The sequence below is a fragment of the Peromyscus maniculatus genome, chromosome 16 (genome assembly GCF_049852395.1).
Source record: "Peromyscus maniculatus bairdii isolate BWxNUB_F1_BW_parent chromosome 16, HU_Pman_BW_mat_3.1, whole genome shotgun sequence".
NCBI classification, from domain to species: domain Eukaryota; kingdom Metazoa; phylum Chordata; class Mammalia; order Rodentia; family Cricetidae; genus Peromyscus; species Peromyscus maniculatus.
Genome location: NC_134867.1, coordinates 24,075,473 through 24,147,561, shown reverse-complemented (window position 1 = coordinate 24,147,561; position 72,089 = coordinate 24,075,473). Strand labels below are relative to the sequence as shown.

The 72,089-nt window shown below is 37.9% G+C and overlaps 1 protein-coding gene and 1 long non-coding RNA gene across 2 annotated transcripts; one reads left to right on the top strand and one right to left on the bottom strand.

Moving 5' to 3' along the window:
- Nucleotides 1-29,402: 29,402 nt before the first annotated feature.
- LOC143268955 (uncharacterized) lies at nt 29,403-70,729 on the bottom strand. Its single transcript, XR_013045205.1, has 2 exons — nt 70,582-70,729; nt 29,403-29,733 (listed from the first exon to the last, which is right to left on the bottom strand). It is a non-coding gene; the product is annotated as an uncharacterized LOC143268955 (long non-coding RNA).
- On the top strand, nt 46,095-47,323 carry LOC102915399 (membrane cofactor protein-like). Its single transcript, XM_042261986.2, has 2 exons — nt 46,095-46,257; nt 46,588-47,323. Exons 1-2 carry the CDS (start codon nt 46,164-46,166, stop codon nt 47,139-47,141), a joined length of 648 nt encoding a protein of 215 aa, XP_042117920.1. The 5' UTR covers nt 46,095-46,163; the 3' UTR covers nt 47,142-47,323.
- Nucleotides 70,730-72,089: the final 1,360 nt, after the last annotated feature.

The window sequence follows — 72,089 nt, the reverse complement described above, 5'->3', positions numbered from 1 at the left end:
CTTTCCAATCACACCTCCCGAGGTTTCCCCACAGTCCTGTTATATAGCTGTCAGCTAGCTATTTGGGCAGTTTATGCTCCATATCTAGGTCTCCTTGTTTCTCATGCTGTTCAGGATTTCCTTTTTAAATTTCCAGCTGCTTTTCAAGTCTGGAATACTGATCTTTGGCACCTGGAGCCTGTTGCCATGTAAACAGCTGCACTGGCAAAGGATGGTACACTCAGGACAGGAAGCAGCATACTCAATGTCCTTAGCCTGTCAAGTTGTAATTTTATGAGTTAATCATGCCCTGGCTGAATTTTCTTTCTTATGTCTTCAGTATTTTTAAATAGTTGTTCATGTCATATACAGTTTTAGCATTTTGTTTATATAAACAACTTCACTCTCTTCCCATTTAAGACTATAATTTTGTTTGACAAAGGATGTGACAAATCTTTTTATCTATCAAATACTCGTATCTGTAGTGTACCTCAATTTGTGTAAATATCTTTTATCATGATAATTATCTTTATTATCTTCATTTTTTTACCTATAACTACTTCATCATAATGTTTGATATGTTATGATTCCATGAATCATAACTATTGAGGTACTGTCCTACAAGTATAAAACCATGACAATGAAATCATCAGTCACTGAAAGCTTAAATATTCAGTTATCTGTTGCATCCAATGGCCCTGTACTAACAAACTGAACTAGAAAATAAAGAGATATGAACAATATTGATTAGAAAAAAACACTTCAGACATAAAAGGTAAGAGGATTTATATATTGACAGGTACAAGTCTCACTTACAGTCTCTAATATTAAATGAATATAAGACTGTGGGCACCATGACTCCCAGTGGTAAGCAAGGAAGTAATTTTATTCTAGCAATCAGTATTAGAGAAGCTTGGATACAATATTAAAGAAGGAGTTATAAGAAAAGGGACTGGTGAGTTTGGGAATTTTATTTGGAAGGACAAAGACAAAGAAAGGGATTGAAATTGGATCTCTTCAATACGAAATGAAACCGAGGAAAAAGAATGTAGCTATATCCTGTAATATGCAATAAAATATCCTACTTCAAAGTCTTTGTATTATTCCCCAAATAAAGTATTTATTTCTCTTCAAACTTTTTGAGCATTTCCTGCTACCTCACATTATAATTCCTCATAAATTTAAAGAAAAAGGTGTCTTAGTACCATGAAAGAAAAGCAAGACTTAATTGTATTAAAGTAATATTTTTTTCTTTCAGAGATTCATAGAATTTTAATCATAAGGTGACTTCCTAGCTATACCTTTGGTGATCTAAGACCACCCCTTGCAGTGTGACAGTTGGGTTTCTGAATGTGGTAGACAGGCCAGAACAGACACAACCTGGGCTTGAATTGTACTGACAGTACCACATCAAGGTAAGAAGCAAAATGTAAGAATTATTCTGAGACTGAAGGAATGCCTGATCTGTAGCCAGCCATATCAAATAGAATAGGGAGCCTCAGAACTAGGTGAGATCGTAAAAGAGAGAAAAATCTAAGAATCTCTCTTGCAAGGTTACAGGATGGGAATTACTACAGCAAGCACATCCATAGACACATAATTTATTGAAACATCCTAGTCTTTCTTAGAAGAAGAGGAGTTCTTGTGTCCTCACAACTGAATTGTGTTAAGTCCCTCTCTTGGACTCATACCTAAGTTCTGATTCACCGGTGTCAGGAGATCTCAGAGGGCTGAAAAACATCTGTGCCCTAAGTAAGTGAAGAAGTTTCAGAAATTAAATTCCATGGATATGGGGAGAATATGGTACTGAAATACTACATCCATAGTAGTTCTCAGAGACTCAAAACCTAGAGATTATGAAGGATGTAGTAAGTCTTTCCTTAAGATTTGAAACTGTAGACTTTTCATTCCCAAGATTAAGTGTCTGGGAGCCATAAAGAAGTGTTATAAGACAGGGAGCTCATTGCACTACTTATAAACCTGAATCAAAAGAAAGAGAGAAATATCCTATGTCATACTGAAATTCAAGGATCTTACATGGCAGATCACACAGCTGTAAAGAGTTTAGTTTGGAGAGTAAATATGGCAGGTCAAATCACAGCAAGGGAAAAAATGTAAAGATTCAGCTTGCAGAGTGAAACACATGATTAGTGGATCTCAGGTTAGAAGTGCCAAGATATTATGGGGTTTTGGGAGGGAGCTAAGAAAGCAGATATAAAAATAGTCATGTACAAAAGTGTCCTTACTACACAGATTCTTTTTTCTATTTTTCTTTTATTTAAATTAGATTTTTTTCATACAATATATTCTGATTACAGTTTCTCTTTCCCCAAATCCTCTAAGATTCCCCCACTCCCCTCTGATCTTAATTTATAACCTTTGTGTCTCTTTTTAGACTGCAAACAGGCATCTAAATAATAATAATAATAATAATAATAATATAAAATAAAATAAAAAACAAATTGGAATAGGACAAAACAAACAGAAGAAAAAGAGCCAAAGAAGAAGCACAAGAAACAAAAATGCAGAGACACAAATTTGCACACACAGGAATCTCATAAAAAATACAAAAACAGAAGCCATAACAGTACATCAGAGGACCTATAAGATAAAAATGATAACTTAAAAATTAAATACAAAATACAAAAACAGAAGCCATAACAGTACATCAAAGAACCTATAAGATAATAATGATAATTTAAAAATTAAATAAAAAATACAAAAACAGAAGCCATAGCATACATCAAAGGACCTACAAGACAAAAATGTTAAGAAATTAAAAATTAATCAATTAAGTACTAATTAAATTCTCTGACTAAAAATTAGGAGACAAAGAACCTCCAAAAATATTATTGAGTTCTTTTTGTGTTGGACATGTATTGCTGAATAGGGCCCTGCCCTTAAGAATCTTTCTTCCCCAGTGTGACTCAGTTGGAGTAAACTGTTTTTCATTTGCAAGTGGTTATATGTTAGAGAAGTCTTAATGGTTAGAGATGGGGACTTGTGTACAGCTTCTTTTCCCTGCACTTGAACCTCATCTGACACGGATCTTTGATGGCCCTGTGCACACTGATGCAATCTCTGTGAGCTGAGATGTGCGTCAGTCCTGCTGTGCCTACCAGGGCTTGTTTCTTCTATGTCCTTCATCTCCTCTGGCTCTAACAGTCTTTCTGCTGTCTCTTCCACAGAGTTTCATGAGTCTTGATGGGAGGGATTTGATGGACACATCACACTTAAGACTGTGTTTTCAAAGTTCTCTCATGCTCTGTACATTATATGGCTGTATGTCTTTGCATTTGGGAAACTTCCCTGATGATGGATGAACAAGACATTGATTCATAAGCATAGCAGAATGCCATTAGGTATCATTTTATGGCTACCTTCCTACAGTCGAACACTACAATTTGGTTTTCCCCTAGGTTCCTTGCCTATCTATTCTCAGGTTCTTGACCCCCAAAGACTGTCAAGGATAGGTTAAGTCTCATGGAATGAAACTTAAATCATATTAGATAGTGGTTGGTTTATCCCACAAGCTTTGTATGATCATTGTGGTTGCATGTCTTGCAGGCAAGCAAATTGTAGGTGGGTTGGTGTTTATCTTTCTCTTTGGTAGCACACAGAATGCATCCAGTACTATAAAATAGTCCATAATTGTGAAGGTTCTATGTAGGCACCAGTTTGACCTTTCAATATTTAATGAATTTTGTAGGAGTTGTCTTCATCAATCGGGCTTTACCATAGTTTTTGTATGTCTTTTTGTATGCTATGAATATATGCTTTTCCTGTTGGTTAATAAATAAGCTGATTTGGTCTATGGCAAGGCAGCTTAGAGGCAGGTGGGAAATCTGAGAGAGACAGGAAGGCAAAAGGCAGAGTCTAGGAGCTTCTGCCAGGAGAAGCAAGAAGTAAAAGTACCAGTAAGCCACGAAGCCACATGGCAATACATAGATTAGTAGAAATGGGTTATTTTAAGATATAAGGGCTAGCTAGCAAGAGGCCTGCCATAGACCATACAGTTTGTAAATATTATTAAGCCTCTGTATGTTTACTTGAGTTCCAGCAGCTGTGGGACCACCGGTGAGAGAGATTTGCCTAGACTGTGGGAGCACCATGATAGACCTGAGAAACCTTCAGACTATAACCAATAGCCTTGGCAATAGCCTGGTTTGTTTGGGAGTTTCCTTGAGGTCCTTATGGGCAAACACTTGATTAGATGAAACTCATTCTCAGTACTGGAATCTTCACTTGGTGAAGAATGATGTCCAGGTGAGGCTCTGTTTCCCTCATTATTTGTCAATTTCATTAAATTACCTTCAAATACATATACATTTTAGGAAGCTTCTACTGCAATACATTTCCATATAACCCCTCGAAAGTCCCTAAACTTTAGCTGTTCCTCCCTATTTTCCCTCCCTCACACTCCTACCTATTTGATCCTACCATTACAGTCCCCCTTCTCATCTATCCAAAACTATATATTCTATCTCCCTTTCCTAGGGAGATCCATCCCTCCCCAACAGTCCCTTATTCTATACCTAACTTTTTTGTTTATATGGATTGTGGTCTGCTTACTGAAGACTTAACAGTTAAAAACCCACATATAATCAAATACATACTATATTTGTCCTTCTGAGACTGAGTTACCTCATTCAGGATGATTTTCTATCTCTATTCATTGACCTGTGCATTTCATAATTGTGGTTTTAATTGCTAAGTAATATTCCATGGTGTAAATGTATCACATTTTATTTATCCATCCATCCATTGACAGACATCTAGGCTGCTTCCAATTTCTGGCTATTTTGAAGAGAGCTATAAACATGGTTGAACAAGTGCCCCTGTAGTAGGCTGAAATGTCCTTTGGGTATATGTCTAAGAGCAGTTTAGCTAAATCTTGAGGTAGGTAGATTCCCAGCTTCCCAAGGAACTGTCACACTGATTCCCATAGTGGTTTTAAAAATTTGTACTCCCACCATATCCTTGCCAACATGATCTGCCATTTGTTCTATTGATCTTGGCCATTCTGATTGGTATAAGAAGAAATCACAAAGTAGTTTCAATTTACATTTCCCTAGTGGCGAAGGATGTTGAACATTTCCTTAAGTGATTCTCAGCCATTTGAGTTTCCTCTATTGGGAGTTCTCTGTTTAGACCTGCAGTCCATTTTTAAATTGACTTGTTTACTTGATGTCTAGGTATTTGGGTCTTTTATATACTTTTGATATTAGCCCTCTATCAGATGTGTGGTTGGTAATTTTTTTTTCATTCTGAAGCCTACCATTTTGTCATAATGATGGTGTCCTTTACCATACAGAAGCCTTTTAGCTTCTTGAGGTCCCATTTATTAACTGTTGATCTTCATGCCTGTATTATTGGCGTTTTGTTCAGAAAGTCTTTTTTTGTGCCAAATGGTTCACGACTGATCCATACTTTCTCTTCTATGAGATTCAGTATATGTACCTTTATGTTGAGGTCTTTGATCCATATGGAGTGGGGTTTTGTGCAGAGTAAACAGTATGGCTCTATTTGCATTCTTCTACATGCAGACCTACAATATATATATTCTTAAGGACATTAGTATAAGTATTTTTTTCAATCTCTACCACGAGGTTTTTGAACCAACATGGTAATAATTTATGTATTATATATCTTCACTTACTGCCTGATCATAAAAGCTATTTATCAGTAGTTTTCTGTTCACATAGCACAAATCTTCCACATAGTCACAACTGCACCCAGAAGTGTGGATAGATACTCTACCCAGACCTAACTAAATGTGTTGGGATATAGCCACACCTTCTGTGTACAGTTTTAGGTATGATGAAGGTTGTATTAGTCAGAGTTCTCCAGAGGAGCTCAATTTGTAGAATGTTTTATTAGAAAGGCTTACAACCTGTGGCCAATGACTGATCCACAATTGAATACCAATGAATGGTCCAAAAATCCAGTAATGAGACTGGATGTCCCTGCTGGTCTTCTGTATACTCCAGGATTCTGAGAAAGTAGGCTCTAATGCCACTGAAGGAATGGACTTGCCATCAAGTGTAAGAGCAAGCAGGGAAAGAGAATAAGGTGCCTTCATCCATGCCCTTATATAGGATGCCAGCAGAAGGCATGACCCAAATTAAAGGTATATCTCCCCAACTCACCAAGTTTGGATTAAAGGTGTATATTCCAATCTCAAAAGTTTCAGATCAAAAGTGGGTCTTCATCCTAATACTGGACCACAACAGATACGAGTCTCAACAGATACAAAAAGATTGAAATAACTTCCAGTAACCTATTAGACCACCATGGATTAAAGCTGGATTTCAACAACAGAAAGCCTACAAACTCATGGAAACTGAACCACTCTCTACTGAGTTACCACTAAGTCAAAAAAGATATAAAGAAAGAAATTAAGGACTTCCTCAAATTCAATGAAAATGAATGCACAACATACACAAACACAACGAGGGCAGTGCTAAGGGTAAAGTTCCTAGCATTAAGTGACTTCATGAAGAATTTGGAGAGATCTCGTACTAGTGACTGAACAGCACACCTGAAAGCTCTAGAACCAAACTCACCTAAAAGGAGAAGACTGCAGGAAATAATCAAACTGAGGGCTAAAATCAATAAAATAGAAACAAACAGAACAATACAAAGAATAAATGAAACAAAGAGTCAGTTCTTTCTGAAAATCAGCAAATTATATAAACTCTTATTTAACTAAAATGCAGAGAGCAAACATCCAAATCAACAAAATCAGAAACATGAAAGAGGACATAACAGACTCCAAGGAAACACAGAGAATCATTAGGTCATACTTCAAACACCTGTACTCCAACAAATGGGAAAATCTAAAAGAAATGGACACATTTCTTGATAGATACCACTTATCTAAGTTAAATCACGATCAGATAAACAATTTATTTAGACTGATAACCCCTAAGAAATAGAAGCAGTCACTAAAAGTCTACCAACAACAAAAAAAAAAAACTCAGGGTCAGATATTTTAGTGCAGAATTTTACCAGACTTTCAAAGAAGAGCTAATACCAACACTCCTCAAATTATTCCACAAAATAGAAACAGAAGAAACATTGCCAAGTTCATTTTATGAGGTCAGAGTTACCCTGATACACAAACCACACAAAGACTCAACGAAGAAAGAGAATACATAACAATTTCACATGAACAAAGATGAAAAATACTCCATAAAATACTGGCAAAACAAATCCAAGAACACATCAAAAGTATCATCAACCATGACCAAGTAGGCTTTATCCCAGAGATGCAGGAATGGTTCAACACACAAAAATATGTCAATGTAATCTACCATATAAACAAACTGAAAGAAAGAAAATGACCAGATCATCTCATTAGATGCTAAAAAGCCTTTGAAAAAATCCAATATATCTTCATGATAAAAATCTTGGAGAAATCAGAGATACAAAAGACGTGTAAAAAATAATAAAAGCAATATACAGCAAGTCAATTGCTAACATCAAATAAATGGAAAGAACCTCAAAGCAATTTCTCTAAAATCAGGAAAAAGACAAGGTTGTCTACTCTCTCCATAACTATATATAGTATAGTACTTGAATATAGTACCTGAAGTTCTAACTAGAGCAATAAGACAACAAAAGGAGACCAAGGGAATACAAATTGGAAAGGAAGAAGTCAAAGTATCACTATTCACAGATGCTGTAATAGTATACATAAGCAATCCTAAAAACTCTACCAGAGAACTCCTGCATTGATAAACAACTTTAGTCAAGTGGCTGGATACAAGAATAACTCAAAATAATCAGTAACCTTCCTATATACAAATGATAAACAGGCCAAAAAAATCAGAGATTTAACCTCTTTTAAAATAACCTCAAATAATATAAATTATCATGGTGTAACTCTAAAAGAGGAAGTGGGAGACCTGTATGACAAGAACTTCAAGTCTTTGACAAAAGAAGTTGAAGAGACTATCAGAAGATGTAAAGATTTCCCATGCTCATGGACTGATAGGATTAACATAGTAAAAATGGCCATCTTACCAAAAGCATTCCACAGATTCAAATGAAATCCCCATTAAAATCCCAACACAATTCTTTATAGACCTTGAAAGAACAATACTCAACTTCATATGGAAAAAAAAATCTAGAACAGCTTAAACAATACTTTACAATAAAAGAACTTCTGGAGGTATCACCATCCCTGATTTCAAGGTCTACTACAGAGCTATAGTAAGAAAAACTGCATCATACATTAAAAACAGACAGATGGATCAATGGAATCAAATGGAAGTCCTAGATGTAAATCCACACAACTTTTGACATCTGATTTTCAACAAGTAAGCCAAAATTATACAGTGGGGGGGAAAAGCATCTTCACCAAATGGTGCTAGTCTAACTGAATGTTGGCATGTAGAAGAATGAAAATTGGTCCATATTTATCACCCTGTACAAAACTCAAGTCCAAGTGCACCAAAGTCCTCAACATAAATCCAGATACACTGAACCTGTTAGAAGAGAAAGTGGGAGATAATCTCCAGTGAATTGGCACAGGAAACAACTCCCAATTACACAGGCACCTTAAGTGTTTCTTGGCCATTTGAGGATTCTTCTGTTGAGAATTCTCTATTTAGATCTTTAGCCCATTTTTAAATTGGATTATTTGGTTTGTTAATATCTAGTTTTTTGAGTTCTTTATATATTTTGGAATGGCCCTCTGTCAGATGTGGGGTTAGTGAAGATATTTTTCACATTCTGTAGGCTGCTGTTTTGTCCTATTAAAGGTTCAGGAATTTTGCACAAGAGTAGAAAGGAGTGTATGAGCCAGAGGGATCAACACACCACAGGAAGGCTCACATAATCAACTAACCGGGGCTCCTAGGGGCTCACAGATTGAAAAGACAACCCAAGAGATGTTTGAATCTTTCAAGTCTCATATATCATTTACTCTGCGGTCTTTCCTACCTATTTGCCTTAACACAGCCATACAAACACCAAACTGTCAGTAGTATCAATTACTTACAAACTCTATAACAGCCATCATAATGTTTAATCTATTCACCTCCTACTTCAGTTTTTTCTCTTTAGATTTTTGTTTTGGTTGATATTGTATGGATTTTTGATTGTACACTATCTCACTCTGTACCCAGGCTTGCCTCAAACTTGTGGCAATTCTCCTGCCTTAACCTCCCAAGTGCTTAGATTATAAGCCTGAACCACATATTAATAAAGTTCTCCAAAGGAACTGAACTGATATAATATATAATATATATATATATATGTTACATATATGATTTATTAGATTGGTTTATAGGCTGTGTAATGAGTTGTCCAACAATGTCTATCTCACAAGAGAAGGAATCCAGTAGTCATTCAGTCAAGAAGCCTAAATGTCTCAGGAGTCTCAAACTGGCTCTGGAGTGTAGAGGACTTCTGGAGAGCTGCTGGTCTTCAGTCTATTGCCTGAGGACCTGAAGATGTTGGATGCTAATATGGGCAATAGCAACAGGCTAGACAAACTTGCCATTGAGAGTGAGGGCAAGCAGGCAAAGACAAGTTTGCTTTTTCCATGTCCATCTGTGGTTCAGACTTTTTGTAGGTCTTCCTGATTCAAATAATCTGACTAGAAAAATCCCTCCCAGGAGTGTCCATCACCTTGGGCTTTAGTTGATTCCAGACATAGTCAAATTGGCAACCAAGATTAGCCACCAAAGCCTCTGCACCCAGCTCCCATTAAGATGTGTGTCTTCTACTGCATGTTTTGGTTCCATTTCAAGTATATAAGATATTTTATTATTGTGGTGTTGGGTACTAAACCTCATTCATGCCAAGCAAGCCCTTGACCACTGAGCTACCCTCCAACTCCTTCCCATTAAGATGTAAATTTGATGCAAGACAATGTTTACTAGCTTGATCTCAATATGAGAAACCTCCTATACTTCTTAATACAGTGTAATTGCTTTATGAATGATAGACTTATTATCAGATTAACTGGGTGAATAAAGTGATGAGGTAATTAGTAGGGATTTTCTGTTAAGCATTGCTCTTTTATACACTGTCATTCTGTAAATCTTGTTTTGTGTTGATTGTAACACCATAAACAAATAAAAAACAGATAATATATGGAACACATTTGAAAGTTACTGCTGCCCATTTCCTCAGAGGCATTAATCAAATCTCCATTTTTGATAGTGGCATCTGACAAATTATAGGTCTACCTCTAGGGTGACATAGATCTCTCATCGGCATATTAAAAAACAAATGAATATATACTTTACATTCACATTTGCTTTTCATATCTTTATTTCCGTCCTCAGTTTAGTAGTTTGTGACCAGGTAGATTTTCATCTTTTATATACAGTAGACACGAGCACTCCCAGAAAGTAACCTGAGTGCATTGGTTCTATATAAATAAAGCAGAGAACTTTGTTCTCCCTACAGCCATACAGTTAATTGATGCCTTAATCATCTAAATTGAGTTATCACCACTCAATTCCTGTAATGAGGTAGAAAATTTTACTCTAATCAACTCTTCCTTACAGGACCACATCTAAATGGAAAACTGAGTACGCATTATTGTTCTTTAATTCCTTATTTGTCAACTGAATTCCATGGTCCAATTAGGCAACTTACATCAAAGAAGTCAAGTTCATCAATAAAATAAATCCCATTTTCTAATGTTGCTCATGACATGCATGAGGAATTCTGTCATGTCTCTTTTGGGTGATAACTTCAAATCCTTGACAAAGAAGGAAAGATATCACTGATATTGTGGTTCATAAACTTTTGATTATTAGGTCATTGCATGGCCTTTCACATCTACCCCCCTTCCTCAGTCCAGCAGGAGAAACTGAAGTTAAAAAAAAATCCCCATTAAAACTCTCCAAAACCACTGAAAACTAACAGGATTTGTAACTTGTAGACAGGTGGTGATCAAACTGTTATAACAGGGCCTCAACAGTGAAAATCCCAGAACATTTCAACTGTTCAACTCTGAAATCTTGTTTTTATACTCCAAATATGCTACAAACATCCAGAAAACATTGTTTTCTACTACTACACTCTGGCTCTTATATTCTTCCCACACATTTTCTTATTAGAGCAAAGCTCTCAGCAAAGAGAATTCCCAGCAATTTGACTAGTTATGAGTCCCAGCAATAACAGCCATAAACTGCAAGAGACTTCTTTGACTAAAATTGAGACCAGGAGTATGTTGTGAGTATAAACCTAATTATTTAGAAAGTAGTTTGATAGCAAGTTTATTTAGCAAAACAATAGTAGCTTCCCATCTTGGCCTTATAAATTACCCAGCCATGGGATCTTGAGCAGGTATAGAGTACTAGTTAAGAGTTTCCTCCCTTGGTGCAGGCTTCAAATCTAATCAGAATGTGATTGATTTTTCCACATAATGGTCATGCCACTACTGCACTAGTAGGCATATCTCAGAGAAGAGTTATTATTGTATAAGTTAGACAATCTATATCTGTGTGGGAGTTGTCATAACTTTTCTCCTCAACAGGTTTCACAGCACCTGTGATGAAAACTAGGCTTCAGCTGGCAGTGGTGATGCACACCTTTAATCCCAGCACTCTGAAGGCAGAGGCAGGCAGATCTCTGTGAGTTCAAGAAGCCTAGGCTACAGAGTGAGTTCTAGGATAGGCTCCAAAGCTACACAGAGAAACCCTGTCTTGAAAAACAAACAAATAAATAAATAGATAAAATAAAAAAGAAAGAAAGGAAGGAAGGAAGGAAGGAAGGAAGGAAGCTAGGCTCCAAGAGGGAAGTTCTCAAATCAATTCTAGCATGATTTTCTCTATCCTGCAGCCAAAGTTTGTGGTACCTTTGGCAATAGGATCTTAGCCATATAGTTGTTGAAGGCAATGAGAGCAATGACAAGCAGCAGGTAAGAGTCCTGTGGGCTGGCTGTTCCACCACCACCACCCATTGGACTTTGTAACCTGCAAAACCCATTATTCTGCCCAATCTCACTGTACCCATCATCTCCCCCTTGGCCAAACATCTCTGGCAACATCAGCAGTCCCTGGATGCAAAATCACTATCTGCACCAATTGGAAGAAGAGGTGAGTGGCTGCTCTCCCAGCTAAACTGCCCCAATCTCTAGGCCCCAATCCCCAAGGAACATCCCATGCCCTTATCTCTCCCATCTCAGCCCCAGGAACTGGACAGTAGGTAAGAGTCCTTCAGGCAGGCCACTCTACCATGGCTGCCACAAATTGGATTCTGCAACCTACAATACCCACTCTGCTATGCAAAGCCCACCAAACTGAACATCCTCCTCACAGCCAACCATGTCCCACAATGTCAGGAGCCCCTAGGGGCACAAGCACCACCTGCACCAATTGGAAGAACAAATGCCAGAGAAAACTATACTGAACAGACTACATAGGCAGAGGTAAAACCCACACCAGTTGGAAGAACAAACCCCATAGGTACAAATAAAGTCCCCACTGGACAGAAGAACTGGACAATATGCTAGATGTAAGCACCCAAACAATCTCAAACAGCTGAGACAACTCTGCTCAATCTGACAACCAGCCAATCACCAGAATCATTGGCCATTCAGACAATAGATGAAACAGACAATAAAGAAACAAAACATCCATCCAATAAAGATATCACAAGAAGCAATACTTGTAACTATAACTATCTCAAACCCAGATGGGTAAAGGGCAGTGTAAGAATACATTCAGCATCATAAAGAGCAATATGTCACCACCAGAACCTAGTGGTTCTACAGCAGGAAGAATTGAACAACCCAACACAGATGAAGCAGAAGAAAATGACCTTAAATATAACTTTATGAAGATGATAGAGACTCTTAGAGAACTACTAAAAGTTTTCCTTGAAGAAATCAAGAAAAAGACAAAAAAAGGGAAGAAATTAATAAATCCCTTAAAGAAAGCCAAGAAAACTAAGGAAAAAAATCAAACAGGTAAAGGATACAGATTAAGACTTGAAAATTGAAATAGAGGAAGTAAAGAAAACACAAACTGAGGGAGTTCTGGAAATGGAAATTCTGGGTAAATGAACAGGAACTACAGAAGAAAGTATACCCAACAGAATACAAGAGATGGAAAAGAATCACAGGTATTGAAGATATGATAGAGGAAATAGATTAATCGGTGAAAGAAAATGTTAAATCCAACAAATTTTTAACACAAAACTTCCAGGAAATCTGGTACACCATGAAAAGACCAAACCTAAGAATAATAGGGATAGAAGAAGAAGAATTTCAGCTCGGAGGCACAGAAAATATATTAAACAAAAGCATAGAAGAAAACTTCACTAACCTAAATGACATGCTATGAAGATACAGAACACCAAATAGAATGGACCAAAAAGAAAGTCCCCTCACCACATAACAATTAAAACACTAAACATACAGAATAAAGAATATTAAGAATTACAAGGTAAAAAGGCCAAGTGACATATAACATAACCAAAATGTTAGTTATTTAGTCGCGTTGTGTTCTTACCCTAAAAGGAAGTGTCATGAAACATGACAGAATATGCTTATAAGAATTTATTAGAGATAAAGGGATAGAGTGCACAGGCCTGTGGGAGAAACACGTGTGTGGAAAAGAGAGACCTATCAGAATTACACCTGACTTCTCAATGGAAACTGAGAACCAGATGTTCCTGGACAAATGTTTTACAGACACTAAGAGACCAAGGATGACAGCCTAGGCTACTATACCTAGAAAAACTTTCAATCACCATAGATGGAGAAAATAAAATATTCCATGAAAAAAAAAAAACAGATTTAAACAATACCTAACCACAATTCCAGCCCTGAAAAAAAGTACTAGAAGGAAAACTCCAACCCAAGGAAGTTAGCTGAACCTATGAAAACACAGGCAATAGATAATCTTACACAAGCAAATCCCAAAGAAGGAAAACACACACACATACTACCAACAACAACAAGAAAACCAAAAGTAACAGGAATTAACAATCATTGGTCAATAATATCTCTTATTATCAATGGACTCAGTTCACCTATAAAAAGATGCAGGCTAACAGAATGGATGCAAAAACAGGATCCATCCTCCTGCTGCATAAAAGAAACACACCTCAACTTCAAAGACAGATATTACCTCAGAGCAAAGGGTAGGGGAAAGATTTTCCAATTAAATGCACCTAAGAATCAAGCTGGTGTAGCTATCCTAATATCTGACAAAATAGACTTCAAACTAAAATTAATCAAGAGATGGAAAAAGACATTTCATGTTCATCACAGAAAAAAATCCATTAAGATGAAGTCTCAATTCTAAACATTTATGCCCCAAATGCAAGGACACCCACATGTGTAAAAGAAACATTACTAAAGCTTAAATCACAAATCAAACCCCACACACTAATAGTGGGAGACTTCAACACCCCACTCTCACCAATGGACAGGTCTGCCAGACAGAAACTTAACAGAGAAATAAAGAAATTAACATACATTTTGACAGAAATGGACTTAACATACATCTACAGAACATTTCACCCAAACACAGAAGAATATACCTTCTTCTCAGCACCTCGTGGAAACTTCTCAAAAATTTACCACATACTCAGTCACAAAACAAATCTCAACATATACAAAAAAAAAAAATTAGAATAATCTCCAGTATCTTATCAGATCACTGTGGCTTAAAGTTAGAACTCAACAACACAAATTACAGAATGCCTACAAACTCATGAAAATTGAATAATGCTCAGATGAATCACCACTGAGTCAAGAAAGAAATTAAAGACGAGACTTCCTAGATTTCAATGAAAATGGATGCACAACGTACTCAAACTTATGGGACACTATGAAAGCAATGCTAAGAGGAAAGTTCACAGCACTAAGTGCCTATTTAAAGAATTTGGAGAAATTTTACACTAGGGACTTAACAGCACTCCTGAAAGCTCTGGAACATAAAAGAAGCAAACTCACCCAGGAGGAGTAGACAACAGGAAATAATCAAACTGGGGGCTTAAATCAATAAAACAGAAACAAAGCAAACAATACAAATAATTAAACAAACAGTTAGTTCTTTGAGAAAATCAACAAGAAAAAAAAAACCTTTATCCAATGCTGTGGGAAGTCTGTATGTCAAATTGCTCTGATTGGTCAATAAATAAAACACTGATTGGTCAGTGGCCAGGCAGGAAGTAGGTGGGACAAGGAGAGAGGAGAATTCTGGGAAGCAGAAGGCTGAGGCGGAGAGACACTGCAGCCGCCACCATGACCAGCAGCATGTGAAGACACTGGTAAGCCACCAGCCACGTGGCAAGGAATAGATTTATGGAAATGGTTAATTTAAGATAAAAGAACAGTTAGCAAGAAGCCTGCCACGGCCATACAGTTTGTAAGCAATATAAGTCTCTGTGTTTACTTTGTTGGGTCTGAGCGGCTGTGGGACTGGCGGGTGACAAAGATTTGTCTTGACTGTGGGCAAGGCGGAAAACTCTAGCTACAAATGGCGCCCAACGTGTTGGCAAGAGTTTCTACCTAAAACCTGAGAAAAGATTCTAAAATGGAGCTAAAAACAGCTTCCTAATTGTCTCTCTCAAATGAGGGGCAGCCTGCCAGTTTGAGCTACTGGCGGGTTCCTAGCATGTAAGCTCGATCTGCAGTATGGCGGGAATGAGGCCTCTGCAAGTGGCACATTAAGCTGCATGGTGGATTTAGCCTTTGCTAATACAAAAAAAGAGGTTTCTGGGCTACACGCTGCTTTGATAAGAAGCATATACCCACTATTTCTGAAAGTTGATGGCTCCCAGAGCTGGCGGAAAACGTACCACCACCATGTTGGGAAGCTGAAGTGGGCGGAGCCAGCAGCCACAATGCTAAGAAGGCTGCAGTTTAAAGCAATAGGCTCAAGGTAATATAAAACATAAGCCACATAAAGATGGCTACCACACAGAGAATCTGGATTATGTTCTCTTTGATATTCGTAACTAAAGAAAAACATTTGATTACAAAAGCTGTTGAGTTATGCCAAAATGTATATTTTAAAGGTACCTTGACTTCAAAATGTGGATGTAAGGATATGTTGCTTTGGAAAGGAGGCTCTGCTTTTGTTTCTACAGAAAGCCAGAGGCTATGGATTTGTTCCAGATTAAGATACATCAGGTTTGACCAGCCAAGACCACCTGAAAGGTCTCCGATGACACCATGGCCCAGATGATCCAACATCCAGAATCGTTTCAAGGCAACTGGCTCAGACGATACGGTCTCACGGACTACTCCATGATCCTAAAATTTTCTTTGTGTCCCCATAAGATACAGCGCCCCCCTCCAGCAGGAAGTAGTTAAGAGAAGCTACGGCCAAATTCCCAAATATACCAATCTGACTTTGGAGATGTGTAAGTTAAAACCTTCCTTTTAAAAAAAAGAAAGGGGAAGTGCTGTGGGAAGTCTGTATGTCAAATTGCTCTGATTGGTCAATAAATAAAACACTGATTGGTCAGTGGCCAGGCAGGAAGTAGGTGGGACAAGGAGAGAGGAGAATTCTGGGAAGCAGAAGGCTGAGGCGGAGAGACACTGCAGCCGCCACCATGACCAGCAGCATGTGAAGACACTGGTAAGCCACCAGCCACGTGGCAAGGAATAGATTTATGGAAATGGTTAATTTAAGATAAAAGAACAGTTAGCAAGAAGCCTGCCACGGCCATACAGTTTGTAAGCAATATAAGTCTCTGTGTTTACTTTGTTGGGTCTGAGCGGCTGTGGGACTGGCGGGTGACAAAGATTTGTCTTGACTGTGGGCAAGGCGGAAAACTCTAGCTACAATCCAAACTAACTGAAAGGCAGAGAGAGAATATCAAAATTAACAAAACCATAAATGAAAAGGGGGAACATAACAACAGACACTGAGAAAAATCCAAAGAATCATTAGGTCATACTTCAAAAACCTATACTCCACAAAATTGGAAAATCTAAAAGAAATGGACAGTTTTCTGGATAGATACCACATACCAAAATTAAATCAAGACCAGATAAACAATTTAAATAGACCTAAAGCCCCCAAGGAAATAGAAGTAGTCATTAAAAGTCTCCCAACCCACCAAAAAAAAGCCCAGTACCAGATAGTTTCATTGCAGACTTCTACCAGAATTTCAAAGAAGAGCTAATACAATGCTCCTTAAATTGTTCCACACAATAGAAACAGAAGGAACATTGCCAAACTCTTTTTATGAGGTTACAGTAACCTTGATACCCAAACCACACAAAGTTGTAACAAAGGAAGAGAATTATAGACCAATCTCCCTCATGAACATTGATGAAAAAATACTCCATAATGATGAAAAAATACTTGATAATACTGGCAAACCAAATTCAAGAACACATTAAAAAAAAAAAACCTAAAAATCTCATCCACCATGATCAAGTAGGCTTCATTCCAGAAATGCAGGGATGGTTCAACATACAACAATCTGTCAATGTAACCCATCATATGAACAAACTGAAAGACAAAAACCACATGATTATCTCATTAGATGCTGGAAAAGCCTTTGATAAAATCCAACACCCCTTCATAATAAAGGTCTTGAAGAGATCAGGGGTACAAGGAACATACCTAAACATAATGAAAGCAATATACAACAAGCGGACAGCCAATATCAAATTTAATGGAGAGAAACTCAAATTAATTCCTCTAAAATCAGGAATAAGACAAGGGTGTCCACTCTCCCCATATGTATTCAATATAGCACTCAAAATTCTAACTACAGCAATAAGACAACAGAAGGAGATCAGGGGTATACAAATTGGAAAGGAAGAAGTCAAGTTTTCACTATTTGCAAATGACATGATAGTATACATAATTGATTCCCAAAATTCTTCCAGGGAACTCCTACAACTGATAAACACCTTGCATAATGTGACAGGATACAAGATTAACTCAGAAAAATCAGTAGCCTTCCCATATACAAATGATAAATGGGCTGAGAAAGAAATTGGAGAAACAACATCCTTTACAACAGCCACAGATAATATAAAGTATCTGTGGTAACTCTAGCCAAACAAGTGAAAGACTAGTATGATAAAAAAAAAAAAACTTTAAATCTTTGAAGAAAGGAATTGTCATGAATGTAATAAATCAATACAATTAATGTAATTAACTAATATCATAAATATAGTTATTGAATAAAAAAATTGAAGATATCAGAAAATGGAAAGATCTCCCATGCTCTTGGATAGGTAGAATTAACATAGTAAAAATGTCCTTAAGCAATCTACAGATTCAATGCAATCCCCATCAAAATCTCAACACAATTCTTCATAGAACTTGAAAGAGCAATACTCACTTTCATATGGAAAAACAAAAAATCCAGGATAGCTAAAATAATGCTGTACAATAAAGAAAATTCCAGAGGCATCACCAAAAGACCAGCTTGGTATTGGCATAAAAATAGACATGTGGATCAATAGAATCAAATCTAAGACCCTGACATAAATCCACACACCTATGAACACCTGAATTGTAGACTGGAAAAAAGGAAGGCATCTTCACCAAATGGTGCTGGCATAACTGGATGTCAACATGTAGAAGAATGAAAATGGATCCATATCTATCACCATGCACAAAACTCAAGTCCAAATGGATCAAAGACCTGAACAAGAATCCAGTTACCCTGAACTTGGTACAAGAGTAAGTGGAAAGTAGCCTTGGACTCATTGGCACAGAAGACTACTTCTTGAATATAATGCCAGTAGCACAGACACTGAGACTGACAATTAATAAATAGGACCTGCTGAAACTGAGAAGCTTCTGTATGGCAGAAGACACAGTCAATAAGACAAAACAGCAGCCTACAGAATGGGAAAATATTTTCACTAACCCCACATCTGAGAGAGGGCTGATCTCCAAAATACATAAAGAACTCAAGAAATTAGACATCAAAATACCAAATTATCCAATTAAAAATGGGGTACAAATCTACACATAGAATTCTCAACAGAATAATCTCAAACGGCAGAAAGATACTTAAGGAATTGCTCAACATCCTTAGTCATCAGAGAAATGCAGATCAAAACAACTCTGAGATACCATGTTACACCTGTCAGATGGCTAAGATACAAAAAAAATTGATAAAAGCTTATGTTAGAGAGAATGTGGAGAAAGGGGAACATTCCTCCACTGCTGGTGGGAGTGCAAACTTGTACAGCTATTTTTGAAATCAGTATGATTGTTTCTCAGAAATTGGGAATCAATCTACCTCAAGACCCAGATATACCACTCTTGGGCATATACCCAAAGGATTCCCTTTGTAGTATCATTCCACAAGGACATCTGCTCAACTATTTTCATAATAGCCAGAACCTGGAACAAAACCTAGATGCCCCTCAATAGAAGAATGAGGATGAAGAATACATGGTACATTTACACAATGTAGTACTACTCAGCAGTTAAAAACAACCTCATGAAATATGCAGGCAAATGGATGGAGCTAGAAAAAAATCATCCTGAGGCGGGTAACTCAGACCCAGAAAGACAAACACAGTATGTGCTCACTCATAAGTAGGTATTAGATGTAAATCAAAGAATAACCAGGCTACAATCCACAGACTCAGATAAGCTAGCTGACATGGAGGACCCTAAGAGGCATGCATGGATTCCCCTGGGAAGGGGAAATAGATGAGATCTCCTGGGTAAACTGATGGCTGTGGGACAGGAAGAAGTAGAGGGGAGGGAATGGGGGTTGGGAATATGTGGAATCAGGATGGCCGAGTTGGGGGAGAGAGAGAGAGGGAGAGCAATGAAAGAGATATCTTGAAAAAGGGGACTATTATGAATTAGGGAAAAACCTGATGCCAGGAAAACTCCCAGGAATCCATAAGGATGGCCCCAGCTAAGACTGCTAGCAATAGTAGAGAGGGTAGTTCCTGAACTAATCTTCTCCTGTAATTAGATTGGAAACTACCCTAATTGTCATCATAAAACCTTCATCTGGTAACTGATGGAAGCAGATGCTGAGAACCACAGCCAAGCACTAGGCTGAGCTCTAGAGTCAAGTTGAAAAGAAGGAGAGGGATTATATGAGCAAAGAAGGTTAAGATTGTGATGGAGAAACCCACAGAGACTCCTGACCTGAGCTCGTGGGAGCTCATGGACTCTAGACCAACAGCTAGGGAGCCTGCATGGGACCCACCCAAAGCTCTCTGATAGTTGTGTAGGTTGGTCTGTTGGTGGCCCCTAACAGTGGGACCAAGATCTGTCCTTGGCACATGAGCTGGTTTTTTGGAAACTATTCCCTATGGTGGGATTCTTCCGTTAGCTTTCATGCAATGGGGAAGAGTTTGGTCCTGCCTCAACTTGATAGGCCATGCTTTTTTTTCTCCCATGGGAAGCCTTATCCTTTCTGAGGACTTGGGTGGGGGAGGGTAGAAAGGAGATGGTGGAAGGGAATGGGATGAAAGGAGGGAGGAGAAACCATGGTTGGTATGTAAAATAAATAAAAATTAATAAAAAAGCACTTCAAAAAAAAGAGCAATGAGAATAGACTGTATTATTTTGAGGGCTTCTGGGATTACCATGACCAACAACTCACAGGAGATCATCCCATACCCTGTACTGTGATTCTTATTTTCTTTTTATAATCTATGGCTTCAGGAGAAGCATAAATCACTCATATAGAGTGCTTTTATTTAAGTGTGTGTGTGTGTGTGTTGCTTCCATGAAACTTTTTCCTCTAAACTTAGTTGTAGAGTTGTAACTAACCCTTCTTCTTAAGCTTTCCTTTATTTTTATCCTCTTGACCACATCTATGTTTAAAACTTTCTGTGATGATATATTGTGTACCCTAATAAAATTTGCCTGAAAGATCAGAGAGACAAAGGAAGAAGCTACCTCTTACCTCTAGGACTCCTCACCCTGAAAAGCCTCAGCGGATAGGCCTCTAGCTAAATGAGCTTCCTCAGTTGAAAAAGCCCAAGTACTGGGATTAAATGTGTGTGCCACAAGTGTCTAGCTGTGTTTCTTTCCTAGATTGAGTCAATCTCATGTAGTCCAGGGTGGCTTTGAACTCACAGAGATCAGATGGATCTCAGTGTCCTGAGTGCTAGGATTAAAGGTGTGTGCCACCACTGCCTGGTTCTGTTTCTCTCCCAGACTGAATCAATCTTATGTAATCCAGGGTAGCTTTGAACTCACAGAGATCCAGATAGATCTCTGCCTCCAGAGCACTAGGGTTAAAGGTGTGTACCACCACTGTCTGGCCCCTATGTTTAATGTAGTGGCTTGTTTTGTTCTCTGGTCTCTTCAGGAGAATTTTATTAGGGTACACAATATATTACCACAGCTTTCTACTCCTAATATTATCCCAATTCACCTTTCCTATTACATGTGCTATACTATCCCCCATCATTCATGACCCTTTGCCACATTAATGGCACCTCCTAGCTTCCAGTACATTACAGGCATCCTTGATTAAGAAGCAAGTCTAGCCAGGTGGTGTTGGTGCATGCCTTTAATCCCAGCACTCAGGGAGCAGAGGCAATTGGAACTCTGTGAGTTCAAGGCCAGACTGAGCTAGAGAGTGGTGAGTTCTAGGAAAGGCACAAAGCTAAACAGAGAAACCCTGTCTCAAAAAACCAAAGAAGAAGAAGAAGAACGAGGAGAAGGAGGAGGAGGAGGAGGAGGAGGAGGAGGAGGAGGAGGAGGAGGAGGAGAGGAGAAGGAGAAGAGGAGAAGGAGGAGGAGGAGGAGGAGAGGAGAAGGAGAAGAGGAGAAGGAGGAGGAGGAGGAGGAGGAGGAGGAGGAGGAGGAGGAGAAGAAGAAGAAGAAGAAGAAGAAGAAGAAGAAGAAGAAGAAGAAGAAGAAGAAGAAGAAGAAGAAGAAGAAGAAGAAGAAGAAAGTCTAAAGTCTAAGAATCCAATGCTAGAATACACATATGAGAGGAAACATATGCTGTTTATATTTCTTGACCTAAACTACTACCTCACTATATATAATACTTTCTGATTCAATCTAGTCTCATATAAGCTTTATTCTTTGTTTTTACTTATAGCTGAGTATAATTCCATTGTTTTTAAGTACCACAGTTTCATTATCTGTTCATTAGTTAATAGAGAATCTAGGCTAGTTCCATTTCATGACTATTGTGAATACAGTAGCCATGAGCATGGATGTGCAAGTCTCTATGATACAATGTAGATCATTGTAGGTATTTGTGTAGTTGTATAGTTGTGGCACATGGTGGTTCAATGCTTAGCTTTTTAAGAAACCTCCACACTGATATCCATAGTGGTTTTATCACTTTACTGATATGGACCACCAGATTGTTCTTCAGTGAAAAAGTCCTGAGAGAGACCAGGAAATTAGATAAAGAGAATAGAAGATAATGAAGATAAGAAAGGCTGGGATCGGGAGGTCTTACACAGGCTATATCGTCTGTCAAGCAAGCTTACTCAGAATTACAGTATCATATACTGTGTTCAGGAGAAAACGGGACAGAGTCAATAAAATCTATCATACAGCAGTACAAAGTCAGCAGGAGGCTAATAAAGTAATGTTGCACAAAGGGAACACAGGAAATCTCAAGAGCATTACAAACCAATCACACAGTGGCCTTCTTTTCATGGGAAAATGCTAAGCTCCCAGGAACCAAAGCTTAACTTCTGTCAGGCCTTGGTCCCAGACCTAGACTGGCCTTGTCCAGTTAGCTCCTGAGCAAGGACACAGAGCTACTTTCCTTCTGTTCTTTCATCAAGACCCCAGAGAAAACCTTGGATCAGTCTAGCTCCTAACAGTTTATATTCCCACCAAGAGTGATTCAGTGTTCCCGATTTCTACAGTCTCACCAGCATTTAATGTTGTTTGTTTTCTTCTTTCAATAATGACTGAAGTGAGACAGAATCACATCCCCTTAATAGCTAAGGATGTCGAAAACTTTTAAAAACATTTGTCAGTCATTTGTATTTCTTCTTTTAAGAACTCTTTGTTTAGTTTGATAGTCCATTTTTATGAGTTTGTTCATTTTTCTTGATGTTTGAGTTGTTGGTTTTTTTTCTTCTTTGTATATTCTAGATATGAATTCTCTCTCAGACATAGAACTGGCTAACATTTTCTTCTGTTATGTGGCCTGCCTCTTCATTCAATTAACCTCAGAACAGGCTGGATTACATGTGAAATACACACCGACAAAGCACTTGAGATACATAAACTGTCCAGAATGGATTGGTGTCACTATTCAGGTACCGGTGAGTAATGTCTGGGACATACATTGTGGAATTTACATTTGTTCATTGCAAGTGTGAGAATCTGAAACTGGTATGTCATTAATAGGACTGACAACAGTTTGCTTCTAGAGTAAGAAAACTTTTTTTTCCAATCTTAGCATCTTAAAATCTTGAGTCTGTGAAAATAGGCTCTGATATGTTATTCCAAAGGAATGAAAATATGAAACTAATATCTTTCAGAATAATCTAAGCCATACATTCCAATAATAAAATTAAGTGGATAGTAAAACCCCAATAGCACTGCCAGCTAAGCTTCAGACAAAATTTAAATACACTTCAGAGTAAATGTGTCTCACAAGTTATTGCCCATAATAGTAAGTTTATTTATTGTTGGAGAGGTGTGTCCCAGTTTCAGAACAACATATGAATGCTTGTTCAATGTGTCTCCACAAGGCAAGATCCATGAATATGGTCTGTCACTTGGCAAGAAAGTGCAGGAAGGACCTCAGGACAGAGCAAAATACTGCTGAGACCATGCAGCCTGCACGTTCTCTTCTCTCCTATAATATCAATGATTCCCTTGGAGGTTTTTAGTCTCGCTTTGTCAGTCATATGGAACAAAAATTGATTATTCCAGGAAACTCCATGTTTTTTCTCAAATATTTTCCCCTAAAATTTTTTGGGAAATGATGCTTCTTAGGTTTCTTATCTGGAAATATCACACATCACTCTAGATCCTGGAAACTTTCTTGATTCAGTGCTGACAGAACCAGAGGCAATGAAAGTTAATGGGACTAAAAGGAAACAATGTAGGGGCCCATTAACTACATCTCCTAATTCTGGAGAAAAAACAAAAAACAAAAACATTAAGATGGAAAAAGAATGCCTTATCAAACTTTTCCCTTTATAGAGAGGCTTACGCATGCAGGATCCCTTTGTAGGACAGGGAACAGTTGGAGAAATACAAGCTAACTGTATGCATTCAGTTTATGACAAATCACCCCTATTTCTATAAATAAGCTTTGTTAAGTTTTGAATGACACTGTTATTCTTGAGAATGTGTGCCTATATTTACCACCTTTTGGCTTTGTCAGGACAGGATGTTCCTGGCTCAATATTTAGCCAAGCTAACAAAATGCTGAGTGTTGTTTTTGGTTTAAAAGTTGTTTTGACTAAAACTTGAGGGAAAACAATATAGTTTTTTTTTTTTATCCCCAGAGGTTAATGCTGGAAGATGGGAAAAGCATGCTTGTCTTTGAAGTATAAATAAAGATAGATTTAGCTATTCATGGCCAGCCACTTGTGTGAAACTCACCTGGTGGTCGGACACATGTTCTGCTTTTTGCCAATGCCCCTTCCCTGTCTCAGGACCTGTACCTGGCTGTGGTGGGACTACCGAAATTTATCATTAATTTAACTACATGCTTTCCTCTATTATTTTGTAAATATTTTCCAAAGAAATATTCCATAGCAAAATATTAGAAATTACATGAGTTTACATTTCCTTTAAAGTAAATGATAGATGTGTACAATGGTAAATACAAGATAATTTAAGAAACCATTATATTTTGGCAGGAAAAATACAATGGTTAAGCCTATTTTGCTCTCATAAAGCATTTAAGTTGTGAGCAGCATAAATATTAGATGAGTTTTAAAACTGTGAAAACATTCTTTCTAAGATTATCTGTTAAAATAATTTTTATTTCTAACAAAATTATCACTTTATTACTGAAAGAGAGAAAAGTTTACATCTAGAAGCAATAGGACCATGGAATTCATCTTTTAAAAATATAATCTACCTAAAGATACGTATTCAATTTTTTAAAGGCATAAGTATGCTGTTTTTATTTTCATTTCTACTTACATATAGTCAGGCAGAGAAAAATTCCTTTGCATGTGTATACTTCAACAGCTCATAAGACAAGAGAACATGAGACTATTTTTACCTTTCAGGATTTGGAGAAATTCACTTATAATAGAAGATTGCATTTCACTATGAGAACATACTAATAAAATTCATTGGCTAATTAGACTCTATAATATCAATGTGGTATAATCAAAGTGAACTAATTAATTTTGATTCAAAAGATAAAGTACCGTATAGTTCAGTCCCATATATACCACAGTTGGAATCATAAATCTGCTTTGATTACATTGGAAACTTCTAGGACCTTGGATCCTTCTACTTAAGGATCCAAGTTCTCCTCAGATATCATTGGAACCTCGGGCTATCATTACATCTTCTTGCTAATGTATAAAAGGATCACTCAGGTACAATATGCATCTCTCCAGCAACCCCGTAATTGAAAAAAAAAAATGACATTGGTAGTATTGTCTACATGTTACTTGAGAACTCCATCGAAAGAATGTAGAGCAGACATAGCACAATGTACAAGGCAGTAGGGGGTTGTTGAAGGGTAAAGCACTCTCTCAAGAGGCAAGAGTAGTGGTCAAAGAGACTATTCATTATTTTGATCTACATTCTAAGCGGCATTTATATTGTTTTGTTATTTGGTTTTGTTTTAATCTCTAGAGGAAGCAACCTTTCTGCAGTATCTGTCTTGTTTGGTGACTGATAAGTCTTTTTGGATTGACTCTCCCTAGAAAGAGCTCAATGTTACATATAGAAAGGTATATCTTTTTTTTTTTTTATTGGCAGAAAACATCCTGCCTTATGAGGGTCAGGACTTGTGAAGTAGGTTAGATTGATGTCCATCATTGATTTTCCAGGCAATACGAAATCTAGTATTTCCTTCCACAGCTACTGAAAAGACTTAGGTCCCATTCTTCTGGCTAACAATTAAAATCACACTGTCTAGTCTTTTCTTCTACAAGCCACTGACTATGAAAGAATGATTAAGAACTGGTGTTTCCAAGCCTGTTAGTATCTGACTACCTAGCTAACATATGACCTCAAACTGAGAAGGTCTTTCTGAAACTCTGCCCTGAAAGAAGGTGGTTCAGTTTATGTTTACGCTGACACAAGAAACTTGTCATATTATATTGTAGATATACAAATAACGTTTTTGAGAAATATAAACAACAAAGTCAGCTTAAGGACTTTTCTACATCTCTTTCATTTTAAAATAAGTATATGCAAGGCTAACTTCTCTATAATGAGATTAGTTTGGAAAATTGTTAAATTTCTCATTTCCCTGCCAAAGAGCCCTCAGAAATTCACAGCTCATTAGAACCTTCAGAGTAGTTAATAAACAAAGCTTGATATTATTAGCTAATTAAAATATATCTCATTTCAACATTTTATTACCCACCATTAAGATTCTTCTGCTACAGAGGTTACATAAAAATTATTATCCCACTTTCCTTTAATTGCAAGCTTCAAGAGTTAGTTTTTTCATATCAAAACACATAGAAATTGCAGAGAGAAAGTTGCGTCACCCACTCTCCATTCTTTTAAATAAGCACTAGAACAATATTTAAAACATAAGATCAAAAAGTCTCCCTCTGCTTTGTTTCTTCTGTCATAGGCTATTGGGGCATAAATGTAAATAAGTTGAGCTAAAAAGATCATTCTATGAGTGCATTCATGCACTTTTTCTTTCCCTAACACATTTTCCAACAAGGGATGAAGTATTAGTAGGGAATCCAGATGCTGGTCTCATCTTTTTCACCCTCTGTGCAATTTGATGCAAATTACCCATGCTCTGTGTATCTGACTTTCTCCCTTACAAAACCTCCTAACAACAGCTTCCTTATACACCTCCCAAGATATTTAAGAAGACAAAATAGATTAAAATCTAGTAATTGCTTAACAAGGATCTTTTATTTTGCTGTTTTTTTCTCCTTATAGCTGAACAGCATCATGATGAGCCCTTGAGAAGTACATCAGTACCCACTGTGATGGTACATCAGTACCAACTGGATGAAGCCAACAAGGTTCTTCGTTTTTGTTATGATATATACTTCAGCAATATTAAGTAGTAAAAATGGTAAGTTTTAATTGAATTTCATAAGCCTTGCCCTTCATAAAGGAATTCAAATAACACAAATGAATGTAACAGGTAAGAAGCTACAAGTTGGATGCAAACTTTCACTAAAGGTATGAAAATAGCCAAGGCAAGCTAGGTAAGGAATAATATGCATGATCTGATACCATGAATGTCAAAATTGAAGGAACTCTTCCAATGTGAATAAAAGAGGGAAAGCATGGAGAATCGAGGAGATGCTGTCCTTACCTCTAACAGACATTCCTGTAAGCTTATCAAGACCATTAATTACACTATAGAGGATCTATGATCAGATTGCACTTAAGACAGGAAGAGGAAGGAGTGTTCTCTCAGCAACCTGGGGGGAGCTGAGGAAACCTTGAATGTGTAAGGAGCTGATGAAGTCCTCAGTGAATATGTGAACAGTCATGTTAAGGAACCCAATGTTTCAGACCCATGGAGGTGGTTAAACCTTTCCCAGTGACACTCAGAGAAATGGCCAAGCATTCCTCTGGTCAAAGAATGAGCGTTTATGGACAACTGACCACTGGGCACAAAAACCTGGAAATCTGATAATTCAGCTTTCTCCTAGATATTTACAGCTTGGGACTGTTCCCCTACAGATGCCTCCTACCCAAATCAGTTAAACCTGCTTCCTGTACACTGTAAGCCTGCCTCATTATTCAGCCATATACCATAAGCATCCCTCCTCTGTTTAGATGTATAAAATAAACACATTGAGCTCCCAGGTAGCCACTGTGGAAGTGTGTCTCCTTCAGAGAGAACATGGCCCACCAGACTCCAGCTTTTCTGTACATTGATCTGTGCGTACATCTATTTTTTATACCCACATTGCCCCAGTTAGGCTTCCAGGACCAAGTCATACAGGTCATGGCAGCAACCAGATAACATTGTAGCTATGGTTTTAATAGAATAAAGAGATGAGTAGTTAAATGGACTATAGAAGAGAAAGCAGAAGTGATATATAGCTAGTATGTATTTCTAGTACCAGTGATGGATGATATGATGATGGATGAATTTACTTCATGTTTCTGAGATGGATACATAGCTGCAAAGCTATGACCTTTTCAAGCTTCAGGTGCTTGCACAACCTTAGTGTTATTGGAACTTAGCAGTCCTAAAACTTTTACCATCCACACTGAGGCTGAGGATTCACGTATTTGGGGAGCTGAGTGAAACTTGCATATAGTCAAAGTTGTAAATGTTACTCAAATGTTATAAAGGTGTCTCTGAGAAGTCAAATCTAGTGGGGAAGACTTGTGACATCCTGTGTAGTAAAGACCTGCACAGTGATAGAACAGAGAACTAATATCTCCTCTCATTGAATCAATTAACACCTAGAAGAGGGAAATTCCTGCCTACCAGCATGTTAACCTGAGACCATAGATGATTTGTTTTTGAACATTGGCATTTAATGGGTACTCCAACTTTACAATGTAATGGGTTTTCTAACTTTACAAATGTAAATCGTGTTTGTCCACAGTAGATTAAAGTGGCAAAAAGCAGTATGATTATAAATTTGTAAACTTCCTAGGCTAACCTTACTCTTTTCAAGAGTTGAAATTTACTTCCAAGCAATGTTTTATGTTTATTTGTTTTCCAAGTCCACAACAATATGACAATTGCTTAAGGCAATATTCTCAATCCTGGGCAGAGAATTCATATTAGGATTGCCTAGGGAATTTTTAAAATTACATCTTTCTTTTCTACCCTGAAGGCATATCAAAACTTTATGTGTCTAGTGGTGGGTGGAATAGATGTACTGATGCAGATCCTAGACTAAATGGACCATTGAGACTTGTAAAGAAATTTTTTGGGTGATTGCTAGCACTTTCCACTCCATTCTCCCTTGAAAACACACAACCCAAATGAAGACATCTCAACATCTACTTCTTTCAAAGTTAATGAAACCTTTCAGATAATTTAGGTGCTATTATCAGAGCCTAGAAATGTGTTCAACAAACAAGTTCAAGCTCAGTTTTTTACTATTATACACTCAGAACATAAATCACTTCTGACAGCAGATGTAGGAATATTTCCTTCACACACTAAGCAATCAATTAATTCTGCAAGAGAGGACACCAGGTAGGTGGCTGCCAATTCAATTCTGGCGTACTGGGAGACAGCAACTTCATATGTCAAATCACAGGCCCCAGGGGCTTTTCTTTTTAACCTTTTTTTAGGCCTGTGTTTCTCAATACAAACTGCAAATCAAGATTCCCACAAACTTCTTCCTTGAGTTCAATTATTTGATCAAGTGGCTCATAGATCTCAAGAGAACACACTTGCCATCTTATTATAAAAGGTTTTATTTTTCCTTAAAAGATACAGATGCCAAAATACATAAGACAAGACATAAAGGAGGGCTTAGAGCACCCCGTGTCTGCTTCCAGTGAACACTCTCCAGGTACAGGCATACTCTCTTCTGTGGTCTATTGTGTTGTACAGAGGCTTCATTAACAAATTCATGATAGACTCAGTTATTGGCTATTCTTATAATACTTCATCTTCATCCCTTCTTTCCTCTACGGAGTTTGAGTATTGGGATTAAAAGTTTGAAAGCTTCCAGGTCTCTAATCCCACCCTTCTCCTTCTGTTGACCAGAACCCATCATGAAGTTACCTAAAAGAGATGACAGACATCAGTTTATTATCATAAATAAAGATACTCTCCATAGATTCCAAGGATATTAAGAGTAGTATTCCAAGAAATAGAGGTCAACGTCAAATATCTCTTTCTCCGATCTCTCTCTCTCTCTCTCTCTCTCTCTCTCTCTCTCTCTCTCTCTCTCCCTCTTCTCTTCTCTTCACTTCTCTTTCTCTGTGTGTGTGTGTGTGTGTGTGTGTGTTAAATATTCCACAGTCTCCTAGAAGAAATAGTCTTGTAATGGGTACAGTTCCATAGCTAAAGTCAAATACCAAATAATGCCAGATGAGTTACTTATGCATCTCTGCTGTTCTTAGCAGCAGCTTTGTATCAGTTGTTTCAAATAAAATCACCTCTATGATTTTAAAATGACATGAGACATATCCTTTGATCATGTTTGACCAATTATTTACTTGAGGTCTCATGATTAATTTATGTAAGCTTGGTGAGTTGCCTAGAATAAAAGAATAATGTAAATAAAGGTTCTACCAAAGAATTAATAATTTTCTCAAATTATTGATAATTATAAGGAAGCAAAAAAGAGAAGCAAAACAGTAGCACTGAATAATTTCCTACAATGAAATGACATCCTAGACCCATACCTCTTTACTGCCTATCTGAAATCTGAGGCCCTAACTCCAATAGAAATATACCCATTCGTTGAATCACTTCTCTACTTTTTTAAACATTTAACCAGCTTTTAATATTTCATGCAAAATAAAGTTCAGCAAAAGTCAAGAATCTTAATTGCAGCCATTACCCCCCAACCATCTCCACTAAAAATATAGACAATTTAAGTAGTTCTTGTGCTTCTATAGTAAAAATATGAGACTCCAGCCAGAGAGGGAGGCAGACTAAATGAAGATCTTCAGCTCTCCCTCCTCTCCTCCAAATCCATTCCTCCAGTCTCCTCCCCAGATCTGTAGTAGACCACCTGCTGCAGTCTTAGCTCTTCCCCTGCCTCATTCTCCAGTGGATCCCACAGATCATCCCCTCTAAATTCCCCTTCCTCCAATCGTTTATTTATCCCAGACCCCAACATTCACTTGGAATCCTCCAGAGAAGTCTGCCTGAGAAGAAAGTCAACAGTGAAAAATATAAGCGAGTTTCAGATCTCCTCTCTCCTTCATTTTCTCTAAATCCAATCCCCCAGACTCATCCCAAGCTCTATAACAGACTATTTGTTGTGGCCTCTCCTTATTCTGTGCCCCCATTCCCAGGGGACTTAGCAAATCCTGGGAGAACACGTGATTTCCTCCTTCCTGTGGAACCCTTCAGTCTCCTCTCCTAACCCATTCCCATTCCTAAGTGTCAGCTTCCAATGCCTAGAAACAAATTTTACCTAGAACCTACAATGGCCTCACCTATCAGGATCTCGGAATTCCCTACCAGATAACACACAGCCACCACAAAGAATCAGAGAGGGCAATAGGAGTTAAGGAAAAAAAATGCCCACCCAACAAAGAAATGACTAGCTATCAGCATCTAGAATTACAATCTCCCTAAATTTAGATATTTAGGCACCAGCATAAAAACATAGACAATAACAGCCAAGACACATGTCTCCACTAGAGCTCAGCAACCTTACTACAGTAGGCCCTGAAATTTGCAACATAGATGAAGCTGTACGAGATAAAGACCTTAAAATAGCCTTGATATATATGATAGAGGTCCTTAAAGGGGAAATGAATTAACCCATTAAAGAAATCTATGAAAATACAAACAATGAAAGGAAATGAATACAACATTTTAATGCTTGAAATTAGAAATAGAATCAATTTTAAAAAAACTGAGGGAAATCTGAAAATGAAAAAAATTTGAATGAGAGCAGTAACCTCAGAGGCAAGCCTTGACAACGGAAAATAAGAGAATAAGAGAATCTCAGGCACTGAAGACACAATATTAGAAATGAATGCTTCAGTTAAAAAGTGTTAAATCTAAAAAGAAAAAATTCCTGGTGCAAAACATTCAGTAACTCTGGAACACTATGAAAAGACTAAATTTAAAAATAATAGAAATAAAAGAAGGGGGGAAAAACCAGGTCAAAGGCACAGAAAATATTTTCAACAAATATCATATAAGAAAATTTTTCTAACTAAAAGAAGATGTCTATCAAAGTACAAGAACTTTACAAAACATCTAATAGACTGGACTGGAAAATAAATTCTCCTTGACTCATACTAATCAAAACTCTAAACACATGGAACAAAGAAAAATATTAAATGAGTCAAGGGAAAAAGACTAAGTAATATATAAAAGCAGACCTATTTGAATAACACCCCACTTTCAATGGAGACTCTAAAAGCAAGAAGGGCCTAGACAGATGTTCTAAAATCTCTAAGATATCACAGATACTATCCTGGACTACTATACCCAGCAAAACTTTCCATCACAGTAGACAGAGAAACTAAAACATCCCATGATATTTTAAAATTTAAGCAATATCTACCAAAAATACAATCTTACAGAGGGCCCAAGGAGTAAAATTCTAATCTAAAGAGGTTAATTACATTACACCCAGAAAACTACAAGGAATAAGCAATCAGAGATTAAAGGGTGAAGAGCGCACGCACACACGCGCGTGCACACGCACGCGCACACGCACGCGCACACGCACACACACACCCTACAACAACAAAATAACAAGACTCGACAAACACTGCTCATTATTGTCTTTCAACATCAGTAGTCTCAATTCCCCAATAAAAAAACACAGACTAGTAGAATGGATGCAAAAACAAGATCGATCCTTCTATTACATCCAAGAAACACACCTTAACATCAAGGGTAGATATCATCTAAAGGTAAAAGGATAGAAAAAGATATTCCAAGCAAATGGACCTAAGAATTAAGCTGGTGTAGTTATTGTAATATCTGACAAAACAGACTTAAAGCCAAAACTAATTTAAAGAAATAGGGAAGGACACTACATACTCATCAAAAGAAAAATTCACTGAGAGGACATCACAATTCTAAACATGTATACTTCAAACATAAGGGCACTCAAGTTCCTAAAAGAAACACTATTACAACTAAAAGCACACATTTACCCTCACACTGTGATTGTGGATGACTTCAGTACCACATGTGCACCAAAAGAGGAGTCATCCAGACAAAAACTAAACAGAGAAATGCTAGAGCTTATTGCCATCATATACCAAATGATATGCCTAGCAGATGTTTATAGAACACAAAAGAATATGACTTCTTCTCAGTGGCTCATCAAACTTCTCAAAAATTGCTCACATAGTTGGGCATGAGGCAAGTCCCAATAGATACAAGAAAACTGAAACAAAAAATCCTGAATTTTGTCTGACCACTGTAGCATGAATCTTAAAAAGTTCTTATTAATAAGATCAAACCCAGACCAGGTATTGGGGTGAATTCTGGAAGATCAGAGAGACAGGACAAGCCACAGCTAACCTCACCTGGCCAACTTCTCAGCTGGTATTTTTTCCTCAGACTGGATGCTTCTGTGTCCTCATCCCAATGGCTCTCAGCTGAACTGCTGCTCAAAAGCCTGAAGCTTAACCAGCTAAAAGCTTAACCAGCCAAATGCTTCTAGTTTCTGGTCTCCATGCCTTATATATCTTTCCTTTCTACCATCACTCCCTGGGATTAAAGGCTCACTTTCTGGGATTAAAGGCATGTATCACATGCTTGGCTGTATCCTTGAACAGATGGATTTCTGCCTCTGAAATGCTAGGATTAAAGGCGTGTGTGCCACCATTTTCTAGCCTTTGTATCTGGTGGCTGTTCTGTCTCTGACCCCAGATAAGTTTATTAGGGTGCACAATATTTTGGGGAACACAATACCACCTCAGACCACCTTAGGTGAAAGGCAGATATCAACAACAGAAAGCTTCGAAACTTACACAAACTGAATAATTCATTACCTAATGAGAAATAGGTCACAATAGAAATTATGAAAGAAATTAAAGAATTTCTAGAATTAGATGAAAATCTATACATAGCATACCTGGAACACAATGAAGGCAGTTCTGAAACACAAGTTAATAGTGCCAAGAGCCTACATTAAAAAATAAAGAAAGAAAGTAAAGTAAAGAAAGAAAACAAAATAAAGAAAGAAAAGAAGAGGAAAGAGAGAGAAGAAATCATACCCAGAAGAAGTAGATGGCAAAAAATAATCAAAGTAGCACTAAAATTAACAAAATAGAAACAAAAAAGTCAATAGAAAGAGTAAATGAATCAGAGAATTGGTTCATGAGAAAATCAGAACAATTTACCAGCCACGTTAAATAAATGGTAGAAGGAGATGATCCAAATGAACAAATTAGAGAAGAAAAGGAGGACATAACAACAGAGAATCATATGAATACACTTTCAAAACCTGTACTCCAACAAATCTGAAAATCTAAAAGAAATCAATAATTGTCTTGCTATATACCACCTTAAATCCAGATTAGATGAGTAATTTAAACAGGCCCATGACTCTTACTAAAATAGAAGCCATCATTAAAAGTCTCCCAACTTAATGCCCAGGGTCATATGGTTTTAGTGTAGAATTATACTAGACTTTCAAAGAATTAACACCAAACTAGAAACTACAGTATGCAGTTCTAAAATAGGGAGAAACTATAATACTGACTCTGCTGCCTGGCCATGTTTGTTACAAGACCATAAATGAAAATAGCTTTGAAAACATCTATAATGTTGTTTGCAACTAAAATACAAATTTGACAATAGATTGAGATTTCAAACAGATCTTAATTTTAAAAAAGACATTGAGAACACTCATTGAAATTAACATTTAATAAAAATTAGATGCTAAATTGTTATTTTTAGAGATTAAAAATAAAAAACTAGGGTATATATTTATGTGTATATGTGTATATACTTATTGTGAACTGAAATTCTGTGAGGAAGGTGTGTCTATATTAAATATACAAAGTATTTGATGTTGGCTGACTGGAACAGACTGGATCAGAATAGAGATAGAGTGCTGTAGATCTACAGCCAAAGCTATCTTGAAATATCTTACTCCCTTTAACAGTTATTTACTGTCAACTTCTGATTCATCATTTTATCTTTTAGAAAGCATTATTAGAATTTATCACCAAGCATAGCATATTCCGTCCCTTTTGACCCTAAAGTTAAAAAGACAGAAGATCAAGATTCAGTGTGAAAAGTAGAATAATCATGATTTGTGTGGCTTACCATCCACCAATGTTTATTGACTGTACAGATGCAGGACTTTTTTTGAAGGCTACAAAAATCTCAACCAACCTCTTCCATGGCAGATCATGCTTGTGTTTCTAGGCACAGGTCACTCATACTTGACTAAGAATAAACTTTTTACTCTACCTTAAAGAACTCTCGTTGGGGTGGAATATCTCATCAGATAAAGAGGCTGCAGTACATGCATGAGAAGCAGAGCTTGGATTCCCAGCATCCACATAAATGCTAGTGGGTGTGATGGCTGCTTATGATCTATAGGACGCAGAAATACAGTAGTCTTCCTACCATAAGCTGGTGAGCTAGACAAGCTCAACTATCAAGCCACGAGTTAATGATTCTGCTTCAACCTACAAAGTGAAGCACCATGGAGAAAGATACCTGATGCCAACCTCTGACCACAACCTCCTAAACACGCATACCCACTCATATGTAAACATGTATACATGTATGTACAAGCAAAAATTTATTTTAAAAAAGTATATACCATTATTTTGTAATACTGTATTCATAGGCACATATTATATTAATTTGCCCACAGAGAGACATACATATTACACTGTAATAGAAAAAAATTCTAGTTTGTATATGGTTGAAGCTCTAACAGGGAGGGTGATCTGAGGACAATCGGGATCCACTGGAGAACAAGGATAGTTAAGTAGTTTAAGACTGCTTTTTTTTTCCCACTCTGTGTGGCCCCAAGAAGCAAATCAAGAACAAGGCACTATTCCTGTGTGCAGGCAAATTATAATTCAATTGTTTTCTAATTATCAAAGTCCAAAATAATCAAACATGTAAAACTGAAATAGAATTGATTTCATTTTGTCCTACCTTATAAAATGTCTATACTCTCTTAGTGATGATCAGAAAAATAATTTTAATGTTTTTTGAGAATTTCATACATGAATATTGTATTTACATCATTTTGGTCCCTCCCCCTTCCGGTTTTTAAGTGAACTGCAGAAAGTGGGCTGTTGGAGAAATAATTCTTACCAGTCAGTGCTCTGTAGCATGACTGGACTCGGGAGGAGCCAGTGACAGCCTTTGCCACCACAGCTACAGTCATCATATCATGTGATTCAACTGAGCAGTTATTGTCATGCAATGTGGAAGCAGTCGAGGGACTTCCCTGTTAACTCCCTCCAATGATACTGTTGCCCTTAACATACAATCTAAGATCATTATCAACACATAGAAACATCATCGCTAACTTTCCATTGACTCCCGTCTAGTCTCATTTACTGTCAAGGTTTTGGCTACCTGTAATTCAGTATCCTTGGCCATTTCTCCATTCACTGGTATACTTCGGGATCCTTTGTGTTATGGACCTCCCACCACACTGTCCTAAATAACTCCTACTCTAGTAGGTTCTACTTATTCATGGCATTATTTTCTGGCCAATCCAAACCATAATCATGTTAGTCTCTTCCTTACTTGCTGATCAAGTATTCTGTCATTTTCTTTGGTAATTCTTTGTTTAATGAAAATAGTTTTTGTATTCTATATGTGAATTATGTGTTGTTCTCATCACGCAGAAACTTCTTTGAGAGCAGGAATGGTGTCTGTCTTATTCCTTGTTGTATTCTGAGCAACGTGTTGGGTTGTAGAACAAACATAATTCCTAACTGGCACTACAGAATGCTGCACCCTAACATGATATGAAACAATTTAAAAAGTTTCCAGATATATGCTCATTAGAATGACATGAAACTTGTAGTTTAAAATAGAAAATTCTCAGTTCTACTGCAACAGACCAATTCCAACCGAGGTGTTTTCTTAGCTATCTGTGATTTCAAACACATTTTCAACCACCATGTTTCTGAAGCCCCACTCAGTGAACTTTAAGGACTATAAGAAATAATTAACTCATGTGTAAAGTGGAAACTGCTTGTCTCATGCCCTCTGATTCACCATGCTTTATTCTTAATTCGGTGAGATAATAGAATAAATTACTCTGGTTTCAAGCACATAATTTCAAGTATATCTTTTTATGTTTATTGAGACTAGCACCAAATGCCCTTAATATAAAAGCGAGCATAAGAGCCCAAATTGACTTCCCGTAAAGCCCTATTTATAAGCTTTGAGTGTTTACAATTTAATAGTTTCCAATGTTTATGGTGTTCTTTCAAAAAAAATTTTTTTGCCTTAAACCATTTTTCCCTCTCCTGATGGTGTGCTTTATTAAAAATTCAATAATTGAATTTCAGCGGCAGAGATTGTAAAATACTATATTACATTTATGGTGAGGCATAAAGTTCTTCAAGTCCTTTTTGGCTAACACGGCCATCCAGAAAATTATTTTTTTATTATTGAGATGTTTTGAGGGTTTTTAATAATGTGGTTATTAGGTCAAATATGACCAAGGGAAATTCTACTTCTAATAAAGACTCTAAAACCACATTTACTTAATAGAGATAAAGTCTTTTACCCACTGGATAATACAGTCTCTAGTACTTGCTTCTGTTTAACTGTGTACTAAGAAAATATTGTGGGAAGTAAAGCAATATTAGATTATCCAAATGACTTTGAGACAAATATGTTTTAAGTATTTTTACAGAAGCTCACTTATTTTTCTTCATGGCCACCATGAGTTTTCTATGTTTGTTCCTGTCTTTCAGACAGGGTTTTACACTGTAGCTCAGGCTACCCTGAAATTCACTATGTAGTGAAGAGGAATACACTGGTGAAGACTAGTCTCAATTCCCAGCAATCCTCCTGCCCCACACTCCTGAGTACTATGTGAGTCACCTTATCCATTCTTTACATAAAAAATATTATAAACAATCAATCATTCAATTAATTGCCAAGGATATTAAAGGCACAGAATATGTGGTACTAAAGGATTTATAAAATGAAATCAAGTCATTGAAATATCAATACACTACATATTTGATATTTGTTCTAAGGTGCTTATTAATGAAAATTACAAGTGACCCAGTTCTTTCCTCAAGCCTCAGGGAGAGGCAGTTTCAGACCTTTAGATATTTTCCATACACAGGTTCAAACTGAGGATAGAATCATCCCAGAAACACCTGAGCCTTCCAAACCCCTCCTCCTTTCCCCTTTCTAAAAGACTCTGTAAATGCACAGTCCCCTCCCAGATCCAAATCCCCTCCTAGAAGCACAAACTGAAATGCAGATGGGGAGAGTCAGTCTTTCACTTCTCCTTGTGTATTAGTGTGCCTCTCCACCTGCCCTGCCTGCCTGCTTTATTCATGTGTCCGCTCATTTCCTCTCTCAGGACTTTCTTCAATTTTCCTTAAACACTCCTATTTCCACTGAGCCTTGGGATCACAAGATAAAATATGTTTCTTACCCTAAAGCCTCCGTGTTTTTTTTTCTTTTATTGAAAATTGATTTTTTTTTTCATTTACACTCTCCCCACATTACTTCTCCCAGTTCCTCCCGACCTCCCCTCTCATCTGGGTCTACCCATTTTCTGATTAGAAAACCAACAGGCACCTAAAAGATACTAAGGAAATAAGACAAAAGCAAACACATCAGAACAGGACAAAACAAACAAACAGAAGGAGAAGAGTCCAAGGAAAGGACCCAAACCAGATGTCGATGCAGAAACCCACTCTCATACACTCTGGAATCCCACAAAAACACAAAACTGGAAGTCAGAATGTATGTGCAAAGGACCTAGTGAGGCATAGGGAGGAGGAAGTAAGGTAAAATTTAAAAAAGATTAATTTTTGAAAAATAAAAGAAAGAAAAGGCCCTGACACAACATCATGAGACGAGAAAGCTGCAAACATTCTGTTCAGTTCATTTTCTGTTGCCCATCTACTGCTGAGCAGGAAGTCTATCTTTAAAAGTAGTTCACGATGAGCAGTGGTGGCCCACATCTTTAATCCCAACACTGAGGAGGCAGAGGCAGGCATATCTCTATGAGTTCAAGGCCAAGCTGAACTGCAGATAGAGTTCCAGGATAGTCAAGGCTATACAGTGAAACCTTGTCTTGAAAAACAAAAACAAAAAAACAAGAAACAAAAACAAAAAAGAGTTCCTTTCCCCAGTGAGACTACCTTGGAGAAAACTAAAATTGTAGCTAGCTTCTGGGTTAAGGGTGGAGCATGTGATCACTTCTCCTTCCAACTCTAGAATCCCCTCTGGTGCCAACCCATGCAGTCCCTGTGCATGCTGCCTCAGTCCTGTTAATTTAGAGGGCCTTGTTTTCTTGGTGTCCTCCATCTACACTGGTTCTTATCCTCTTTCTGTCTCTTGTTCTGCAGGGTTCCCTGAGCCCCGAGGGAAGGGATTCCATCTTGTAGAATGTGCCTTAAGTTAAATCAGATATTGACTGGTTACTACCACAAACCTGGCACTAGCATATCTTTCAGGCAGACCACCATTGTAGGTTGAATGGTTTGTAGTTAGTTAGGTTAATGTTTATCTTTCTCCTTTGGTAGTGTGCGGAACACTTTCCTGTAGAAGTCTAACCCAGAGGGATGAAGGCTCTGTGGAAGAACCAGTGACGTCTCCATGTTCAATGAGTTGTGTAGGTGTTGTCTTCAGCAATGGGGTCTTACTGTCAGTTTGTGGAGAGCAACCTATAGTCTCGGCAATGGCCTGGCTTCTTTGGGGGTTCCCATAGGATCCTTTTGGCCAACAACTCAATTAGATATAACCCAATCCAGGGGCTGGAAGCTTCATTTGGTGGCAGGTAATATCCAGTTGGGGCTTTATCCCTCCCATTATTTGACAACTTCACTTAGATCGTCTTCATATATGTATATATTTTGGAAGCTTCTACTGTATTAAGTGTCCAGATTGCCTCTCTACTGGTGCTTAAAAGATAATTTGCTTTCCCCATATTCCATCCCTGGTCTTCCTTTTCTGTCCCCCTCCCTGCTTGATTCTCCCATGCCTGTCCCCTTACACCCATCTCAGGTCTGTCCATTCATAACTATGTATTCCATTTCTTTTTCTAGGTAGCTCTGTCCATCACCCCCAGTCCCTTTCTCTATATGTAACCTCTATAGTTAGACACATTATACCATGGTTATCATTTGCTTACCAACTAATATCCACATATAAGCAAATACACCGCATATTTATAATTGTGGGCCTGGGTTACCTCACTCTTGATATTTTTTTTTCTATCTCCATCAATTTACTTGTGAATTTGGTGGTTTCATTCTTTTAACAGTGGATAATAATTCATCATGCAAATGTACCACATTTTCTTTATCCATTCATCTGTTGAGGATCATCTAGGATGTTTACAATTTCTGGCCATCATGAATAGAGAAGAAATGAATATAGTTGAGCAAGTGTCTCTATGGTAGGATGGAGAATGCTTTGAGTATATGCCCAATGGTTCTATAGCAGGATCTTGAGGTAAAATGATTGTAAGGTTTTCAGTGTAAAAAAAAAAAGATAAAAATATAGAACATGGGCCTATACCACTTTCTGGATGTCCTCTCTGATACAGGAGCCCATTACAATTTTTCTAGATAAACTTTAGTCATGTGTCCTTTGTAAAATAAATAGATAACAAAGAAGACTATTATTTTTATAGAAGTTTAAGTGGTTGCTTATGCAAACAACAATGTAATGTTGGAATGAAGATGGGTAATAAGTCCAGCTATGAGGCCTTGTAAGCCATTTGCATAGGTTAGAACACCCAGCAGGATGCCAAAGGTGAGTGCAAGTCTCACAGTTTGATATAAGAGAAAGAGGTTATATGAATACTTTTACCTCCAGTGACAATGTATCATTGTGGGACATATATAAAAAAATACCAGGACACTGGTATGTTTTCTACAGCTCTGGCATGCCAAGGGAAAATATCACATCCACAGTTTATTACTGTGTCTTCAAGTCACTCCCATATGAAGTGCTGTGTTGTTCCAAGTAAAAGAACTTTTCACATCCCAGGAGTTAGGGAGTAATCTCATATTAGGATTCTCTTCTATAGCATTTAGAAAAATTCCGAATATCTACTGGAAGAACAATATAATAAAAGTACATTAAGCCATAGTTGGTTTCAGCATTGCACCATTATATTCAGCTACATCTAAGATTGTCTAAGAGAAAGAAAGAAAAGTAGATATCCACAGTCTGACAAAGGTCTAAATTAAATTCTGGTCATGCAGTATCTTGAATATGAGGAATAACGTGGAAGGCTTTGCTTGCACAACAGCCCTAGAGGTACATGGTCTCTTATGGATGGTAGCTACAACAGCAGTGACAATACAATCAGCATCCATGCTGTCTACAGGGTCTTGGGCACCAGCATTCTTATTTTATCTCATTAAGGGTTTCCACTTCCATAATGCAAACACATGGGCATGAGAAGTACAAATGACATTTTTATAAGGTGGCTGCAATGGTACTTGGAGAATTCTGCAGTAAGAAGCCACTGGCACAATTTACAGTTCCTGTCAGGAGCATTTGCAGACAAAAGAAATAGGCTGGGTGGTATTAATAAGAAAGTTGCCATGATTTGTATATTTGTTCCCTCCAAATTGATGTTTAGGCTTAACTGCCATTGGGATAGTATTAAGAAGTGGGATCTTCAAGAAGTGATAAGGCAACTGTTTTTGCCCTCATGAATGGATCAGTGTCATTGCTGTGGGTACTGGCTCTTTACCACAGGACAGCACCCCTTAGAAAAGACAAGCACAGCCACTTTCTTTCCTCTCTTATACTACCTTTACATTGTGGTCATATGATGCTTTCTACCATGTTTTGATGCAACAGACCCTCACCAGACACCAGGAATTTCACTCTGGACTTCTCAGCCTATCAAACTAGAAGCTTACACATTCCTGATTAGTACCAATTCTCCAATATGTTGTATCCTGTTACAACAATACAAAATGACTAAGGTAATGGTGGAATAGAAGGTCTCCCAGGAAAATACCTTCACAAGAGCTAAGGGATCATGGGGCGATAATTTTTGTTAGAAGACAGAAATAAGGTGGGGAAAACACTTAGGCAGTAGAAGGAAAGTTTCCCATTGTCTACTCCTCTATCCCCCACCCCCACCCCAGGGTCAGGCATACTCTAAGCTGACCTGTGTAGATAGAGGCTTTAGGAGTGCTGAGCACCAGACTGCCATGTGGACACATGCTGAAGGACAGTCTGCAAACATAGGCTCCAGGCTGGACCTCACAACAAGCCAAATAAAAAGCTTAGGGAATTAATAACTACCAGCTATGCCCTATTTAACAGAGTGATGTTCTTCATGTTGAAATGAAATGAATGACATTCACCAAAATAAAATATGTAATTCATATATCTATATAAATACAGATATGATGAAGATGGAAATGTTCTAGATTCATAATAATGTTCATAAACATCTAACACTGGTATAAGAGTTGAGAGAGATATATTTGAACAGATATTTCTGCACTGATATTAATGAAAACAAACTATAAAAAGTTGTAATTTTGACATAAATACAAAAAGTGAGGAAAAAGAGTTAAGACACAAAAAATAGAGGTGATTCAAACAAATAAAATTAGAAATGGAAAAAGATATTACAACCAATTTCACAGAAATACAAAAGATCATAAAAGGTGGTTATGAACAATTATATGCCCCAAGATGGAAAACCTAGAAGAAATGGATACATTCCTGACACAGGCAACCTTCTAAGATTGAATTCTAGAGGAACAGAAAAATAAAATAAATCAATAACAAGAGAGATTGAATCACTATTAAAAAGTCTGCCATGAAAGAAGTGCTGGGACCTGATAGCACTGCTGAATTCTACTAAGAATATGTGCTGTTCTTTAAAGTTTACATTTATCTGGCACATAAAGGTTGTACATATTAATTAGACATTAAGTTTCTACCAATATATGTTGCATATTATTCCAGTCAGATTATATATATTTACCTTATCCATAATTTGTTATTTCTTTATGGTAAAAGCATTCTAAATTCTTTCATATAGATTAGTGATTTTTTTGTTCATCGTCAGTTTCATCACTTATAATCAATATGTATTACAATAGCAAATACAAGCTTTTTATTACTTTCTATAACTTGATAACCCACTTCCATGTTCCTTGGCATCTGGTAAACATAAGTCTACACTCAACTATATTGTAAAAAAATCAATTTTTTAAGGTTCTGCCTATGAGACAGAGCATGAAGCACTGGTCTTTCTGTGCCTCGATTCCCCTCCACCAACCTGCTTTGTGCACTGCTGAAGACTGGACCTAGCACCTCGCATTTCTGAGACAACAGTGCACCACTGACCTGTAACCAAACCCCCTGCCTCTTGTCACTTAATATGATGATCTTCAGTCCCCCCCCACCCAGTGTCATAAAGACAACATTTCATTCTTTTTTTTAAAAAAAAAATATCTTTTTTGGTTTATATATCCAATACATTTTCTTTGCTATTCATTATTTTTTCTCATTTCTTGGCAAACTGGCCAGCAATGAATGTGGAATACAAAGGTCTCATCAACATGCATGCTTCATTTGCTTTGGATACTGTCTTGGTCACTGTTTTATTGCTGTGAAGAGATACCACCACCACAGCAATTCTTATAAAAGAGAAGAGTTTAACTGGGGCTGGCTTACAGTATCAGAAGTTTAGTCCATATCATCATGGTTAACAGCATGGTAGTACACAGGCAAACGTGGTACTGAAGAGGTAGGTGAGAGTTCTACAGGTAGATCTGCAAACAGCAGGAAGAAAGAGACACTGGGAGCCTGCCTTGGGCTTTTGAAACCTCAAAGCCTATCCCCAGTGACAAGCTTCCTCCAACAAGGCCACACCTCCTAGTGATTTTCAAATAGGACCACTCTCTGATAACTAAGCATTTGAATATGAGCCTCTGGGGGCTACTTTTCTTCAAACCACAAATACATACTTAGTAGTTGCATTGCTAGCTCTGTTCCTGGACTTAGGGGTCACAGTCTGTGTACCAACAAACCAGACATATCTGCCTGCCCTCAATAAGCCAATTAAATGAGTCAATTAATAGTGAAAAACAGAATGAGGAAGAAGGACATAGAATTCCAATGACTGCCCTAAAGCCATCTCCAGGGTTTCTGACATGAGGTAGGCTTTAAAGAGACAGCAAATGCAAGAGAGGGCCTGGAGAGATGGCTCAGTGGTTATGAACACTTGTTGCTCTTGCAAAAGACCTGAGTTGGGTCCTCAGCACCCACATGCTGGCTCACAGCTGTCTGTAACTCTAGTTCCAGAGGATCCAATGTCTTCTTCTGGGCACTGCACACATGTGATACACATACATATAGGCAAATCACCCAAACACATGGAATTAAAATAAATCATTTTACAAAGATAGGAAAAGCTATATGCAAATTAATAAATCTGATATACTATATCAACAGAATGACAATGACCCATATGTTAATATATTAGGCAGACAGGAGAAGCTAGATAAAATTCAGTAATATTACTACGTGAGGTGGTAGATATCTCAGTGATATCATTATGGTAATCATTTCACAATGTATATCAAGACATAATACTGTACATGATAAATATATATTTTTGTCAACTACACTGCAGTGTCGCAAACAGAGAAGAAACCGTTGATAGATCTAAAAAGAGTGACCAGGTCCTCAAATGTGTGTGAGATATTCACTGACAATATCAGCATCTTGTAATTTCCAAAGATTAACCAGGCCTAGTCAAAAATATATCCTGTTAGGATTTATTGTGTATCATCAGAAAGGGATTTTTTTCCAGGAAGCACAATCTGGAAGACTGATTAGGCATGGGAAGTAGATGATATGAAGATGTCTGAAATAAGTACCATCTTTTCGCTTAGGATGTAGATGATGTGAATTACCAAGACAAATGTAACCAAAGAATCAGATATGTAGAGAATGAGGGAGTAAGCTTGCTTGGAGAGGTAACACTCTACATATGCTCGGTGAAGGATACCAGTAGTAATATTTTACAGAGTATTCAGTAGAATTTATCACAGGAGTCATTAGTAAATTCAAATAAACAAAAAAAAATATTTAACTTGGCAATTTGAGTTGTTCATCTGTGTTGAGAACATTCTTAGTAGATGTGAAGTCCACATTTTAGGAGCATTTGGGTATGTGTATTTCTTGTGCTTTCTTGGTTGTTTTAGTTATTTATTATTTATTTATTTTTTCTTCTGGTGTGTTTGCTTTTTATATTTGCCTGCTTATTTTTTAAAGAGAGATGGATAGAGGGAGTGGAATTGGATGGGTGGGGAGGTGGGATCTAGAAGGAGATGAGGGAGTGAAAACCATGATAAGAATATTGTATAATTTTCAATAAAAAATAAATAAAACTCTAAAAAGGGAAAACAAGGACACAAGGAAGGTGAAAAAATGTTTCTAGGCTGATTTATTACAAATAAAATGAAGAAGAACTGGAAAAACGAAAGGAACATGGTATAAAGAAATGGGCACTGATATCAGACAACTTAAATTTGGGACAGAGGGGGAATTTTGAAAGCTGTGATCAAGAAACCTTAGTCAATTAGGCCAACCCATGTTGGCTTGTCTCTCTGATAGATCCTTGCATGCTACAAGCAGATATTTTCTTCAAGAAGGAGGTATATCATGAAGGCATGGGGGTGAGTCGATCTACCTGGAGCTACTGTCCAGGGAAGCAAGTACTAATCATTAGTTCTTAATGAGTTCTACAGTTCCACGTGTCCAGTCTCTGTAGGCTGATTCTCAGGACATTGTGATAGCCTCCCAAAGGGGTCCACAGCAGGATTCATTCCCCGTTGCCAGTAACATCATCATTACAGCATATGACATTTGACTTTCTTCTTTCTTAATCCCATTTTCCAAAATCCCTCACGTGAGCATTCTGGAATCTTTCAAATAGACTCCATGCACACACATACTTTCTTCAGGTTTGCTTAGGGACAAATTCAGACAGAAAGTGCCAGTAATACGCGTCATCTAGGAATCGATCTTCAAAAGTAAATCCCCTTGCTGATGAACAAAGATTAAACATTGCAGATTTAGACAACTAACCCAAATCCACTTTTCAGTGAGATTTGGTTGATATGTTGATATACCCAGGCCAGCCAGTACTTTTGGTGACGTCCTTCCTGGGCGTGGCCCAGCCACGCCCATCAGTCTTCTAGCCTTGACGCTAGGTGGATATAGGGATTGTTGCGTATGGTAATCAGACTGAGAAAGTCCTGCCCTAGACTTCCGTATTTTTCAGCTCATTTAAATAAAGCCTGACCTGTTCAGCACTGAGCGGGATGCCTCTCCAACACCTCCCAGACCACTTTTCTGCTCAGTGCTTTCTTGTGACTCTCCTTGTGACCTTGCTGTCTACATCTTCTCATGCCTGTGGTAAGCCACCAACGTTTGCAAACATGAAGCTCAAAGGCAATCCTAAAACCAGTTATGGGGTTGGGGAGCAAGTACAATATACATGTAGACCAGGATTCATAAGACAACCTGCTTTCAACATCTCCAGTGTGTGTACTGCAAATGGCCAGTGGTCACCCATTTCAAAGAATGCTTGTTACAGAAAATCATGCCCAAGGCAAGGTGATCCTGTAAATGGCCAAGTAAACTACCTGAACGGAAGTTCTGAGTTTGGTACACAAATTCAATACGTTTGCAATCCTGGATTTTACTTAATTGGTGAAGGAGTTCTACATTGTATTCTTCTTTCAGAATCAGAGGTTCAGTGGAGTGCTGAACCCCCAGTATGTTCAAAGATTTTGTGTCAACCACCTCCAAATATAGCAAATGGAGAATTCTTCCCAAGTCACCAAGATGTATTTGAATATCATGAAGTGGTAACTTACCGATGCAACCGCGTTTCCGGTATGGATGAACTATCACTTGTTGGCGAGAGCAAGATGTATTGCTCTGAAAATAGATTATGGAGTGCTAACCCTCCTGAGTGCAAAGTGGTCAAATGTCCACGTCCCGTGATTCAAAATGGGAGACAGACATCAGGATTCAGCAAGAAATATTCCTATAGAGCAACGGTCATGTTTGAATGTAACCAGGGGCTTTTCCTCCATGGGAGCGACACCGTCGTGTGTGAGGGTGATAGTACATGGCAGCCACCAATTCCAACCTGTCGGAGCGAGCCACCTCCCCCTCCCACAACACCTTCCAGTATAGGTGTTCCAAACTCTACCAAAGGAGCACCACTTGATTTGGGAGATTCAAAGGGATGGATCATTTCGCTGATAATGATGGCTGTGTTGGAGCTATAGTCATTTGCATTAGCTATTCAAACATCTTCAAAGAGAGGAGAAAGGAAAGAGGAAGAAACTGAAAATGTCACCTGCCAGAATATATTAACTATTCTAAGCAGAGCAGGTTGAGTGGTTTCCACACACTGTTTTATATTCTTATTTTTTTTAATTCTATTAAAAAATCTCCAGATATACAATAACTTCTGTAATTTCTCTCTCGTAGATGCAACTGTTCAGTCACAATGGGAATTTAATGGGAGCATAATGTGCCTTGAATGTCGCTATTTGATACTTTTTGAAGTTGAGTTAGGAACATATCTCCTATTGACCCTTAAATAAAAATGTAAACACACACACACACACACACACACACACACACACACACACACACACACCACAATCTTTGGCAGTATTAGTGCATAAAATTTGTAAGATCTGTGCACTATGCAGTTCAAAATAACACTATCTTTCATTAATAAATGATGATTTGAGGGGGGATTTTGTGCAACCACTAGAGCTAACTCTTTATGTTCACTCTTTTTACGTGTGAAAATCCTAACATAACATGCAATTTTCATTTAAGAAAGCACTTACAAGTATGAACACACTGTGACAACTTTTAGTCATTAAAACCATATAATCTGAAATGTAAGACTAGGACAAGTTTGGTTTCCTTGACTAGGAATATTATAAAATTTTCATACATTAATCAGTGAAGTTCTTTTTCATTTTTGTGGTTTTGTAATATCATTATTACTTATTTAAGGACGCTTAAATGTTATGTATGGGACTTGTTTCTACCTTAATAAACACCAGTAAATGAGTATAAAAGTTCAGTAGGATTTCAGAATCAGATTTTTTCCTCTATGAGTTAGCATAGCCTAAAATCCATAGTACGATTGGCTCTTGATTCCAAGTGAATGACTCGACCTTGTGTTTTCCTTAAAGAAAATTTCATATATTCAGTAACCCACTCTAAGACGTGGCTATGGGTGGTTCTAACCCACCTCCAATATACAGATATCTTATTTTAAACATGTCATCAATAAGTAGGTTGCTTCATATAGAGTAAATTCAAACTCAACTTGTATCAGAATCTAGTCTACTTACAACAGCTTTCCATTAGAAGCACTCAGATCTGGAATATCAGTTCTTATTTTATCTCCTGAAATGCTGGAAGTCAAGCAACATAGTTCACAGAAAGCAACTTTACTTGATATACTCTATACTTTCATTCTAAAGATGAGAGAGACATGAACACAGTTCATATGAATGTTCATGTTCACACAGGTATCCCTTTCTTCCTGTCTAGACAATCACTTCTGAGTAGGCCAGGAGGCAGATAAAGGAGTCTGCCTTTCAAATTCAAATCATATTCTTACAACTTGTGTTTTAAACATTTATGTATACAAACACACACACACACACATACATACATATGTATTGACAGTTGGGTCAGAAAAAAGATATTTTGAGAGGAATATGACTGGGATTCAAGAATGAGTCAAAATGATGGTGTTTTGCTGCATTGCAGACATAGGGACCACACACAGGAAGTGCCACTTCCCTTGGGGACCCCTGGAGGCACTTTAAGAAGACAAAGTTGGAACAAAAATCAACAAGAATTCTGCAATCAACAGAATTAAAGTTTGGTATTACTATTTTGACATGTTTTTCAAAAAAGTACTAATTGCTTAGAAGCAAAGAACAGCAATAATCTTAAAAAAAACTAATATTTTAACTATTTTATGCTTAAAGAGAGTTTACTCTTACACCAAACATTTTGATCCTAACACTGAAAAAAGATTCCAATTCATTATTAATATTTGAGATTTTATTTGACAAATAATTTACCATAGTGTGAAATCACACTAATTTTCTGAAAAAAAAAAAGTTCAAATAAAAGAAAAAGAAACATATTTGGATTAAAAGTTTTTAAGAGCAAAAATACAGCATATTGACAATTTTCATACACTGTGGCAGTAATTTTTTATTTCATTAAAAACTAGCTCTTCAAATCTGTTGAGAATATGACTGTACATCTGACCTTGGACATAGCAGTGTAGGGCTGTAATCCCATCTACACCTGAGGCTGAGGAAGGAGGATATAGTACTCAAGGACCAAGTTGGGTTACAGAGTGAGTTGAAGGCCAACACAGATAACTCTTTACTCTTCAAAAGTAAAAAGAGTGTTAGGGATATAGCTGTGTAGTACAGTGCTTGCTTGACTGGCATTCAGTTCCCAGTAGCAAACACAAACACACACACACACACACACACACACACACACACACACACACCATCTTAATTTCTCAAGAGGTCCCTGGTCCCGGGCTTCTGCCTGACCAAATTTCGTTGACCTAACTGGTCTGTTCTCACTACTAGTGTGCACAGCCATTACCATGACTGCTCCTCAGTAGTCTTTTAAAGCTAGGAAGTTAACACTCTTCTCCTTGACCATGCTCAATTTACAGTTGCCCACCAGATTGTCTGAGTGTTATTTAGACATCAATTACCATTAATTAAAACAAGGTTCTTCCACTCCTGTCTTGAAGGGATTCAGCTACCAGAACATCTGGATTGAAAGAGGCATCCATGGCTGCTGCCACAATTCTCCAAAACTGTGAGACAATATTACTCAACAAAGGCTGCCTGACCTGCTGCCTGCTGAACTGGCAATGTGTTTTAGAATTTAATTGGACATATTGTTCTTAATCCCAGCTGCTGACTAGCTAATGTTTCATGGAGCTAACCTAACACACATATTCAAGACACACACAAATATGTAAACATATTTACAGAAAACACACACCTACATACACATATTTACATAAATATGCATATGTATTGTCTCTGTACAATCTTGATTCAAGCTTGTCTCTTGGAGGGATGCTGTCATCACGACTTTCCTCCCCTTCATGAGATTTCTCAACATACTAATTAATGGACTTCAATATTTTTCTGAAAGTTCTAACCCTGTCTTAGAAGATCCCACATATCTCAAGGTTTTAAAGTTTCTTATTAAACTGAATAAGAACAAAGAGGAAGAGAGGTGATGGGGAGAAAGAAACATAACATAATGAAAGATCTAAAAAATAAAAAAAGACATAAATTACCAGGCAGCAGTAGCTCATGCCTTTAATTCCAGCATTCGGGAGGCAGAAGCAGGTGGATCTCTGTGAGTTCGAGGCCAGCCTGGTCTAAAGAGCGAGATCCAGGACAGGCACCAAAACTACGCTTTTGAGAAACCCTGTCTCGAAAAAAAAAAGTCAATTGTTTCAAATGCAAGAGATAATTAAATAAACTATAAAATTAACAAGTCCGTAGAGGCATAAACGTTATTTAATATGAAGTATATAAAGCATTTTCTATTTCACTCTTGTAGCCTAGGCTGACCTTAAACTCATGATATTCATGACTAAGCCACCATACACTAAGATTATAGGTACACACCACTGCAGTTGGCTGCACAGAGTTCATAAGAGCAATGAAGTGCTCAGTCAAATTTAATTTTTTAAAAATTAAGGCACAAAATAAAGGGTGGTCATAACTATGTTAAATAAAAACTTAGAAGGCAGTAAATGTTTTTAAGTGTTATCAGTGCTTTTCCAATCATCCCTACATTGATAATGTTATGATTTGAATATGAAATGTACACAACAGCCTTTTTTGTGTAGAACATTTGATCCACTGCTGATGGTATTATTTTGTAAGGTTCTGGAAACTATAGGATTGGATCTAACAGAAGAACATGTCATTAAAGTCATGTTCTTGGGAGCGACTGCATCATGTCCCAGTGTTTACAATGGGTCTTAAGAAAATGAGACCACACAAACCAAAGCATTCTAGCAAGAGAAAAATGTTTACTTCTGCATAGGAGCACGTAGTGATACTTAATCAAGGAAGCAGGGTAGCACATGCAGGAGGGAGTCCCACTGGGTTTCTGTGCCTAATGTGATGGGATCCTTATTTTGAATGGTCAGGGCTCAGCCACAAAGTCTTACACAATGACTGGGGGAAGTATTTTTGCCAGATGCAGCTGGATGACTTTTTTGAAAAGATGGAAATTATTATGTCTCTTAACTTTTGATAGAATAGACAGAACAACTTAGATTTCCCATAACAGGACAATCTCTCTCTCTCTCTCTCTCTCTCTCTCTCTCTCTCTCTCTCTCTCTCTCTCTCTCTCTCTCTCTCTCTCAGGAAGGAATGGCTCTCATCTCATCCTTCCCATCACTACCACCACCACAATGGTCTTGTTAAGCACATTGATCAAGAACACAATGGGATGGGACTTTTGAGAAGTGAGCAGAAGTAAGTCTTTCCTCCTTGAGTCTGACCAATACTCTGTCACAGTGATGGAAGAGTAACCAGTACAGAAAACTAATGCCTGCAATGGGACTGTTGTTATGACCAAACCAAACCATGTGGTTTTTAGTTACTTGTTACCGGTTTTCTGGAATTCAGAAAAGTTTGGAGACACAGATTACAGAAGCCATAGAATGTTATAAACAGAATGGACAATTCTGGATGATCTCAGATAAGAATGATACAAAAAAAATTGACCAGTGGTGGCCTGTAAAGCAGTCTATCAGGAAAAGTTGCTTGTCATGTAAGCCCAATGACATGATTCTTTATTGGGACACACGTTAAGAGGGAGGAAGAGAACTAGTCCCACAAAGTTGTCTTATGGCGTCCACACATGAGCCACTATGGGCCATGCTCCGATGCCCAAAGGTCTTACATCTTTCCAATCCACGTTGCTCTTTTCTCATCTCTTCTTTTTGCAATGAGACACTTTACTCTGCTCCTTCATACCTGGGGCTTATGTAACCTGCATTTCATTTTACAGGAGCTCAGAGATCAGAGATTGCCTGGACTCTCAGAGGAGACTTTGAACTTAAGACTCTTGAAATGATGTTGGAATTGTGACGACTTAGGGGACTCCCAGAGAGGGACTAAGTGCATTTTGCAATATGATTTGAGGAGGAGTCAGCATATGAAATGTCCCCACAGACTCAAGTGTTGAACACTTGGTTCCTAGCTCCTAACATTGAGAGTTTCTAGAAGGTGAAGTGAGGACCTGTTGGAGGGAATGGATCACTGGAGACATTTGCAAATGAGACTTGGTCTCTGGTCCCTTCCTTGATGTTTCCTATCTACTCTGAGGGAATGAGCCCTCTCTTCATAAGCTCCTGCCACCAAAATATTGTACCCAAGTTTGTGAAATCAAGCAATCATGAGTTGACTCCTCCTAAAGTGAGCCAAAATAAATACATCCACTCTAAGTTGTTTATGTCAAGTATTTTATCACAGTATAAATAGACTATTAAAAATATATCTTATGCGCATGTAAATACAAATAGATCACATATGTGATATATGCATGTGTATGTGATATGTGAATATGTTAAACTTGACTTTATAAAATACAAAGACTAGGAACAAACTTCCCATCTAATTCCTGTATCCACTCTGCTGAGTACCATTCTCTATTTTCTCTCTCACTCCTCTTAGCATCACACTTCCATTGTAATAGATTTATTTAGAAAAATACATGACTTTGGTGCCCATATGATACAAATGAGCCCATGGAATCCCCTACTTTTCCTCATTTTTACAGCCCTACAAAATTAGTACAAACAGGTCAGTAACTATATCCTCAAGGTCCAGATGCATTGTTAATGCTATGTCCAGAGTGAGAACTCATTCTAGTGATGGGCTTTCTTTTCAAGCAACACCAGCTTGGTTCATGTTTAGGCTACATTTTTTTAATGGAATGGGATTCAGACATAACTAGTATCTGTGCAGATTGAAAATGTTTATCTCAAAAATCAGAAACAATTGATTGACTTTGGAGTATGAACTCTATACTTTCTGTGGAAAACACAACCATACAAACACCAAGTGAAATCCCAGTGATTCTCACCACCTGCCACAAGAGGACACTGTTCTTGACAATGTGACCTAAGTCCTTCAGTTTCTAATGCAGGGAAGGCCTCAGTCAAATCCCATACCTCTCTGATGAGCCACTGAGACTGTGATAACAATTTAGTTGGTACAAAAAAGCCAGTGCCTCATACCTTGTCATACTAAAGTGCCAGGAGCCATCCTCAGTGATGAACAGGTCCCAGCAGTGAATGTAAGGAGTTGGTGGGGGCCGGAGGTGATCCAGGCAATAGTGGTGGTGAGAATTTTTCAACTTGACTGACTAGTAGCCAGAGTGCTTCTTTATTTATACAGAATTTAGTAAGCAAGGATACATAATGTTGTTTCAAAACATAGATAATATAATTTTTGTTTTTTGGACATGTATTTCACTTCCTTTTGCTCATCTTTTAGTCATCATTAATAAAGTATGGCAGAACAGAGTTATCATTTCCAATAATTTTCCTTTAAGTTTTGACATCATTGATAAACAGAGCTATCATTTTTACTAATTTTCCCCATAACCCAATTTTTACGAATCTAGAGGCATATAACAGCCTGTTCTCAGACTAGTAGCTTTTATGACTCTAAGGATACTAGACCAAAACAAAATCTTCAAGCCAGCCTGGGTATATTGCCACATCCCAAGCTGTACATCATTAACTCTTATTGGTCAGAGTGCCCAAGAAAAATCCTCAGGCCAAAGCTGCTGCAGTGATTATTGAACTTTGGGCATAACACAATGTTTATATTTTATATCCTTATAGAATTTGTCTATATGTCTAACTCTGGAATTCTGCTGTTAATGGTCATATGACACCACAGTGGCTCTGTATCTGCTAACTTTTCTAAGAAAGGGAGGTCCTGACATCTCATCCTTTTATCATCTTCCACTCCATACTTTGATCATCTATGTAAGTCTCTGTGTAAGGCTGAGGTAACTTCAGCTAACCTAACTTTGTTGCTGTATATGCCATATAATTGCCTGAGTGTGTAGTGGCAAGAGGCCCACTGAATCTTGTTGACCTTTTTAAGTTTACTTTGTTCTGATTGCCTTGTCCTGAATAAGTACAGGGGCAGATGTTTTTAAAAATATCCCAGAACCTCATAAAGAGACCTCTGGCTCTTTATGTGTATCACAACTTCCAAGGCATGAGAAAGACCTTCAAGTAGATAAAGATATTTCTCTAAAAGCAAGACGGTAGTATGCTCAGGACTTTCCTGGGGAAGCTTGGAAGCAATGCTCCTTGGAGAAGGCATAAATGACTAACACGAAACTTTCCATCAATCCAATATCCCCAAATTGTACAAATATTAAAAGTGTCCCAAGTATGCAACAGGTAGAGAAGAAAATCAGAAGGTGGCATGACAGCCATCACGTGGCTCAGCTTTGCTGGATCTTTGTCAAGCAGCTATTGTGGTGATACATTGTGTTCGCCAATATATTGTGCACCCTAGTAAAGCTTATCTGAGGATCAGAGAAAAAAGACAGCCACTGTATTAAACAGAAGTCAGGCAATGATAGTGCATGCCTTTAATCCTAGCATTCAGGAGGCAGAGATCCATCCAGGCCTCTGTGAGTTCAAGACCACACTGGGGAACAGAGCCAGGCATGGTGTCATACACCTTTAATCCCAGCACTAACCATAGAAGTCTAGATGTCTGTACAGACAGACAGAAAGTGATGTAGCTGGGTGGAGAAAGGAAGTGAAATGCAGAACAGAAAGGCATATAGGGGTGGGTGTACAGGAAGTAGGTCTCTTTGAGGATTTCCAAGTGGTAAGAACGTGGCTGGCTTCTTTCTGCTTTTCTGTTCTCTCAGTTTTTACCCCAATATCTGGCTCTGGGTTTTATATTAATAAGATTATTTAGTAATTCATCTTACAAGCTGTGCTGGCTTTATGACTTCTGCCATTCCCATCAGATATGGCTGTGCCACTAAAGAAATAAAGAAACAAGGAGGGGTGGGAAGCATGGGGGAAAAAAGACAAGAAAGAAAAAGAAACTCACTGAGTATAAACAAATTTTTAAAGGCCTAAAAATTAAAATGACTTTCTCTGTTGGTAGTCATGGGATGCATACTCCCTCACCGCCCTTCAGATATTCTGGAAATGGTGTCAGATTCTGTAGAGAACACAGTGTTTCTACTGTTGATTAAAAGAAATCTATCCTAAGAGGACATGAGAGCTGTGAACGAAGACTGACTGTACTCAGTGAATCGCTCACATTTTTGTTTTCTTGTGCCATTTATTTCTTTACCATGGGAGAGCAAGGCACTTGTTTTTCCAAAGCATCTCCCTAGTTCTACTTCTTATAGTTAGTTCCTAAAATTTAACCGACAAGGCTTTTAAGAAATAAAGTCTCTCCTTTGAAAAAAGGCAGCTGTTCCACAATGAAAGATGATGTTCCACTTAATGTTTCTGCTCAACTCCATGAATTTGCTGCTTTCACCATGCATGTTACTTAGTGCCAGCTCCAACAACTTGTTTGTCAGGAAATATTTAATTGAATAACAGTGCTATAGTAAAGCATTTGAAATGACTTAGTGATAGGCACTCCTGGACATAGAAAATTCTAGATACAGAAGTGTATTATGTAGCACTTGAAAATATGATATCCCTGTGTATTGAGGGAAGGTAGATTTATGAGCAAAAAGGCTATTTAGGGTGCTTTTGAGTGATTACTAGCTAGCTCAAGGCTGAAGCATAGAAATTTTCAAAGCTAGTGTATTTAATTGGCCAGCAATCCACAGATGATCCATAAATCCTTTTGACACAAAGCAACACAGACTTGTAGACCAAATGAGAGGGATTTAAAGAAACATAAGGAGCAACAGGAATAATGAGGGAGAACACATGAGATGCTCAGAACTGGTCAGGATTGGATCAACCAAATCACAAGCTAAAAACTTATGCCTTGTGCCTCCCACACACTTCACAGTCACCATTCAAATAAATTTTAGGACTTGTGTTTCTATTATCCTTTCCCTATGCCACTAAATTGCTTTTAATTATAGTATTATTCTCCATAGTACCACACTAAATTATTGCCAAGCCTTTTTCTTTAGGGTTAACAATCCTATGTCATTATAAAAACTTGCTTTCTTTTAGTTTCCTCTTAGCAAGCTAATTAATTTTTTTAATAGTCTTAGGGAAGGAAGGGAAAATGAAAATGATGCAATTAATTTTCATATCAAAAACTAAAAAAATTTAAGTAAACATTTTTATTATGAAGTTTAAAAAGATGTACCACATGAGCTAAACTGGAAGATAACTCAGCTAGCATTCTCAACTAGGGGAAAATATTAAGAGTTTTATTTCAACAAATGTGTCCACCATTGCTTGGTATATGAGAAATAATTATATACATAAACAAAATTAACAATTGCATTAATTACACATATATAATTATAATTGTTGTATATATTAATATATAAATATTAATTTAGACATATAATTAATAACACAAAAATAGACCTGTCTAGATATATGACTGCATATACTGAATATATATATGTGTGTGTGTGTGTGTGTATATCATATTATATAACTGTGTTTATTAAATAAAATATAAATTAAGGTAAAATTAAAATGCTTTCTTACCATATGAAGATCAGTTCTTAATCTGGAATTCTGTAGGACCTCACCATCCTTGAAGCCGTGTTATTCTATCAAGGCCATTTATTCTTACATCACATGGATTAAATAAATTTGTCTGCTAATTAACAAAATGCAGGAAGCCCTGGGACAGATAGTAGGAACACCAGCAATGCTTCCCCGCTCCACCCCAGGTCAGTGTTTGGAGAAAGCTTCCCTAAACATGGTGCTTGAAGACAGAGTCTGAGACACAAGCCCACTGGGCTCGGGTCAGAAGAACAGGCCCTTGCCTTGACCAAATCTGTCTGTCCTAATGTTTTAAACAGATTTTCTTTCTTTCTCAGATGGCTGTTTGTAAGATTAAAAAGAGGCTCTGAAGACAACTTTGGCAGTCATTCCTCAGACTGTTCATCTTATGTTTTAAGACAGGGTATTTCTCTGGCCTGAAACTCATCAATTAAGCTAGACCAGCTGGCCAATGAGCTTCATTGAGCCAAATAACCCTGCTTTCCCAGAATTCGGATTATGAGCAAGTGCCATGTTATGCAATGTTTAAAAAAAATATTCAGTGATCTGGAGATTGAACTCAAGACTTGTGCAAGCTATCTCCAGAGTCTGTATTTCTGTCATTAGGTCCTTATTTGTATCTGGGAATTTTCCCCAAATCAGACAGAACAAAAAGGGGGAAGAACAGGACACAGTTGTGAGTGACACATTTTTGTGTGATTTGCCAAGATATTTTCATTACACAAGCCTCAGTTTCCATATATTTGAGGTGAAGGTAATAGTAGAAGCTATCTTATATTATATTATTATTAATTTAAATTAGCTGTTATAGGCATGCCCTAAGAAATACATGTACTAAATTGAATATGTTGATATGCATCAGCTAATAGAATGAAACAAAGCTGACAAGGTCTCATGATTAGAGGAAGTCTGAAAATTCACTCTGTTCATTTACCAGCAAGGTCAAACCCAACTGGTAGCACAGCCCTAGCATGCTATGATACCCATTTTAAAGAGACATGGCTGTCAGTTGCTTCTGAATTTATAACACAGAAATAGAGTTCCTCCATGTATTATTATGTGAGTTGTATAGCAAAATAGGGAGGTGCAGATGGGAAATAGAGCCTGAACTGCAATCCATTCTCCACATGTTAACTTAGCCACTCAAAAGGAGATCCCCAACTCACATTGAATAAATGAGTAAACAGTTTAGGATGGTTATCATCTACCAGAATAGAACTGAAACTCTGCAATAAATGTATACAACATGTTAATGTGCCTGACTGCTCTAGAGGTAAGGGAACTACAGCTAAGACAGGTGAAACAACTAGCCTAGTTGTCCCATGGGGAGTCTGTGGACACATGAGATTTCATCCCTGTAGTGTAAAAAGTCTGAGCTCACTTCTGGATTTCAAAAACCCACAGATCCCTGGGCTCATTCCAGACACACATCTTAAAATTCCACCTATCCCCACCCTAGAAACTCTGCCCTGGAAAACTCCACTCCCAAGAAACCCTATATAAGCCTGCCTTATGCTCAGTTATTTTCTGCTTCTCACTCAAGCAGAGGCAGCCACCCATTGTGTCTTTACCAATAAATCTCTTGTGTGAGGTTTGTTGTGCAGTGTGACTTTGTGGTACTCCTTGGCTCCTGATTTCCAGGATACCTTTCTCCTCAGAGCTATAAACCTGTATTGGGGAAACCTTTCCCTTCAGAGCTGTAATACTTGCAATACCCTCCTTTTTTTGGTTTTTTCGAGACAGGGTTTCTCTGTGTAGCTTTGTGCCTTTCCTGGGACTCACTTGGTAGTCCAGGCTGGCCTCGAACTCACAGAGATCCACCTGGCTCTGCCTCCCGAGTGCTGGGATTAAAGGCGTGCACCACCACCGCCCGGCTGCAATACCCTCTTTTATGACACTATACAATATTGTGTTTATTTCTGCACAGCTATTATATCTCTCCTTCACTACAGGAATGTTTTTCTATGAAGAAGTTGTGGGTCACTTCTTAGATGATGTGTACACAAGTCAGTGTGGGTTTCATAGGAACACAGAAAAGCTGGGTTTCAAAAATCAAGAAGATCAAGATCTCAACTTTTCTTCCTTTAAACTATTTTGCTCATAGCTTCTTCGGGTGTCTTCATCTGCTTTGTTCTCTTTTTCATATCTGCTTCCATGGTGATCCTAATGTGTATATCTGTACAGAGGCTTTCAATGTCAACTTCAACTCTAACATACACCATCTGCCTTTAACTCCTTCTCCTCATTCAAATTCTAAACTTCATGGAGCTCACTGACATCTCTTTGCAAGCTAGCCTATTCAAGAATGTTCCAACATACTTACTTGTGTCTGCTTGTCAGTTCTGTCAGGTGATGTTGTATGGCACTTTGTTCTGAGGTTAAAAGTCCTCCATCTTGGAGGGAAACTTGTCAAGACCCGTGGATATAAAAGAAAAAAAGTTTTAAAGAAAGGAGATTATTTTAGGACAGGATATTTACAAGGAGGTGAAACAAAAGATTATGTCAGTGTTTCAGGGGTGGGTAGGTAAAACCCTCTATCCCACAAGGAAGCTCCATTAAGACAGGAAGTAAATAACTCGAAAAAAGATTCAAGAAGTTCCTGAAACTGATAAGATTCACTAGGTTCTTGCTACTCCAAGAGCATAACAGCGGGAAAGAGTCCTGGGAATCACATTTAGACAAGCCAAACTGCAAAGAAAACATCCAGACAAGCACAGCTGGAAGAAGCAGATGAGCTGCCTGGAAAAGGCCCATTCCAACTGAGCTACATAGAATGGACACTCCTCAATATGAGCTGCCTGTAGACTGTGCTGTATAATCCAGGCTTCCAGCCTTGGTGAGCTGTTACCTGTGCTGGGGTGGGCTTTATGGATGCAGTTGTCTTTGAGTCATTTTCTTTTCTGTAAGTAAAGTCTCACCCGTATTCCTTTACATAACCCCAATAAAACTCATCAGTTCACCAAAAGGAAGGAAGGGAGGGAGGGAAGGAGGGAGGGAGGGAGGGAGGGAGGGAGGAAGGAAGGAAGGAAGGAAGGAAGGAAGGAAGGAAGGAAGGAAGGAAGGAAGGAAGGAAGGAAGGAAGGAAGGAAGGAATTAAGTGAATAAATAAACAAAAGCAGTCCTGGTGTTTCCTGACCCTGCTGATGCACTTCTCTGTATTTCTCTATTGAATGCAATTCCCTAGTAATGAGATTCCCCAATCAGGACTGGAATTTATCCCTCCATTTGTGAGTGAGGCTCCCTTCAGCCTGGTTTACACAGATGGCTCAGAAAGCAAGTGTGATACCACTTTTTATCCTCATTTTTATTTGTTTTTCCCTATTACCATAGTTCCTTTGCAAATACTATTTCAAGTTATCCATTCCACCTGAAAATCTTGCTTTTAATCATTTTCTCAGGTTGGAACATTCATTCACATTTCCCCACATAAAGCATCTACTTACTCTGTCCAATTTTCCTTTGTCATCAGTATGTCAACTTGTTTTTAATATTTTTTTCTAATAGTTTGCACAGCATTGCTTTGTCACATTTGTTTCAAACTGAGCAAACTTAACAATGAGATTAAAACATGAACCTTCTTATTGGGGTTTGGACATAGTCTTGAATGTATGTGTTCACAACAGAAAGCCGGAGTTTTTTGTTTGTTTGTTTTTGCATTTTACTGAAAACAGATTCTTCTCTCATACATCTCTCCCACAGTTGCCACTCTCTCCACTACTTCCAACTTTCCCCACTCTGCCCCAGATCCACCCCTTCTCTATCTCCCTTTAGAAAAAGAGCAGGCCTCCAAGAGACAACAACAATACAAGATACAATAAGACAAGAACCTCTCACACCGAGGCTGGACAAGGCAAATCAACAGGAGGAAAAAGAGTCCCAAAAGCAGGCAAATGAATCAAAGACACACCTGCGCCCATAGTTAAGAGTCCCACAAAAACATCAAGCTAACAGCCACGACATATATGCAGAGGACCTGGTGCAGACCAAGAGAGACCTCGTGCTTGGCACTTCAGTCTCTGTGATCCCAAATACACCCTGCTTCACTGACTCGGTGGGCCATGTGTTCTAGTGCCCTCCATCCCCAGTTTCTGGCTACTTTGATTAAAGCCACAATAAACATAGTTGAGTAAGAGTCCTTGGGGTAAAATAAAATGTACTTTGGGTATATGCCCAAGAGTGGTATAACTGGGTCTTGATTTTCAATTTTCTGAGGAACTGCCATAGTGATTCCCTTAGTGGCTGGTCCAGTTTGTATGCCCACCAGTGATGGAGGAGTGTTCCCCTTGCTTTATATCCTCTCCAGCACTTGCTACCACTTGTGTTATTGATCTTAGCCATTCTGACAGGTAAGATGGAATCTCAAAGTAGCTTTGATTTGTATTTCCCTGAAGACTAAAGGTGGTAAACATTTTTTAAGTGTTTCTCAGTGAGTTGAGATTCCTCTATTGAGAATTCTCTGTTTAGATCTGCACCCTATTTTTAATTGAATTATTTGCTTTTTTTTTTTTTGGATGTCTAGTTGCTTGAGCTCTTTATGTATTTTGGGTATTAATCCTATATCAAATGTGGAGTTGATAAAAAGCATATTCCCCATTCTGTAGGCATGATATCATCATCATCCATCCCTTATCAGAGATCAAGTGATACTCTAATACCCATTTAGCCTCCAAAACTAAGTTAAACAAACCTCTGCATTATAAAGTTTTAAGCCTCAGGTATTCTGTGATAACAAAGGAGAACAAACTAATACATCCTTCTTAATTTTTGGCTGAGGATTATTTCTTTAGCCAAGAAGTTTGCTCAGATGACTACGGGTAGGCAATAAATTAAAACTTCACAACATGCAAAGCCCAAGAAGCTGTGTGGCATTCAAAAAGCTGTTAGTGTAAAGTAATACCACCTGAAAGTCTCATGAACCTGAGTCATCTTTCAGTACTGCATGGAATTGATTGTGAGTTTGGTAAGTCCAGTTCTAAATCTTAGTGTTATCATGAGTTCACTGGTAAAAGGTTTTCGTGTGGTAGGGCAAATAATGCGATGTATATTATGTGTACATATATTCATAGCATATATTTAGAAGTGGTGTTCATTCAATGACTACAGAAAAATCACCTACTGTGTGGGGCACTAATTCACTGTTGTTAGCTTTTGTTCTTATAGTGTACAATGGCAAGACAGATGACTCTCATACAGCTAGGGCTGTATTTTTCACTTGTCCTATTACTTTGTTTACAAAATTTTCTTTTATTTTAACAGTCATCACTTTCAGGAGTAAAGCAATATGGGAGGGGGCATTTGATTATAGCTTTAATCATGAAAATACGTCATAGCCACTCATATCATGAATCCAATTATACATCACATGATATTACTTTGTGTCATAAATTTTATATCATATTCCTTTATAAGGATCTTATAATATTTAAATTAACTCAAGCAGTTCCCATTGCATAATGCTGATTATGTATGCACATTTGCAGTAAACATTTTAAATTTATGTGTGTGCAGTATGCATTTCTATGCATACTGTGTGTATGTATGAGTCTACAGAGACCAAATGAGAGTGTCAGATACCCTGGAACTAGAGTTGCAGGTAATTGTGGGTCTCTCCATAGGTACTGAAATCTAACTGAGATCCAATACAAGAACAGCAAGAGCAGGGTTGTACCATCTCTCCAAACCTGGAATTTTTCCAGACCTATATTCCACTACATATTAATTATAATATTACATAACATAATCGCCTCTTGTTTTGCTTATATGCTTTTCAGTTTTTTTTGTCAATTTGACACAAGCTACGAGTCATCTAAGAAGAGAGAATATCAATTGAGGAATTGCTTCCAACCGATTGCCCTGTAAGCACGGTCTATGAGGCATTTTTATTGAATAATAATTGATGTAGAGAAACCCCAACCCATGGTTGTGAGTTCCATACTGGGCAGGTTGTCCTGCATTGTATATGAAGGCAAACTGAAAAGACAGTGAAAAGCAAGTCAGTAAGCAGAATTCTTCCATTGTCAGTGCATCAGCTCATACTTACAATGTCCTGTCTTGAGTGCTTTCTTTCACTTCCCTTAATGATGAACTGTGATATGGAAGTGTAAGGTTAAATGACCCCTTTCCTCCAGAAATTGTCCTAAATGAGGCTTGCTTATAGTTTCAGAGGTTCAGTCAATTATCGTCATGATGGAGAGCATAGCAGCATGCAGGCACACATGGTGCTGGAGTGCTACATCTTGCATTACAGGCAATAGGAAGTCGACTGACACACTAAGGGAAGCTTTAGCAAAAGAGACCTCCACGCATGCCCCCACAGTGACAAATTTTCTCCAACAAGGCCATACCTCCTAATGGTGCCACTCCCTGTGGGGACCTTTTTCTTTCAAGCCAGGTGCTTACGTGAGAATAAGCAGCATGGGGGCATTAATTTTGTCTTTAAAATGAATTGAATATAAATTTTTCCTATTCTAGGCTTAGCTGTGTGATCTCGGACATATGAATATATATATATATATATATATATATATATATATATATATATATATTTCACCTATACTGAATTTTTTCACTTATCATTCTACCACATATATCTTTAAAATGAAGGATGATTTGTGATGATTTTTTTTGTCCTTCACACTCTCTTTCATCTACATATTCATTTTGATTCCCACTGTCATCCTTCATCTGGACCTTCATCCCCAACTGTTTAAGTGCTGATATCAACAGGCTCCCATCTGTTCCCTAGGCCTCCAGGCTCCTTCTCATCAAAGCATGCCCCTGCCAAAATAACCTTTACAAACTATTTTAGTTCATGTGACTACCCACACCCCACCTCCAATTAGTCATCGGCTTCCGTTTTTCCCAGAGCAAAATTGCTAAAATATATTCCATAGATCATTGGTTCCACAAAATGCTTCTTGGAAACAAAGATCTGAGAACATATTGGAAAATACAGAACATTTTATGCTTTGCTTGAAATTTCACAGTGAATGTTATTATATCAAAGCCTAAACTATTAACTTCTTACACTCACAAAATTTTGGCCTCAGAATCTCTAACTTCCTTGTCTAGTTTGGAATTCTTATAGCTTTACTAAAGATAAATTGTTCAAAAAATGAGCTCTTGATTCTCCTGAACCCCTTTAAACTCATCCCCACTACTTTATGCCTATCCAAACAAAAGGTCATTTTAAGAAACTTTCTTAGAAGTCATTCATGACTTTTTCTTGTTTCATCTTCTACTCTCCTTGACCACATCAAAATCAGGAGTAATTGAGCCTCCCTTCTTTTGAATTCAACACAAAACCATCCAATCATTTCCTATAAAATACATTAAAATCATTCTAGCCAAAATATTCATTATCATATTCTTATAAAACTTTAACAGATTTCTGAAAAGATATCTTTCCATTCACCCTGATCATCAAACATTTGTTCTCTACAAAGCAGGTAGGATAGCACTTTAAAAATATAAAACAAATGTCCTTGTATGAAAATATTCAAAGGAGCTAAGAAGATGGATCACTCAGTCTAGCCCCTTTATGCCTGTCAAGGCAGCTATGGCAAGTCTGAAGGCATAGGAAGGCAAATCTCTAGGAAACTTATGGACTAGATAGCTTGGCCTAGATGACAAAGCTCCGTCCAGGCCAAACAAAGAGAGTCCTGACCCTCAAGAAATTGTGGAAGCTGACTGAGCACATACATCATAGGCTGTAGACAAATTGCTAAATGGTCTTATTAAATAAAAATCTGGAGCCAGATATAGCTGTAAAAACCTGAGAGATCAGAGGAATAGGAAAAGCTACAAGCTAACCTCACATCACCAGCACCTCAGTCTCCAAAGGGAGACCTACTTCCTGTATACCCATGCCTATATGCCTTTCTGTTCTGCTAGCTCATTTGTTCTCTACATCCAGCTACATCACTTGCTCTTCTTGCCCAGCTGTCACTTCCTGTCTATCTGTATAGACCTCCAGATCTCCATAGTTAACTAGTGTTGGAATTTAAGGTGTGTGCCACCATGCCTGGCTCTGTTCCCAGTGTGGCACTGAACTCACAGAGATCGAGACAGATCCTTGCCTCCTGAGTGATAGGATTAAAGGCAAGTGCTACCATTGCCTGACTTCTAGGTTTTATATAGTGGTTGGCTTTTTCATCTGATCCTCAGATAAAGTTTTTTGGGGAACACAAATAAAATATCACCACAATAGTCTATTCTCTAACATTCTCAAACAAGTATATCCATACAAAGGAATTCATGTACACACCACATACACACACACACACACACACACACACACACACACACACACACACACCACAATGGACTGCTCTTTAGCCTATGATATAATATCATGTCAGAATAACCTCCTCACCATAAATATAAAACTATTCTGTAAAGGTTGAGTCACTTCTCTTAAGCATTGAATAATATCTATACATTTAATACAGTATTTAGGTTTGTAAGAAAATGAAACAATCATATTTCAACGAAGTGCTTCTTTCTGAACAGGCAAAGGAAGCACTCATGCTGGGGTGAAGAATTTAGGGAACAGAGAAAACCTTTTTTATGGGTTATAGCTTCAGAGCCAAGAGAACTATGGAGAGAACAGTCTTCAGAAATCTGCTTAGGGTTTCCCTAACTCAATGGTTGAATATTAATTTGTATGTGCACAGGATGAAATTAATTGATGGAGGAAATAAGTGGAAACTAGAAGCTGAACAAACCAACTTCCCATTTGGATAAATAGAATTCAAGTTAAATCCTAAGTAATTAAATATGACAAAGAAGAATATTCCTGGGCAGTGAAATTGAACTACCACTAGACTAAAGATTATTTGAAGCATGTCTACATCTTTTAAACAAGTTTAAACTAATAAAACTTATGTGCATACCACATTAACAGACAGAACACTGAACTCCATTAGTTATCAATAAAATTTTCCCAAGATACAGCATCAAATGAAATCACTCAATGATTTAAAAAAAAAAAACCATGAAAACTTAGGAACATTGATCCTTATCTACCTGTTGGTAGAATCAGAGCTACATGACATAATAGAATGAGTTGACAGAATTTGGAAGGAAGCCTTAACAAAATGGAGGGAAAATGAATATATATATATATGAATATATAAAATGAATATATATGTATATATATATGAATACACACACACACACACACACACACACACACACACAATCCAAGTATGGTGATAATAGTACCTACAATTAAAATTTAATTGAATAGCTAAGAAAAAAATCTTTAAGTGAGAGATAAAAAATATTTTTCAAAAGTAGAGAGATTTCAATGACATAAGAAAAATTATCACTTGATATTTTAAGTCTAGATAGAAGTTTAAAGATTCCAAGGGGAAGAAAGTACTCATTTGAGGAAATAATGGGAAATAATGGCAACATTTTCCAAACAGTCTAAAAATTTTTGCATTCTCAGGTTTGTAGAATCATACATCCCTTAAGCATAACCAAAGGGAATCATAACAAGACATCATAACTAAAATGGTGAGGAACAATCACACACACACACACACACACACACACACACACACACACTCACTCACACAGAACTTCTCAAATCATCTGGGGGGAAAAAGACACATAAAAGGGATAAGGAAAGAATGACCACAAATAACTCAAAAAATGAAGACTAGTGAAAAGGAAAGTAAAATGAAAGGAAATCCAGAGAAAATTGCATGACATCTGACTGTGCCTAAAAGAGAAATATATAAGACTAAAGTCCCACATCCAGTGAAATTATTGTTTAAAACTAAAATTCAACGGCCTGGAGAGACAGCTCACAGACTAAGACACTTGTCACATATGTGTGAGCCCTGAATCCCCAGATACCATGCCAAAATGGGATTTGGTGTGTTATCAAAAGGAAGAAGACATGAAGGGAGGTGGTGGAGTTTGAAGCACAGGGTGAGTTGGAGGAGGCAAATGTGGGATGGAGATGGACACGATCATATTTCATTTTATACAGGTATAAAATTCTTAAGTTTTTAAAAGCTATCTAAAGTGTCATCTGCCTGCCGTCCTAGCACCTGGATAGATCGTCAAGGCAAGTAGGCTAGACCATCAAATTCTGGGCACACAGAGAAGCCCAGCCTCAAATAGAGAAGGGGAATCACAAGTCACACAAGATCAACTTTGGACTTTTACATGCTTGGTCATATATGTGCACACATATGTACTTATATGCCCACACTCATGTGGACAGACATACACAAAAACATGCATGTCACATACCACACACACATATATTTAAAACAAATGAAATTTAGAAATTCTGAAAAAGGTTTCCACAAATAAAACCTAATGTTTTTTGTCAGTAGCAGGGTTTTGCTGTAATAAATGATAAAAGAAACTTTTTAGGCAGAAAAAAATAACATCAAGTAAATAGTTTTATCTACACAAAGGAATAAATGGTAGTGTGTTGTCTAATCTGAAAATATTTCTTGCTTGAATCTTTCTGAAGCTATTAGAATTCTAATTAGGTTTTTAGTTTGGTTCATAGCATCATGCAAATGTTAAGTTCTTTATTGAAAATTGTGCTGTGTCATATAAGGCATTAACACTAAGGAAAACAGAAAGAATATATAAGAAATATTCTTGCTGTGGGATGTCTTTTTGTATGCTGTGAATATGTGTTGCTTGGATTAGTTGATAAATAAAGCTGCATTGGCCTATGGCAAGGCAGCTTAGAGGCAGGGGGAAATCCAAGCAGATCTATGAAGAGGAGAAGGGAGATGAAGGAGAGACTCCAGCCACCACCAAAGGAACAGCAAGGTACCAACAGATTGGTAATAGCATGGCCATGTGGTAACTTATAAATTAATAGAAATGGGTTAAGTTATAAGAGCTAGCTAGCAAGAAGCCTGCCATAGGCCAAACAATTGGTAATTAATATTAAGCCTCTGAATGATTATTTTATAAGTGACTGAGGGACTGGGGGGGGCAGGGAAGGACCTGAGAAAACCGATGGCTACACATTCTGACTATTTTTACAGCATTTCCATCAGGCCCAAATTAATTCAAAATAAAAAAAATTAAACAAAGACAGGACTTTCAACCTCCCTGTGTCCATGCTGGGCAGACCCCACTGCAGTGAACAGGTATGTGGTGGAGAAATGGGAGAGATGGAGGAGGGAAGTGGTTGCATGCACTTTGTAGAGAATCTGAAGTAAAGGTGTGTTGATGGTGAGGAATAGACTGAAATGGGTGGCCTAGGCCGACACCTGGGGTCATGTGTGGTCCTGATGTGCTACTGGTGAGGGTCATGTCTGGGTTCATGGTTCTACCACAGCCCGGGTCTGTATTGATGTCCATGGCCCATGTTACTACTGGGGGTCATAGGAAAGCCGTCTCTGGTAGTCTGGGCACTGGGGAACTGGACTTGCCAAAGTGGGAGAACTGTCCCCAGTGGTGTGAGCAAGAGGGAGCTGGCCCTGACCCTCACCTGAGTGAGTCAGTCCTGGTAGATGCCCAGACTGACAGACTCAGCTACCACACAGGCCCACATCCAGGGCTTTGAATTGGCCCATCCCAGCATCTACCCCATCTATGATCTGCTAGAGTGAATGAAGGGAATGGTCCTGAGGAAACATAGCCACAGGATCTCCATGACTAGGAGCAACAGCAGGATATCTGAGAGAGAGAGAGTCCAGTATTGATGGACCCTCACTGAGGCCTTGAACCAGACCAACAACTCATTGCAATGAATATTTGCAAGAAAATCTGTTTGAGGCAAAGGGTATATATACTTCATGACACACCACAGCTCCCAAGGCCACTATGACAAAATAATATATGATGGAGAGGCAGGAAAGATGCAGGAGTGAAATGGGTTTTGTTTATTTTTTGTTTTTGTTTTCATCTTCAGGGGAGGCTGCAAGCACAGAGGGTTGACATGAAAGGACTGGAAAATGAGTGGGACTGGAGTAAATGTTATGAAACACCCAAAGAAACAATGAAAAAATGAAGTTAAAAAATTAAACCAAGTAAAGTAATGAAATATCCTATATGGATATTATAGCATGTGTAGATTTAAATTATCTTACAGCAATAGCATAAAAACAAAAGGGATATCCTGTGTTATCAGAAGAGCCTTCTCTGCAAGTGGTGAAATATCATTTGAAAGTAGACTTAGAAGTTAGATAATGCAGAGTAAAGCTAATGAAATTCTTAAAGAATATAAATGAAAATAAATTATAATAGTCATGTATCAACAATAAAGCTAGCATGCTATACTAAAGCACATTCAACTATTCCAAAAGGATCAGAGGGAAAGCAGAGAAGAGAGCAGATTTAAATCCAGTTAGATATTATTCAAAATAAAATATGCAGACTATGGCATTGGAGAGGAGAGTACATTGGTATTTTAAAATGGTTCATTTTACACACACACACACACACACACACACACACACACACACACACACATATATATATATATATATAACTACAACAGAGACCTCGTTATTTTAAATAGTCTGGAGTATTAGTGCTCTATCTAAGTCCCAGTCCCTCATTCTCCCATCTCAGAGGTCTCCCTAATCGCTGTTAGAAGTGTGGGGGTGTAGACCACATTATCATCTTCTGAGCTGACAAAAGTGCAAAGGAAGGAAGACCAGAAGTCAGCTTGCCTCTGAGTGGGGCGAATGGAAGGGATCAACTGATGGTGAAGATCCAGAACATCTATCTGATAATCATCTGATGACAGAAGCATCTTTGCAGCATATTATGGGAGTCAGGCAACATATGAGTGGTACTAGGATCCCATTTCTCTTGAGGGTACAATTAGACAGGAGCATCTACTTGACAATATAAAAGGGAAATGTAATTTCATCTGGCATTGTAAGATTGCTTAGTGATGCACCACAGATAATATGTGGGTATGTTGGATTATTTCATTCCAACCTGTAAATCTGTCCATAGGGTATCTGGTATCCTCCTTTAATCAGGAAACATTGGTGGTTACTGTGTAGAAGGGCCCATTACAGCTGTAAGAACTCTTCCAGAAGGAGAGAGTGCTCCATAGTTGGTGAAAACATTTTCAGATTTGTATTTGGCATTTAAGAAGTTGGGCCTGCTTGTCTAGACTGCAAGTAGGAAGTGAGGTGCTGCCCTGGGCTGAAGTCAAGATGCCCCATAGCAGGGCAGCACTTTCCTTATTAAAAAGAGAATCACCAGGCATGATGAGCCATGCCTTTAATCCAAGTCACTTGGGACGCAGGGGCAGGTGGAACACTGAGTACAATATTTGCCTGATCTCTAAAGCAAGTTCCAGGCCAGAAAGAAAGAAAAGAAAGAAAGGAAGGAAGAATGGAAGGAAGGAAGGAAGGAAGGAAGGAAGGAAGGAAGGAAGGAAGGAAGGAAGGAAGGAAGGAAGGAAGGAAGGAAGGAAGAAAAAGAAACAAGTCATTAGTGGGATGTAGTTGTCTCAATAATACCTCATGTGGTTAGGAGTCAAGTCAGAGGAGTACAGTTTTTTAGAACCAGAGATTATTTTTATTCTCTTATATATTACATCTTGACCACAGTTCCCCTTCCCTCACCTCCCCTCAGTCTCTGTTCCCCAGCTCTTCTCTCTCCCAGATCCATGCCCCCTCTGCCTCCCCTCAGAAAAGAGCAGGCCTCCCAGGATATGCACCAAACCTGGAAAAAGCTACCATAAGCCTGTGCACATACCATCACATCACAGCTGGATGAGGCAACCATTAGGAGGAGTAGGATCACACAAGCAGACAAAAGAGTCTGAGACCATCCCCACTCCCAGTGTTAGGAATTCCACAAGAACACCAAGCTACTCAGCCATAACATATATTCAGAGGATTCGAGTAACACCCCTACAGGCTCCCTGATTTCTACAAGCCCCCCATCAGTACCAGTCAGTTGATTCTGTGGGTCTTGTTCTCCTGGTGTCCCTGACCTCTCTGTTTCCACCAATCCTGCCTCCTGTCCTCCACAGGACTCCACCTAATACTTGGCTGTAGGACTCTACATATGCTTCCATTAATTACTGGATGAAGTCCCTCTGCTGGGCTCCAGTTCCAGAACACTTTGCAGTTCCAGAACACTCCGCAGGCAGGACAAACTGTAATTCAAAGGTTTTGTGGCTATGTTGGTGTTCCAATCCCTCCACTTGAGGCCTTGCCTGGTTACAGAAGATGGAAGATTCAAACTCCATGTATCCAATTACTAGGAGTCTTTGCTAGGGTTACTATAATAGAATATTATAGTGATATAATATTCTATTCTATTATATATAATAAGTTCATGGAGTTTCCATTGCACTAGGTTTCCGCATCTCCAAAATGCCCCCCGCCCCTGGATTTCAGTTGTTTCTCCCAGTATTTTCTGCTCACTCCCCTACACCTGATTCCTCCTATTCCCAACCCTACACCCTCCCAGTCCACCTATTAAATATACTCTATTTCTTCTTTCCAGGGAGATCCTTGTATCTCATCTTAATCCCTTCTTATTACTTAGCCTCTTTGGGTCTCTGGGCCATGGCATGAATATCTTTTACTTTACAGCTAATATCTACTTACAAGTGAGTACATACCATATTTGTCTTTCTGGGTGTGGATTCCTTCACTCAGGATTTTTTCTAGGTCCATCCATTTGTGTCATTGTTTTTAACAGCTGAGTAATACTCCATTGTGTGAATGTATCACATTTTCTTTACCCATTCTTCTGCTTTGGTACATCTAGGTTATTCCAGGTCTGGGGCTAGTGTGAGTAAAGAAGTTGTGAACATAATTGAGCAAGTGTACTTGTGGCATGATGAAGTGTCCTTTGGGTATATGCTCAGGGTATATGCTGGGTCTTGTGATAGGTTGATTCCCAATTTTCTGGGAAACCACTATATTGGTTTCCATCATGGCTGTACAAGTTTTCACTGGCACCAGCAATGGAGGAGTGTTCCCCTTGCTCCATATCCTCTCCAGCATGAACTGTCACTTGTGTTTTTGATCTTAACTGTTCTGTCAGGTGTAAGATGAAATCTGAGTGTGTTTGATTTGCATTTCCCTGATGGTTAAGGATGCTGAACATTTCTATAAGTGTTTCTCAGGCATTTGAGATTCCTCTGTTGAGAATTCCCTGTCTAGACATGTACCCCATATTTTTTTGTTTGTTTTTTGAGACAGGGTTTCTTTGTGTAGTTTTTAGTACCTGTCCTGGATCTCACTCTGTAGACCAGGCTGCCCTCGAAAGTTAGTGAAAATCTTTTCCCATTCTGTGGGCTGCTGACACAGATTATTTTATAGATCATTTTAAACCTTGGTTATGCTTACGGTGTTTAAGGCCTTGTAGGTACACAAATAAATCTCTCTCTCTCTCATTTTTATTTTTTTGTTAATGGCAGTCAACAATATGATCCTCAAGGATA

Excerpts from the sequence above, each read along its gene's own strand:
- LOC102915399 (XM_042261986.2), top strand. The coding sequence starts at position 46,164 with ATGCCTCTCCAACACCTCCCAGACCACTTTTCTGCTCAGTGCTTTCTT. Across the intron at positions 46,258-46,587 it reads TACATCTTCTCATGCCTGTG|AATCAGAGGTTCAGTGGAGT; the intron begins GTAAGCCACCAA and ends TTCTTCTTTCAG.